The sequence below is a fragment of the Amblyomma maculatum genome, chromosome 3 (assembly GCF_055883805.1).
Source record: "Amblyomma maculatum isolate TAMU_Amacu chromosome 3, ASM5588380v1, whole genome shotgun sequence".
Taxonomy (NCBI): Eukaryota; Metazoa; Arthropoda; class Arachnida; order Ixodida; family Ixodidae; genus Amblyomma; species Amblyomma maculatum.
The window spans coordinates 130,451,193-130,523,281 of record NC_139346.1 but is presented as its reverse complement, the minus strand read 5'-3'; the positions used below and the strand labels follow the sequence as shown (position 1 = coordinate 130,523,281).

The window sequence follows — 72,089 nt, the reverse complement described above, 5'->3', positions numbered from 1 at the left end:
ACGTCCTCGACGGAGAATTGACCGTGCCGCCCCGATCAAGCATCGCCGTCAGCGTAGGTAGCACAGACATCGAAACCGCTGAAGGCATCGTCGAAGGAAATATCCAATTGCTCTTGGAACGAGGTATCGGCATCGCAAGAGGCATCGCGAAATTCCGGAGAGGACAATCTCAGGTGCTGGTAAAAACTTTACTGAAGAATACCGCCATCTCAACAAGGGCACGACCATCGCTTTTCTCGACGAATTAGCGGACCTCAAAGACGTATTCGCCCTCCACGACCAACCACTGGAAGACGCACTGGACCAATTCCGTCAGCCCACATTTGACATCAACCCAGTATTGACCCACAGCAGGAAAAACCAGATTCGCAGTCTTCTTCGAAACTACAGGGAGTGCTTCTCGTCATCCTCGAAGGTACGACAAACACCACTGGCCAAGCACCGCGTTATAGCGGACGAACACGACCGACCTCTACGCCAAAGCCCTTATCGTGTATCGCCGCGAGAACGGCAGGCCATTCGCGATCAAGTTGAGGAAATTCTGCGTGATGACGTATTCCAGCCATCGAACAGCCCCTGGGCGGCACCAGTCGTTTTGGTCAAGAAGAAAGACAGCACACTTCGCTTCTGCGTTGATTACCGCCGCTTGAATAGCATAACGAAGAAGGATGTCTACCCGCTTCCCCGCATCGACGACACTCTCGACCGGCTCTGCAATGCAAGGTACTCTTCATCGATGGACTTGAAGAGCGGGTATTGGCAAATTGAGGTCGACGAAAGAGATCGCGAGAAGACCGCATTCATCACACCGGACGGCCTTTATGAGTTCAAGGTGATGCCATTTGGCCTCTACTCCGCACCATCCACGTTTCAACGAGTAATGAACACAGTCCTGGCAGGCTTGAAGCGGCAAATTTGTTTGGTATATTTGGACGACGTTGTTGTCTTCTCGTCAAACTTTGAAGACCACCTAAAACGACTACAGGCAATGCTGGAAGCCATCAAGTCATCGGGACTAACGCTAAAAGCACAGAAGTGTCACTTCGCCTACGAAGAACTCCGGTTCCTCGGTCACATCGTTAGCAAGGACGGTATTCGCCCAGACCCGGAGAAAACAGCTGCAATCGCACAAATCCCACCGCCTGCCGACAAGAAAGCTATGCGCCGATTCCTTGGGCTGTGCGCTTATTATCGACGATTTGTCAGACACTTTTCGCGGATCGCCGAACCGTTGACGCAGCTTACAAAGGCTGACGTACCTTTTAAATGGGAAGCGCCGCAAGGAGAAGCCTTCGACGAACTTAAGCGCCGCCTGCAATGCCCTCCTGTACTTGGCCGCTTTGATGAAAACGCCGAGACCGAAATTCACACCGACGCGAGCAGTGTGGGCCTAGGAGCCGTTCTCGCCCAGAAGAGTGCCGGACAGGAGAAAGTAATCGCCTACGCTAGCAGGTCCCTCACAAAAGCCGAAGTCAATTACTCGACGACCGAGAAGGAGTGCCTCGCGATCATCTGGGCCACTTCTAAGTTTCGTCCATACCTATACGGCCGACCATTCAAGGTGGTAAGCGGCCATCACGCGCTCTGCTGGCTGGCTCGTTTGAAAGATCCTTCCGGCCGCCTTGCCAGATGGAGCCTACGACTTCAAGAATTTGACATGACTGTAGTCTATAAGTCGGGCCAAAGAAACATTCCGACGCAGACTGCTTATCCAGCGCTCCCGTCGATGCTCCCCCGAAGGACGATGACGACGACGCCTTTTTGGGACCGGCAAGCGCCAGCAGTTTCGCAGAACAACAGCGATCAGACCCTGAGCTGAAAGCGCTAGCCGATTACTTGGAAGGAAAGACCGCTTCCCCTCCTGGTTTGTTCAGGCGACATTTATCATCCTTCACGTTAAGCAATGGCCTCCTCGTGAAGAAGAACTTCGCACCCAACAAGACCGCGCAGCTTCTCGTAGTGCCTAAAACCCTTCGGTAAGAAATTCTGCAGGCGTTGCACGATGAGCCCACAGCAGGCCACCTCGGATTTGCGCGCACGTTGCGTCGAATCCAGGAGAAGTATTACTGGCCGCGACTGCCTGCCGAAGTTGCCCACTACGTGAAGACGTGTCGTGAGTGCCAACGACGCAAGACGTCGCCGATCAGACCAGCAGGACTACTAAACCCGATTCCGGCCCCAATCCTGCCCTTTCAACAAATTGGGATGAATCTTCTCGGCCCCTTTCCATCTTCGTCTATGGGTAACAAGTGGATCATCGTGGCCATTGACTACCTTACCCGTTACGCCGAAGAGCACTAATAAATGGTACCGCGGCAGAAGTCGCCAAATTTTTGGTCGAACAAATTCTCTTGCGACACGGCGCCCCAGAAGTGCTCATCACGGACAGGGGAACGGCGTTTACGGCAGAGTTGACGCAAGCCATCCTCGAATACAGTCACGCAAGCCATCGACGAACAACTGGGTACCATCCTCAGACCAATGTAATGGCCTTACGGAGCGCCTGAACAAAACGATCGCGGACATGATCGTTATGTACGTCGACGCTGTACACAAGACCTGGGACACCATCTTGCCGTACGTGATCTTCGCGTATAACACGGCAGTCCAGGAGACGACCAGAGCGACCCCGTTTAAGCTTGTGTACGGCAGGGAGCCCACGACGACGCTCGACGCAATGCTGCCGCACGTAACCAGCGAAGACAACCTCGACGTCGCTGCCTACCTGCAGCGTGCAGAGGAAGCCCAACGACTCGCACGGCTGCGTACTAAAGACCAACAGCGCACCGACAGCCGACGATACAATTTACGACGACGCCACGCAGAGTACAATCCAGGAGACCAAGTGTGGGTTTGGACACCAATTCGTCGTCGCGGATTAAGTGAAAAGGTGTTGCGTCGATACTTTGGCCATACAAAATCCTTCGCCGCGTCGGACCACTGGACTATGAAGTCATTCCCGACGGAACGTCAGCATCACAACGGCGACGCGCACGCCCAGAAATTGTACATGTTGTACGACTGAAGCCATATTACGCGCGTTAAAGAATCTGTGGTGTTTAAACTTTGCAGTGTTTATGCTTAAGTTTCTTTGTTTTGGAACATCGAGGCGATGTTTCTTTAAAGGGGGAGTAATGCCGCGAAACCTTCAAAACAGTATTTGTTGTTTTTTAACAGCCGCCGGCATACAGGCTTATCACTCTGATTCTGGACCGCGTATCAGTTCCGTAATCTTTGTTAATGGTCGATGTCGCGAGTCACACCTTTATCAGTTTTGTTGTAGCGCAAGATGCACCGAGATCTGTCTCGAAGGTTCCGGCCACTCGGGTGTCTTTCCACAATGTTCCAGCCCGCGCTGGTAGCTGTTTGCGACATTATCTAGATTGTTCTGAGCAGCCTTTAAATTGAGCGTTGACGAGTGTGACGGGCATTCTTTGTTCGACGACCGATGAGCACGTTTGTTGCTATCGCCGCCGCCGAGTTGCTTAGTTCTTTTGTGGGCGCAAGTCAGCCCCAATAAAGAGTTTCTTCAGTGCAATCATCGACCCCTTGATTTGTGTCGTCGACCTTGTCACCACTACGTGACAATATGTACTCCGCGAGAACACCCTATACCGACGCATATGCGACCAGACGGCGCAGACCTTTTGCTCGTCGTTCCTCAATATCTGCGTTCCACCATCCTTGACCAGTTCCATGATGCACCTACGGCTGGCCACCTGGGTGTCTCTCGCACATACGACAGCCTGCGCCGACGCTTCTACTGGCCGGGGCTCTACCGCTCCGTCCAGCAATACACTGCCGCATGTGAATTGTGTGAGCGTCGAAAGAAGCCCACAATTTTGCCTTCAGGCCATTTTCAGCCGATCCCCATACCCACTGATCCGTTTTCCCTTGTAGGTGTTGACCTTCTTGGGCCCTTTCCCGTTTCCGCTTCAGGGAACAAATGGATCGCCGTCGCCACCGATTATGCTACGCGGTATGCTATTACCAGAGCCATCCCGACCAGCTGCGCCACAGACGTCGCTGACTTCCTCCTAGAAAACGTGATTCTACATCATGGTGCCGCTCGTGAACTACTAACTGACCGTGGCCGCTACTTTCTTTCGCGAGTGTTGACGAAATTCTCCATTCGTGCTCCGTCCGCCACAAATTCACCACAGCCTATTACCCCCAGACCAACGGCCTCACAGAACGCCTAAACCGTACCCTCACAGACATGCTGTCCATGTACGTGTCTGATGACCACCGCGATTGGTACGTTCATCTACCCTTTGTGACATTCGCCTACAACTCATCTGTCCATTCTACCGCTGGATACTCCCCATTTTATCTGTTATTTGGCCGAAACCCGTTACTGCCCTTCGACACTTCACTGCCCGCGGCAGACGCCACCAGTACTTACGCCAGTGATGCCGTAGCTCGCGCTCATGATGCCCGCCGGATAGCTCATGCCAGGCTCTCTGCATCCCAAGACTCTCAAAAGTTCTGGTACGACAATCGCCACCGTGATGTCCACTACACTATTGGGTCACTCGTCTTGCTGTGGCTCCCGTGCCGTCGCGTGGTCTTGTGTGAAAAACTTTTGCCCCGTTACACAGGCCCTTACCGCGTTTTGCGCCCCGTGACAGACGCCACATATGAAGTTGAATCTGTGCCTCCGAAATCCTCGTCCAGAGCGCCATCCTCTGAATGTATCCCGCCTGAAGCCCTATTATGCACGTTCTGTTTCACAAATGTAAACGCACCGGGACTGTGCTTTTCCCGAGGGGAGGTAGTGTTACTGAGCGGTATTCGCTGGTCGTGCTGACGAAAAAGAAGTGCGACCGAATCCCAGAAGAAGAAGGCGCAGACGAGTGCTGTGCTGTGCGAGTGCTGTGCTGTGATCATCCTCAGTGGTGTAGACAACTGCCGTACTGTGAATATTTCCTGTAACAATATGATTGAACCTACATTTACATGATCCAATATTGAAAATAAAATTTCCTAACCAACCCGGTCAAAAACTTTCTCCAGGTCTAGTTGCAGCATTCCAACGTGATCTTCAAACACGTCACAGCATTACAAAATGCTTCTAGCTACGTGAATATTTGTATATATGATTCGCCCTTTAATTCGACATGTTTTATGTCGCCCTACAATATCTTTAATTACATTCTGCAACCGTTTCGCTAGTACCTTCATGAAGACTTTCTAGTCCACACTGGCAAGTGTTATTTTTTTTTGCGAAGTTTATTGCCTCAGGGCATAAAAGGAATGTTATGATGGGTGAAGGGTGTGGTCAAATAAATGAAAAAAGGTTGTTTGATGCAATGAAATCGAGGAGTGAACGATGATGCGGTCCCAGTGTCCAAACAGCATATGTTATATGTCGGTATGACTTCATTAAGAGCAATTTAACGGGGTCGTCGCTCCGCTCTTTGGTATCAACACCACGTGCGTCCTTCTAAATGACGGTGGCGTCTTTTTTATCATATGCCTCGCTCAAACCTCAATGCAATACCTGTGCAGCTACATACTTAAAAGCTTTATAAAAAGCTGCGCCCAATCCATCAGGACTAGGCGATTTTCCAGCGGTCAGGTCATCCATGGCAATTTCTACCTCTCGCATGCTAATGGGCTTCTCGAAACTTGCTTTCACTGTATTATTGAGTCTTGGCATCAGTGGCAAAAAGTCTTTTTCAAATCGTTCCTCTACTTGCCTTGCGTGGCCTAGCAAGGAGCGTAAATGTTCTACGAACGCTCATTGTATCTCTTTTATTTCATTCTTCATCACGTACCTTTTTTCTTCTCCTCATGCACTCTTGTTGGGCGCTTCATGGGAAAATAATCTCTCTGCATGTGCTCGGACGACAGCCCCTTTGTACTTACGTATATCGATAGTCTCTAGGTGGTTTTTAATCTGTCTCATTTCCTTCATATATTGCCCTGGTTGTGCACTTTCTAAGCATAAACAACCCGATCGATCCATCGCGTGTATCCTAACCTCCTCTTTAAAATGCTCTCATGGCTCAAGTACTGCCTCAGGTTTCATTTCTAAAAAGATTTTTATGCGTCGCTTCGCAGTAACTACAAAACTTTCATCTGTGCGTAGATTGTCGTTAAAGCTTCCATAAATCCCAGTTAAACCGCGACTTCGCTTCCTTGGATCTAATGGTACACACGACCAGGATATGGTCACTAAACGAAACAATATTTACCATATAGTTGTTGCAGAGAGGCACAAGCTGAGCAGACACATACGCTCTATCTAGCCTTGCGTGGCTGTCTTTCTGGTAATGTGTGAATTGCGGCACATCAGAATTCGACAGTAAATTTGCAACACCCTCCAGGTAACACTCTTGGACAAGCTCGTTTACAAAAGAGCATTGCTGTCGCGAAAAGGGTATTTTATAACTGTAAGTAATGCCGAAAGTTGGGCGAGTTGGTTAACGTTCACGATGAAAAATGGCGCAAAAAAGGTACAAAAAAGGTTTTATAACCCCCTCCTCTGACGTACACACACACACAATTGAAGTCTCCAAGAAAGATTTAAGGAGTAATCCGCTCAAAGAACTGTTTGCGTTCCTGCTCTCTGTTCGGCGCATACTCGTACACACAACGCATATTCGTACACACAAACAACCCTCCACTGTGAATCAGAATAGGTAAAATCACCAACTATAATGCGGCTACTTCGACATAATGTATCGCTCTCCACCACACCGGCACGGCAGCCGGCACACTGCACTGGAAGACGCCATCGTTGTTGGCACGTCGAGCTGTCAGGTGTGCCTCTCAGACGCCTTCTCTTCACGGAGGATGGTAACGTTGGCGGGGTCAGCGCCGCCTGCCTCGGTCTGGAGGCACTTTTGGCTGCGAACGCAGTGTATGTCGACTTTTTGGAACAGCCTTTGCCGGCGGCTCCCCAACACCGGTCTCCACTTGAAGCGCCGAGGCATCAGCGGCATCCTCCCGCGAACGCTTAGACTTAGCGGCCACGCTTCCTTTAGACACGTCCATAGGCTGCTGCTCATCTTCGTCCTCAGCCTGAGACGCTACAGCTTCCCTGATGTTATTCACATCAAGGTTGGCCACTTCAGGTTCGACCATCTCATCTGGATTGTCACCGATATTTTGCGGCTCTTCACCAGCGGACTCAGCTTGGCGTGTCTCGGTAACAATGACGTTGATCTCAGCTGCCGAGCCGAGTTCATCGAAAGCGTCTCCAGGCCTGAAGTTGCTGCTTCTTCCGCGTCGGCCTCATCCATGAGGCTCCGACTAATCGTCACTCATCAAGGGCCCTGCGGCGCTTGCATAGTTACGCACACACTGCGCTTTTTCATGCCCGAAGCGACGATAGGCTGCACAGCGTGGAACGCGACAATACCTCCGAATATGGCTGGTGTTGTGGCCGCACTGGCAAAGCGGGACTCTACCGGGAACAACCACGAGTGCCAGCTCCCCTGCAACTCTCGTCTCGTGAGGAATGTCGTCTCACTTCATACCCCTCTTTAGCTGCAGACGCCACCGCTGCCCCCAACAAAAGCATAAGCCACTGCAAGTGGAGCAATCTCTAGGAACCTCAGGATAGTGACCAAAAACTTATCAGCTTAACCCTAATGACAGCCCGCATGAAGAGGAATAGTTGGTCAACCAAAATAACGTACTGGGATAAACGCAAGAATACTATATCCCCAAAGGAGGCATTCATCACAACAATTGAAGGTCTAGTTCAGGACATAAGATATCCATACAAAAATGACCCATACATTCTAAACAACAAAAGCACCAGGAGTAGATAGACATATCTTATATTTACCTAGCTCAAAAAGGTGTAATAAAACCTTGCCAAAAACAAAAATTTCATTAAAAAAACTGAAACAGAAAATAGCGGAGGTTACGGCAGCAGGCCAGAAGGATACATATTGCTCTCCAAGAAAAACTGGGTAAAATTCCGCAACACAATGAAAGGTACCCTGTGTACGGCCAAACCGCGGTCTACTTCAAAAGGCACATAGACCTCTCCAAAGCAAAATCGTCCACACAAAGAACCCTCCATTCCATTGTCTTTGAGTACCGAGACACGGACAGCTTGCCAAACTCTGTACGATGACCAACCAAACCCATTCCTTGACTCTCCCATAACGCTATGCTGAGCAGAAATAGGAACCAACCACCGACCATTTGAATGACAGACTGAGCACATCAATGAATAATTGTGGAAGGGCCAGGTCGTCTCAGCTTGTAAAAATGCGGACATCATTCCTATACAAAAGGCTGCAATATCATCGACTATACAGAGTCTCCGTCCAATCTCCCTGACTTTTTGCCTACGATAATTACATGAAGGAGTAATACAACTTAGTCTGCAAAATTATATTTACGGAGCAACATGTCTCCTTCCTGTATGCGGGGCTTTAGCAAGGGAATCTGTACGCAAGAGGCCTTCCTGCGGATAAAAGAAGCCATGGACACCATCCCCAAACAGAACCAAAATTTAATCCTCGAACTAAATCTACAATACCCATCTAATAACATGAAACACCAAACCATATTTCAAGGACAAACAAACTCAACTACAGCGAGACGATCTCGAATTACGTCAAGGCCTTCCTCTCGGATCGGACAGCCATAATAGGAGTTGGAGAAATCCGGTCACCTGAACAAAGGCACGCCGCACAGCTCCGTATCCTTACCAGTGTTATTAAAAATTGGATGCTGCTTAACGCTGCTGCAGACAAAAAAAATGAAAAGCGCACAAGAAATGTCATAAAAATTAAAGAACACTGTAAGTAATATTAATAGAATATATATTTTATTTCTTCATTCATTTATTGAACTCTCAGGGCCGGATGCATTAAAGAAGGGAATGGTTACAAACGACATATATAGAAATAATACAAAAAACGAATGCAGTGAGTGTTTCAAAAAAATAATTATACTATTCATACAATGTTGGCTAATGCGTAGCGAAAATGCTGGTTATCACTGATGTTGACAATTTCAGCATGAAGCACGAGGTATGAAAGACTTAAATTATGATACAGCAGTAAGTGTTTTAATTCCAACCTTGTGAGGATGATCAGCGCGGTAAAACAATTAGTGGGGAGGTGGAATGGGCGCGTTCCGTAGAGTGATATGATGGTACAGTTTATGAAAAAGACTGAGATGAATACATTTTTCGGCGGCACGCTGAGCGTTGTAAAGAGAAGACAGTTTTCATGCTGGCTACACTTGCACCACATTAAAGTTAGACTCCAGGCTGTCCGAGACGTCTTCGTTCCGGAAGGCTATAACGAGTTGCGGGGGGGGGGGGGGGGGGGCGAGGAGAATCTTGAGTTCTAGATTTAAACTGCAAGTCCAAGGTTCGAGGCAATGTTTCAAGTCTAGCGTAGAAACAAAAGCAACAACAACCATTATGCCTTGGCAGCTCTACGATGCAGTTTCTGCATTCTTCATAATTTTTCTTTCGCTCTTCTTTGTGTTACTCTGCTAGATATTTATCTGAATGTACAGCAAAATTAGAGCGGACACTTAAGCTTTCGTTTCAAGGGCAGGATGCGATTGAGTTAACAGGTCCCTCATGAACCCCACGCCGCCGTTCAGCGAGCTGTTCCAGACGTCCACGTCCCGTACCGCTATGGAAGGTCGCCTGAGGCCCTGCAGCATCTTGACCCGTAAGTTCTCCTTTGTTCCTTGCAATAGGTTGCCATCCAGGCACTTTGTCTCGGGTACTTTAAATCTTGGCCTTTTAATGTATTATGCTATGCCGTTAAATGTTCCCTCCCTATCCCAAAGCTCCCATTCATCAGACTGTCCGAGCTCTCTGTTCCGGTAGACTATGACGAGCTGTGGGAGGCTGAGGGTAATCATGAGCTCCACGTTTACCAGTAAAATCCAAGGTTCGACCGAATCCCGTGTGACGAGAGAAATTCTTAGCGACGTAGCAAAAGCATACACTCGTCAAAAGGTGAAAAAAAAAAAGAAGAAAGGAGATTAACGCTTCGGTGCCCATACGATGCATTGATAACAATAAAGCGAAGTGTGGGAAGGCTAGCTCTGTAGGGGGAATTTTTGCAAGGAATGGATGTATATATTTCGGAGACTGTCTCGTGTCCGATTTGTCGCATGTGGCGTTGGGTGGATATACAGTGATTCCATAAGCAAGCGTCTCGGCAATGATTTTTCTTGACAATCACATGTGCCCTGTCTCAGTAAAAGGCATGGTATTTGTTTTGATCATGCTCCGATAAAGCGTTTAAGTAAATTCTGATTTGGTCAATGTCATTTTGGTGTTACTTGAGCCTCGTCTTGAATTCTCCAGTTTCACCGATGTAGGCAGTGTCGCAATCACGAGAGGGTATCTTTTGGACAACCTCTGGGTAGATAGGTGTGTCGATAGGGTTCATTACGCGCAAGAGACATTGTCATTGTTTGCTTGAAGAAACATGGACAACGCGAACTTCGTACTCATTAGGAATGCAAGCAATGCTTTCACTTACCACGGGCATACCATATAGGCGCCAGCTTCTTTGTGCATGTCACAGTTCGGTTTGTAGGGGCAGAGGCACGCTTCTCCTGTAACCGTAGCAACTGAGCAGGATAACTTTCCGATTGAAATCTTTCCTGGCCAGTTTTACGTTTGCTCTGCTCGTTCGCCTCGAGCATATTTTGAACGCGCGATTAAACAGTGCCGAAGCGACTGAGCGCTTGCGTCCGACTAGGATGACTGAAAGTTCAGGTACTTTCCAGTATGAGTGGTCCTGAGATAAACCGTAGTGTGCAGAGGATGTGCTGTGCGTTCCACGAGGGCGTCGAGAAAAGCGATGCGGCCATGCGCTTGTTCTTCCAGGGCGAAATGGATGCTTTTTGGGACGTGTTGAGCTGTGAAAGATTATGTTCGAGTCCAAAACACACAGCAACAATAAAACAGGTCAGAAATGACCTGATACAAAACGTCTATCCTGCTCAGTTACTACGGTCATAGGAGCAGCGTGCGTCTGTGCCACCAAACCCAACTTTTCCATGCATAAAAAAAAGCTGGCGCCTATATCTTGTTCCCGTGGCGTGAGTGAAAATGTTGTTCACATGTTATTGACCACAAAGTTCGCATGGTGCATGTCTATTCAAGCAAGCAGAGACAACGTGTCTTGCGAGTCAAATACTCAATTGACAGAGCTATCTACCCAGGTGTTGTCTACAAAATACCCTGTTGTGATTGTGACGCTGCCTACATCGGTTAAACAGGAAAATTGAGGACGAAACTCAAGCAATACCAAAAGACATTGTCCAATGCAGAACTTTCTCAAAAGCTTTAGCAGAGCAGCATCAAGACTTTGGCCATGCATTTGAGTGGTACACGGCATATGTAATTACAAAAAAAAATAATTGCCGGAACGCTTACTCATGAATCCCTATACACCCAATTAACGCCACATATGATAAATTGGAAACGAGATAATCTTCGAAAAATCGCCCATAAATAGATAACCTTCCCGCATTTCGCTTCATTGGGGTAGAGGTACCCTTATGGACACCAAAACGTCAATCTCCTTTTTCTTCCTTTTTTGTTTTGTCAATTTCGGCTAGTGTATGCTTTTGCTACGTCGCCAGGTTTACCGATTCCAGCTGTGATAAGGTAGTTCCCTGGGCTAGCATAGTTCCCCGGCTGCTATACCACGTCGAGGACGCTCAAGCCACGAATGGGCGGCTAAAAGATACGCTCACAATTACATGTACGTGGGGATGGTTTTTTCTTCTTCAGACTTTTACAATTACCGGTATTGCATACGCACAATCAGAAGAGAACCATCTCCGTAATGAATTCGCCCCTGAATTAATGATCGAGCGAAGCAACTATTTTTTCAGGTGCTTTGCTGCATGTTAGCTTGCTGATAATATGTAATACGTATCTACATCCCCCACGATAATAGGATGCGTGCACACTATCATTTTATTTCACTTTCAGTATTCGATTCCAGCGCAACAACCTCCCAATATTTGCTTTTATATGTGTAATAGTGAGTACTCGAGATTCGTGGATCCTTTCTGCAGATATTTAACGGGATGCCCGGCCAAGGTTGTGCAGTGGTTAAGGCACTCCACTAGTGTCCTTAAGGATGCGGTACCGAATCTCGGCCACGGCCACCGCTTTTCGATGGAGGCGGAAATAAAGCGCACATATGCTGCGCAATTTCAGTACACGTTAAAGAACGCAAATGCTTGAAATTTTTGAAGTACTCTATTACAGCATCTGCTGGGTCATTTTGGAATGCTAAATCCCACAATGATTAATAATTTTATTTACATCCATCAAGGAATCTTCCTCCTCTTTCAACAGGCTGGAATCCCTTGGTATTTATCAGTGTCCAGGGCCAGATGGATGATTTGCCTTTGGACGTCCTTATTCTGGCTGATCATTAAAGCCTCCCAGGACTCCATATTCCTGTCTGGTCCGTTGTAACCAGGGCATGTCCACACCATGTGTATCATCTCTGCAATTCCATTGTAATGTTTACACCGCGCATCCTGTATCGCCGGATGCCATTTACTTATAGTGCGAGTGGGTTGAAAAAAAATCCCCGCCTGCGGCCTTCGCCATAGAACCTCTTACTTTCTGTTTAGAGCTTTGTCTGCTCGAGGCAGTGTCTATCTAATTTGTAATGATTAAGAATATCATGATATGTTTTCAGCTCTTCGCTCTAAGGGGGCTCTCTGCTCAACGAGACTGCACTGGTATCGCTGTGTGTAAGTCCTCAGGCCATGCGCGCGCTGTCTCGTTTCCTTGCAGGCCCTCGTGGGGCGGAGTCCAGACGAGGTTAACTAGCTCCGCCGGGGGCGGTCCGGAAGTCAGAATTTTAACTTCTTCGGCAGATTCCCTGACTGCGTTGTAGTTTCGGACAGCCGACTTGGAATCGGTTGCAACTACCCTTACATTTTGTTTAATTAGGGTCAGCGCAATGACCACCTCCTCAGCCGCTGTGGCGTCCCTCTATTGAATGCTGCAGCACAAGACTCGGTGCCCGTCCTCCCTGGTTGCTATGGCTACAAAACCCGTTCAGCGTTCGTATTCTGCCTCGTCCGTATAAACCACGTCCTGGCTATATGGTAATGTTTGCCAGAAAACAAAAACGCCTTTTGTTTTCTGTAGAGCTTTCGCTCTGCCTTTTCTTTTACCTTCATGGTGCACCGGGTGCATGCTCCTTGAGAGTGAGGGGAATCTTTTTTTTCCCCTTATGTCTATTGGGATATCCTCCGTCAGGTTTAGCCTTGCTCGAGGTTCGAATTCTAGCTTTTCTAGTAGATTTAGCCCCGATCCGCTGCGTAGGAGTCGTTGCTGTTGTGCTACTTTGGTAGCCTCAATGAGCTCGTCTAGTGTGTTAGAAATCCCAATGTTGAGAATTTTCTGGATGGATGTGCACGGAGGGAAGCCCAGGGCTGTTTCGACCCCTTTCCTAAGTACGATTTCAATCATGTTCTTTTCCGATTTTGCTAGCCGTAACAGTGCTACGTATGTGATCTTACTGATTACGAATGAATGAATTAGTAACACTCTTGAGGTGAACCCATTCCCCACAACATTTAATTTGATCCGAATGATTGCCACTCTCTCCAGTGATGAAAACCGTGCTGATATGGCCACCTACCCCAGACACTGATTGCAGGATGCGCTCCATATAGTGGTAACTCTAAACTTTATCACCTTGGCTAACTCTAGGCCCTAGATAGATTCGATCAACCCAGTCCAATGTGAAGCAATTTTTAACAAATGGTTATCTCCTAGGGATACCTGTTCATAAGCCCATTATTTGTCGTATGACCTTGAGCGGTAATTCATTGCCAAGTATCAGCTCCACTGAGACGTGGGATAATAAAGTGGCAAATGAACAATTCATAACTGCTTCCCAAGACTAATAATTCATCCCTATGTACACCCCCTGCGACATGCTGGAGCACTTGTTTTTGTTCGTTTCGTACTTGTAGAGATGTAGAGAGTAATGAAGTGCAAAACGCTAATGTAGAAGACAGGGAGAGACCCATTTTATAATATACACTTTTAATAAACAGCGACAAAAATGCACCCAGCACGCCTGAGGAAGTATATCGATATTGTCTTTGACAGCAGCATTTCAGGTTGCGAAAGGTGTATGGTGCATCGCCCACCAAGCAAAAGAAATCTGCTGAGGTTCCTTCCTTACGCTTCACAGTCTTCACACAGTAAGCCCAATGCTCTTCGCCTACGTCTTTTAATGAATCGACAAACGAAGTCGACTGTCCACATGATACCCACGAGGAAGCAACAAACGCTGACAAAGTAGAACAGCCCGTTGTATGAGCCGACTTTATCCTTGAAATAGCCTGAAAAATATGCAAAATAAATATTGCTTATTATTTCACTTGTAGAAGTGCAGAGAATGACAATAAATGGAAGAAACAGGTCAGCACACTCACGTGCTATTCATTATTCTAATTTCTACAGCCATAGGTAAGAATTTTCATTTGATAACGGGGTGTATAAAAAAATCGGTGAGGAACCGACATTCGCTCCTAGCAACGCCACTCGCTTGGGCCTCTACATCGCGTCCTCCCAAGAATCTTACGGCGAATTCAAAGAAAACCTTAGAGCTGTTTCAATTGGCGATCAGCATTAAGATCCTGAGTTCGGACTGGACTTAATGGTACCGTGTCGAAGGTCCTTAGACGTCTTGGTCCTTCGTAGCTTAGGAGAGCTCTCCGAGCCACCGATAGGAAATCTCCATTGTTCCCTTGAATGGAGGTAGAGGGGGATCAAATGTTTGTTTCGGCAGCAATAATACTTAAAACCAAAGCGAGTCACAAGACAAGGGTTAGGAAAAATGGCTCTAATTGTGTGTGATCATATATATAAGTCCTAGGCAATTTCTTCTACTAAGCTTCCAGGAATGCATTAATATATATTCACACATTTTCGGTACATTTCATTCCTCCTTACCCAGTGCGGAGCAGCAGGCCAGAAGTATTTCCTTCGTAGCCTGCCTGTCTACCGTTCTTAACTGCATTATCATTCTGGTTGGCGCTTTTTAGTACGCGATCCTGATACTCGTTTCAGACTGATACGGGCGTGTGCAAAACGCTCATGCTGTCGCTGGCTTCATGCATTCTTCCACGTGCGCTAAAGAGTTTAGCTTTCATAAAAGCAACGTTAAGCACTCAAGTCTTGCAAAGGCGGCTCCAAAGACACACTTACCAGTAATTTTAGGGCAGGCCAGATAGGCGACACCCATGACAAACCTGCACGTGCCAGACGAGAGACCAAGGCTCTCGACGCCCACCTGGTCGGCCAAAATTGGCCCGAAAAGCACCACCATGGTGCCGTTAGACCAGCCAAACAAAGCGCACAAGACCACCGTCAGCACGTAGTGACCGATGTGCAGTTGCGGCATCGCCACACACACGATGCCCGCCAGCAGTGCACTGGTGCCCATCAGGAAGCGACGGTCGCAAAATGGCCGATCCGACAACACGCCGGCCCCCACGCGGGCACACGCATCGCCGATGGCTGACACCGAGAGGAGCACGGCGCCGTCGTGACGCGTGAAGCCCATCTCCATGGCGAAGTCCACGAGGATCATGAGCACCAGATTGTTGTAGACGTTGAAGGCGCACGTCACACATACCATGTAGAAGACAGGCAACCTAAGGTAACCCCAAGGCGTCGAACTCTGGGGCTCTGCGTTCTGAGGCAATTGTCCTCGCCGGCTACGGTCCTTGGCAATATCGATGGCGCCGGCAGCGGCAACTTCGCTGAGCGCGATCTCTGTGTGATTTCCGGAGGAGAGCTCGCTGCTCATCACAAGTGATGGGACGGAGCTATCAACGCTGCCGCTAATGTTGCTTACGGCTTTTTGTTGTTTGTGGCTGCCATTCTCAAACGAGCAGGGTGGTTGATCATGAGCTCCGCTCCCTTTTTTTTCCTTTATAAAGCTGAAGGAAAGCCCAAGACTCCTTATCGGTGGTGCGTATTGCGGATATTCGCACGTCGCTGCCACAATGTCACTGGCGGCCCTATCGACGCTGCTTCCTTCATCTGCAGATGTGACAACAGCGTTTTCTACCGGGTCATGGTCCGTAAAAGAACCCTTTTTGTACGAGGTGACGTTTCTGCCGTTTTTTAATATCGGCGCACCATTCACAAGTTGATTCGGTCGCATGGACTCGTGATCTCTGCCGTTCCTCTTATCGGCACCAGCAGACACAGTGTCGGATTCAACGATGGCCTTGCACGTACCCTTGACCATAGCAACTGCAGTCAAAATAATAATTAGTACTACGATTGTACAAGGAATGCAGAGTACCAGGCAATGCAAAGAAGTCAAGAATGAAAAGAACACTTGACCAGAGTGGTCGTGACTTCTACAAAATCGGAGGTCACTGCATCTCATAATGAAAGATTGTACAAATTTTATTACACGCTCTAAAAGCGTATACCCATCTTGACGGTAATCTTTTAAATATGCAAAAGGCACATGCGCTGTAGTGAGGAAAGTACACGTTTCCACCGAATAGCTTTTCTGGTTGAGCTCGTGATCATACAGCCAACCTTTTGAAAGATTCCTAAGCAAACTTTTCAACTTTAAAAAGTCCGAACGCTCCACAGTCAGCTCAGCTCTCCTTTTTCAGGTTAACAAGATGCTATTTGATTTGCAACTTTTACGCGGTAGCAATAAATAGGAAGGCGTGCAGCATTTCGTATGGGTGAATCATAAAGTGGAGGGTGTCGACTTGAGGTACGCGGCCTCGAATGATGATACCTGGCTGGGCGGAGATGGTTGCTGGTGTATTTACTTCTGTGAACTCCGAAGCGAGATGCCTTCGCGTAGATAGGCGAAATACTGTCCGGTTCGCGGTTGACATCAGCTTCATTTGCTTCAAGCTGACAGTGGCCAGTGCTTACGTTAGCCCGTTTCTGCCGAGCACAGTTTTCCCACTTCACCGACCATAAAGGAAGAAATACATAATTTTGGCTGGAAATAGGCGTGTTGGCTCGGCATCTGATAGTTACTAACTGTCTTTGGCCTAGTCAAGCTAGGAGGCAAATTTTAGCTTGGGAACCTTGCCACCATATACATTGTGGTGATAATGTAAACTTATTATTGTTGTCGCTATTTCCTACCGGCCTTGGAGCAAGTCTCCACGCATGTGACGAAGCGGAGGGCGCTAAGAATGTTTGGCATCGGACAGGCCGCCATTGGAATGTGTCATTGGCACGCTAGAACTCTAGCTAGTGAAGCTAGTGTTGCAACGGAGGGGGGGGGGGGGGGGGGGTCGTTCGAGGTACTATAGGGCTTGCTGACATGAAATGGGATATCATAGGGTTAAGTGAGATTAGGAGACCAAACAGGGAATACACTGTATTATAGAGCGGGTATGCACTGTATTACAGAGCTTTAACCGAGATGAGAACTTTGAGTAGAGTTCCTTGTCCGTGGGCATATAAGTTGTAATATGAACGAGTTCTATCCCATTAATGAGATTGTATCAGAAATCCTAATTTAGCTTAATTAGCAGTACAAGCTTAAAGTTGCACAGGCCTATGCACCTAAATGCAGTCATGGCCGTGGAGTCGAAATTTTCTAAGAACATGTACAATTAGCAATTGGGCAAATAAAAGCACAGTGCACTGTACTGATGGGCGACTTCCATGCCATGGTAGGCAAAAAGCAGGCCGGAGACCACGCAGAGAGAAAACATGGCATTGGCTCTAAGAATAACTGGGGTGGGGGAGGAGGATTTATTAGCTGAATTCGCAGAACGCAATAACTTAGTAATCATGAATACCTTCTCCAAACGGAAAAACTGGTGGTATAGATGGGAAAGCTCAGCGAGAGAGAGAGACTAAAAATGAAATTGACTTCATGCTGGGTTCTAATCCTGGCATTCTGCAGAATGTAGACATAATCGGAAAGGTGCGATGCCATTACTACAAGATAGCAAGGTCTCGACTTAGTGTAGATTTGAAGACGAAATGAGAAAGATTATTAAGGAAGAAGTCCACCAAGTAATTAGCGTAAAAGGGAAGGTAGAAAAAACCACATTCTCGGTACAGAATTCAGCTTTAATGGAGGAAGACGACCTTGATGTATAAGCAATGAACAATAATTTCAGAGATACTATTACTGACTACGTGGCAGAAATATGAGGTAGGATAGTTAGAAAGAATACCAGTCAACTCTCTGGGCAGATAAAAGGTTTCATTAACAAACGGCAAAGCAACGAAAGACTCTAACCCAATAGACAGGACAGAATTAGCAGAGCTATCAAAGCTAAAAACTAGGAATAAAGTGGTAGACATGAGGAAGTATATTATGGAGAAAATAGAGCACGCTCTAAAGAATGGTGGAAGCCTAGGAGTGGTAAAGAGGAAATTAGACATAGGTGAAAATCAGATGTATGCGCTATGGGGCAAGGCGGGCAGTGTCATTACTAATAAAGACATGATAGTCAAAGTAGCCGAGGATATCTACACTCGACTATACAGTAGCTGAAGTGTCCTGGGCAATAATAATATTGGCAGTATTTAAGAGCAATCAGACGTTCCTCCAGTAACAAAGGACGATGTTAAGGAAGCTTTAGGAACTATGAGAAGAAGGAAAGCAAGGGAGGAGGACCGCGTAGCTATAGACTTGTTGAAGGACGGTGTGCATATTGTTGTAGAAAAACTGACCACAGTGCTAACACAATGCCTGATAACATCGACTGCACCAGTTAACCTACTGTTCACTGCGTACAAGGCATTTACTAAGGTAATCGCTAACGGAATCAGGGCTACCTTAAACTTCAATCAACCAAAGCATCTATCAGGTTTTCGGAAAGGGTATTCATCTTGTCGATATTATCAACCAGCTTGAAAAATTTTCGGAATGTAACCAGCCCCCATACATACCGTTCACTGGTTACGAGAAAGCATTTGACGCAGTTTGGACCTCTGCAGTCATGCTGGCATTGCCAAATCAGAGTGTAGTATGAGTCATGTGTGAAATTACTAGAAGATATCTCGTGGCTATACACTAATCATAGTTCTCCATAAAAAAAAATAAAGATCTCCAAGAACGACGTAGGCATTCATACTTAACCAGCCAAAAGACGAGACACAGCAAAGAGGAGGACAGGACAAGGCTGGACTATAAACTGAATGTTTATGATCGGAAGAAAACAACAAAAACTCCTTCCGAAAAGCTCGCGCACAACCCAACCGGTGGAATGCAAGACATTGGGAAGAAGATGAAGACGAAAATTCAAAGCCAATTCAAAGTCAAGGCCTAACTAACGACTTTTCTAAAAGATCAAATTTCTTACAATGAAGGCTAACCGACGCCTTAGCCACACACTTGTCCTCGGCTTTAGCAATGTGAAATGCTTCAACCAACTCCCTGCAGAGTTGATTACCATTGCTGTAAACTACACCCGTATTATTGAAGTCAGGCGCACAAAGGGACGGGTCATGCTTCGACTTACACTCTCGGGATTGCACATGTAGCGCAAGATTGGAACTCGCCTTCCCTCCCAGAGAATTAGAGTGTTCCGTCAGGCGCACATTTAGACATCTGCCTGTCTGCCCGTAGTAGCACCGGCCACAATTCAACGGAATGCGGTAGACCACATTCTTTCTGCAGGTGGTGAACTTTTTCTTATGTGACACTGCACAACGAAAACTATCACGAGGTGCACTGTCGAGCCCCTTTCTAACTCTAGCGCACAAGCCTCCTATCTTGTTTCTCGCTGTAAATACAACGTCAACGTCGTACCTTGCCGCCAGTTTCTTAAGTCGGTGAGAAACGCCGTGGAGGTAAGGTATGGCAGCCACCTTCTTTCGTCGCGTCGCCACACCAACGTCACCCTGCACCGTTTTACTCTTCCTCGATCGCGTTAAAACACGTTCTGACAGACGAGCGAGATGGATAGTTGGAAAGCCTGCCGCCAACAACTTCGAAATTTGTTTTGAAAAAGCATCTTCGACACGGTGATGGCAAGATTTACGTAATGCAGACTTGATGCATGCGACCGCCAACCCATCCTTTACCAACCTCGAGTGGTCCGATTCAAAGCTAAGCAGAGGCTTCCCTGACCTGGGGCTGTAGCTCCAACACACGTTTCTGGATTTGGACTTGTGCTTTGAATGCACTAAAAAACTATTTACTTCTGCAGAAAGATTGTACTGGCAAGGGTATAGAGGCTGTTCATTTTCACCTCCTAAGTGGCATTACAAAAGTGTCTTACGCATTCTAATTTTAAACACTACCTAAAATGTGTGTGTGTTTTCATCGCGTAAACCTGTGTATATTAGTCTTAATTTATGTTTCTCGTTTTATTCTATATACGCTGCGCATTCCTTCAATCATGCGAAGTGCTTTCGTACAAGCTTTCCCTTTCTGTCGTCGACAATTGGACCTCTTTATACTTGTCGATCGGTAACCGTTGGCGAAATGACTAAGGAATTATTTATTGTGATTCTGACTGCGTGCTTGAGCCCGTTTGTAGCTTTCTTATCTAATCTGCAACCCGCATGCTCTGACTATGTTCGCAGTGCATAAAGTCGCAACGCGCTCAGTATATGACGAGGCCAAATAATTCCCTGGCGTACCTCGTTCTGACTGATTTATGCTGGAGGGTGATCTGCGGCTAAGGTCGCCGCAAGCGCCAGATGTCGCTTGTCCGGAGCTGCTATTGCACTCGCCCTTCGGCACCTTCTCCCAAGGGGGCGCCCGGTGGAACGGGCACGCCGCTACAGCATTTAGCATGAGGCCACCAGTGATGAGGAATGTCCCAAGGAAGCCGTACTCCTGCGACCGAGGTAATTAAGAAGGAAGGGATACAAAAGCATTCCATTATCTAAATAGTGAAGACAAACGCATCCCATCGAGATTCTGTCTAGCAGAAAGTGGCAGGCACACAAAGATACCACAGACGAATACGGGCAGTCGTGGCCTGATACGCGAACCCATACACGAGGATTATAACAGCAACGCTCTCGCACGAGACGCTCGGCAAAAAGAAAGGAGCCAGATATGCGAAACACTCGAGGGATGTTTTGTATTGTTGCGTTATAGTAGGCCCGAACAGTTTAGGCGAGCAACCGTACCCCTGGCGTAGGCTCATTAGTTTTGGAAATAACCGTTGACCATGAGTTGCAGGATTCAATTACGACTCAAATGAAATGCGAAAATGCCTTCGTGGTGTGCGGAGGTAGTTAAGGTCAGATATTATGGGGAAGCTCTGAATTATTCGTCAGCTACTGCGGCATTCTTCATAGCCCGTATGGGTAGCGCTGCTGTGCTTAAACACCTCAATCTATCCTTCCGAACCCGGGTGGCGAGAAGGTTGGTGGGTGCATAAAATTGGCAGGCAATGCTCACGGTGAAAAGAACTTGCCTGTAGGAGCAGGTTCATGATGGGCGGAAAGGCGAACGCGGCCACCGTGCCTCCCGCATAGTAGATGCCACTGGCCGAGCCACGGTAGCGCCGGAAGTACTTGCCGATGGTCACGTCGTTGGTTGGCATTCCGATCCCATTACCAATGCCTGCATATAGGGGACAGAAAGCCCGAGTGCCACAATCTTCATAGTGCTTCTATCTATACTGTCTGCCTTTCAATATCTCTTCCCAATTCTGACAGAAAGGTACCAAATCCACCGTATGCGTATAGCGTGTCTCATATGACTCGGTGTGTACCCATCACGAAAGCCGATATAAAATTTCGTTCCTTCATAATCGTCATCTGTTTCCCGTACCTGACGGGGCAATTATAAGGTGCGGTGCAGAGAATGCAATCTATGATTGCATAAAACAAACATGTAAATCATTATAGACGACAAAGTCGAGCATCACTGTGATAACGTCTTCTAAAGAACAAACAACTAAAGCGACAACTATTGAATAGACGATATCTAAAATGGATGAGTAAAATGTATAGATTAAATTAAAATACCGACCGTAATGTCTTGTCCTGGAGTAGGCCGCAATAAGGTGCTAGGGCTCCAGACCTCATTACACTGCATAGTGTGCCTCAATGGTTAATGTACGTGAATCGAGGCACTCTGACACTATAGCATTCTCCGAGAGTTGCACTTAGTAATGTGGGGCGATCACAGATATCTTAGGGTTCAAATGCTTTAATGAGGATGGCATAATACCTTACTACACCAGCGTCAAATAGTATATGAAGATGATTTAGATAAATATACAGCAAGACGTATCACACTCCGACAAAGCGGGAAAATGTGCAAACCAGTGAAAACTCCTCGACAAGCGCATACATACTGTGCAGTCAATCTGGAATACACTGCATGGCAGGAAGAAAAGAAAAGAGGGCGAAATTGTATTTCGGATTTTTTTACGCACAATGTATTTTCTACAAGTTGTCAGACAGGAAGTATAAGAAACACCTGGGCGGATGACAATTCATTACCGTACGGGTTACAGGGAGAGTGGTGTAGACAGTTCTTTCACAGAGTAACTTATAGAAAGCGAGCGCAACTTAACGCGCACACTCAGTTCTCTTCCAAAGAGTCGGCGTGTTCACGTGTCCCAGAACTAAAGAAAGCTTTGACCGTATTATCTGCTGCCTCCCAAGTAGGTCTTATAGCGGCTCTTGCGTTGGCGTGCAATAAAATAGGACCACTTTCTTAACTGTCCTCCAAGCACTTTAAAGGGCGTTAATTATGATTGAAATGCAGAATTTATAACGCACATGACACTGCAACTGACTATTCGGAATAATTATTTGCTTAGTGGCTCCACAGTTAGGTTTCTTGACAGTATTACCACGTTCTAGTGTTGACAGTCCGGTTGTCAGAAGACAGTGGAAAACATCCAAAATAAAATTATTATTCGGTTGGTTTCTGCTTCCAAGCGATGAAAAACTCGGTTGCAGCGATAGCAACAAACGTATTTGGTGGTCGTCGAAGAACATAAAATACTACCAATCTATGCCTCGCTCAGTTTTAAACAGTCAATGAACATTTGGAGACAGGATGCCAAAATTAACCAGTCTCGAAAAATGTAGTAGTTAGGCGTAGCTAGGAACTTTCAAATACGTGGCGTCTATCATCCGTCGTAAACTGCTATAGTCGCCTGTCGGTACTTTAGCACCAACAAAAACAAGTGCAAAGCGTTGCGTCCTTAGCCAGAAAAATCAGTATGAAAATGCAAAATAAGCACGGTAAGGCAAAGTAAAGAGTGAACATGTGTACAAGAAACTAATATTGATACTACTGCGTACCCAGTGCCGCATGCGAATCCGAGACTAGGCAGAGAGAAATTTGCGGTGGCGTCTGAGCCATCATACAAACCAAGCCAGCGAAGCTAGCTTGATGCCCATGTTCTGAAAATATTGTTTCGCATTCTATGGATGAACGCCTAACATTCCGAGCCGAACCTAAGCGCTGGTCATAAGTGTTTTGCGCGCGTGTGTGTGTGTGTGAGTGTGCGCGCGTGCGCGTGTGTGTGTGTGTGTGTGTGTGTGTGTGTGTGTGTGTGTGTGTGTGTGTGTGTGTGTGTGTGTGTGTGTGTGTGTGTGTGTGTGTGTGTGTGTGTGTGTGTGTGCGTGTGCGTGTGCGTGTGCGTGTGCGTGTGCGTGTGCGTGTGCGTGTGAGAGAGAGAGAGAGAGACAGAAAGGGAGAGAGTAAGGATTACAACTGGTTGCTTGGCCGCGCTAGGATGTTTATCGCGAATGTAGGCTCTTGGAGCTACTACTCCGCATTATAAACAGCGCGAACAAACAAGTGGTCGCACCTTCTTAAGGCAGCGATGAATAATAGCCGATTAGGGGTGGCATCCCGCAATCAGAACACCCTAGCAAACGACGCTCCTTACAGCAGATAAAATTGTGCGATGCCCTTACCCTCGAGTGCTTCCTCCCCTTTGTCTTTCGGCGCAAGAACTCCGGTCAGCCGAAGCGGCGCGATGTTTATAAGAATGTGGCCATTGTACAACTTTAGGACATTCATGGTGCATACTGTGACTCCAGTAATAGCGACTTCTTAGTGCAGTTCACCATGGTTAAGTACCTTTTATGTACATATATGTGGGCTCAATAGTTCTTGCGTGCTAAATACTTTTGGTTAGATGCAGACATTTAGCATTTGTGTGATTTCTGAAGGCGGCATGTATTGTGCAGGCAGCCAGAACCGACATTCGCCGATTTCGCCGATGTTTCCCCGGCTCTTGGCTTGGCTAAGATACACTAAAGTAAAGCACTTGCTGTTGGTTGGTTGGTTGGTTGGTTCATAGGAAGGGAAAGGCGCAGTATCTGTCACACTTGCTCTGTGTACACCTGAACTGCGCCGTAAGGGAAGGGATGAAGGTGGGAGTGAAAGTGGATAGAGAGAAAGGGGGGCCGTATTGGAGGGCTACGGAGTAATTTCGACCACCTGGGGATCTTTAACGTGCGCTGACATCGCACAGCACACGGACGCCACTTCGCTTCGCCTCCATCGAAACGCAGCTGCCGAGGCCGGGATTCGATCCCGGGACCTCCGGCACAGTAGTCGGGCGTCTTACCACTGCACCACCCCGGCGGGGCACCACTTGCTGTCCGCGAATTGGTTTCAAACGCAGGACCGCGCAAACACTGAAACATTGCGATCCTGAAGCATTTAAAACGGAATCAATTTCAATTCTCCACGCATTATCGAATACTTTATCCCCTCAAGAAGTTACCCATGAATTTCGAGGGGTAAATTTCTATGCGGTGTATAAAGCTAGTTTCTTTTTCTCGGACAGAACCACTTGTGTTGATCATTTCAGCACAGAGCCAATAAGCCCAGTCTGCCCAACGATTCAGCCCGCTAAAAGATGTTGAAAAGGAACATCGTGAAGTCAACGTTTAAAAACACACTCACAATATCGTGTGAACGCAAGTTCCAGGACAGCTTTTCGAATCCGGTGTTGAGGCTGACGTAATCGGTTACCCGCGATATCTTATTTAGTCTGTAGCGGCAAAAGTCCTGAAAGGTGTGAAGCACGAAAGAGAAGCCCCACATGATAAGTGACAAGTTGACAGCGGAACAAAAGGGGCGCCGTTCTGCCGTCCTCGCACCCAGTATCGCATAATCTGGAGAACATAGGTAGCAAAGCAGGCATAGAAGTAGCTTTTTCAGCCCCACTGCGCGTGTCGATCCTGTGCGACAAAGTTAACGAAGAGAAAAAAAAAGTGGCTGTACAGTTAGGCACCGAGATATAGTGCTCTAGAATATTGTAGAGCACTATAACCGAGACCCCTGTGTGGCTTCTGAGGAGGGCGTTGTTTATTCCATTCTTTTAACTCGTTGTAAGGCATACATATGCGAGACAGGAAGATATTTGAATGAAATGTTAATGGAGCCCAAGAATGACTTATCTAGGACTTCATCAAGAAATTTTGTCGCCTACTGCTAAGGATGTGACTTAAAGAATAAATACAATCCTGGATTTAAGAAAAAAAAAGCGTCTGGGAGAAATATAAATACCATATAAATTGTGTAGCCATCTACATCTCAGAACTAGGGAAAGGTTGCATCAGCACCCCGTTCATCTCACTATCTGTAAAAGAAATCACTTTCCTCTGTGGTTTTACCTGCGTTCATCTGTATTTTAGACGCATCCTTCATATGTTGCTCCTTTTCGTTTCAGCCGTATTTATAGTTGGCACTCATACTTCGTAACGCTAATCTTTTCTTCGCTCAGTCAGCGGTGGCAAATGGACACCCACACGCATACTTTGTCACTTCGCTTACATATGCGTAGCGTATTGGAAGGTTGTACTGCCAGACCTCGGTCCGCTGTAGGCCTTTATCCTTATCGGGGCAAGCACTGCGCTGGAAGCAGTTGACGATAGAGGTATAGAGGTGACGTCGCAGTTGTTTTCGCCAAGAATGGCTTTGACGTTCCTCCGGTAGACACACCTAACAGGGTCATCTGGCTGATCGCCTGCTCGGTAGTGTTGCAGACGAAGATTACGTAGCATACGTAGTGCCGAACTGAGTCCCGGATATTGCGCTCTGTGTCAGCGTAGTACATACCAAGTGTATCGGCAGTGGTCTTCTCAAAGAATTGTTGACATTATTTTTTTGTCGACGGGTGGTACTCAGTTGTCATCGGGTAGTTTGTCTAAATAAAGCGCACGATGGCCTCATACCATTCCAAAGTTGATGCTGTTCCCCTGTCCGCTTCGCATAGGGAAAGAATGGAATTCTTTTCATTAAATATTTTGCGACTTCCGCCATGCCGTCCAGAAAGGCCCAGTAAGTACACGCCAGTATGATTGAACCGTCTTATTTGTGACATAATTGCCTTCCTTAGTCCTTCCGGCCTAACCAGCCAGGTATGCTATCGCTGGCAGTCGCTACAGAATTTACGTACCTTGCGATTTCCGGGAAGAGCCGCGTCTAGTAATATCTGCCTTGAACGCAGTGAAGGGTGCGGGTGAATCTGAGTGAGTTTCTGCTCAAAGCATCCCACGTGTGATGAGAACATGAGCAATTTTTATGGGTGCAAAGATGTTATTTACTGCATTTTATTTTTGCTCAAAATAAGGAAAATCAATGCCAGAATGCGACAGGAGCCGAAGCATTTTCTTCCAGGATCGATCTCGATGAGGCGGTGGAGTCGGTGTCCGAACGTTGTTGCTGTGCGAAAGTACTGCTTTGCTAGTTCCTACAGAACGCGTCGTCATCGTCGTTTTTAGAGGTGCTCCGACAGCGGCTACTGACAGGCACTCAGTGGCGGTGGGCTCATACAGGTAGACCTCGCAAACGTCGAATTTCTAAATCCGCAACCTTCATCAAGCGAGACACTCTGAAAAGGCCTTTACAAACGGCACGCCAACAAAACACATGATAGTGGCATAGGAAGTCCTGCCACGCAAGGGCAGGTTGTTTCTTGAAATGGCCCGACTTGCATACACTCCATGTTGGCATCTGTCATTTCCAAAGAGAGGCAGACATAATCTGTAGTAGTCTTGCGCCCTTTCTTCTACAGCACGAGAGCAGCACCCAGAGAAAGACTACTTGCATCCGTATGAATCTCAGTTTCAACGTTTTTGTAGACATTTTCAAGCACAGTTGCCGCCAGCAAGCAGCGATGAAGTTCACTTCAAGTTTGTTTTTCTCAGCAGCGTCAAGAAGTTGGCAATGCGAGATAAGTATTTAAGGGACCATCGGTAATACAACTACAGCCCCACGTCTCTGCGCACAACACTAATTCCTGCGGTCTGCGCAAACAGCCCGACTGCAGTTGTTTCCTGTGGGCTTAGGCCGACGTCATTCTTGCTTACGATGTGGTCGAGAAATAACAGCCCCTCAAAGAAAGTGTGCGTTTTTTGTTGTTTTTTTTAGAGCTGGCCTAACCATTTGATTACCTTCAGTACTGTCTCAAACGTCTTCGAATCATCGTCAAAGTTTGAAAAGCATACTACGAAGCTATCTATAAATACGAGACAAATTCGCTACATCAGGACTACCAGAACTACCAGGCCTACTAGGACTACCAGTGCAGTGCCCAATGCCATTGTAACGTTGGCGGGACAGAACTGAACCGATAATGGTACATGTGTCGAAGCGAGCTCACCGCTGCAGATCCCGAGCAGAAAAAACACGGCCGTCATATCCCGAGCAAAGGCGCAGCCAATGGCGCTCACGGCAGTGATGATGCAGCCCAGGAACGACAACACCACCAGCGGCACGTACCTTGTCCCGGCGCCGACGAGGGGACCTGCGATCAACACAAGCTGAAGTTCACCAATTTAACGACATTTTCCATTCCACAATCCAGAGCAAGTTTTCTTGTCCCACAAATTCGAACAGTCTTTCATTGGCCGGTATCGTATTGAAATACTTAATTCTGATTGGATCACAACTTTTAGTTCCCAGATTTCCTAATCCTCTTCTTCCTTCACGAAGAACTACTTCAAACTGAGGCTTATGTGGGCCTAATGGCCCACATAAGCCTCAGTTTAAATGTGGATCATTCAGCCATTGTAACCACTGTCAACTTTTCCAGCGAAGTTAATATTTCGGCAGGTGGACGATTCGTATGAAGCATAAAAATTTTGCAATCCAATCCTCTCCTGTAAAATGCATTTCATGATGATCATGTAAGAGAGATGGCAGGTATGGCTTGGAACGCGTATTTTCGCTATTAAGAACCAATGATTATTATTCTGTCAAAGCAATAACAATGCAGCTAACTGCTCCCAAACTACATCTTTACAGAAGGATAATGCAACTTCAGGACAATAACAATCATGACACAAAAGGTGCACCCCGTATGTAACATACAAGAGCTTAAAGCACGCAGAAACCAAGTCGTTTCTTCCCGGATATTACATATTACCGCCTCATAAACACAAAGCCACACACGCGCACACACACACACACACACGCATATATATATATATATATATATATATATATATATATATATATATATATATATATATATATATATATATATATATATATATATATATATATATATATATATATATATATATATATATATATATCGACTCGACCAGCTTAGTGCATTTTTGATGATCATATGCGAAAATTGGTTGGTTGGTTTGTGGGGTTTAACGTCCCAAAGCAACTCAGGCTATGAGAGACGCCGTAGTGGAGGACTTCGGAAATTTCGACCACCTGGGGTTCTTTAACGTGCGCTGACATCGCACAGCACACGGACGCCTTGCTTTTCGCCTCCATCGAAAAGCTGCCGCCGAGGCCGGGATTCGATCCCGCGTCCTTGGGAACAGTAGTCGAGCGTCGTAACCACTGCGCCACCCCGGCGGGGTTATGCGAAAATTAGGACACGTATTTAAACGGTCGTTTGAAAGCCCTGACTGAGAAACCTCGGGCCGCAACACTTGAATACATTCTGCATTGACAGTTGATTAACCTGTGTTAGATTGCATAAGGATTGGTGTGCTGAACATTTCATGCCATAGCCAATGTGCCACGTCCTACTTGTGACGATGTAGGCAAATCCTCGATAACACTCCAGCTGAATATTTTATGTTAGTAATCCTACAGTGCACCCCGGCACACTTTGTACCCCACAGGCAAGGCGTGACAATAAATGCGCGAGTTTCGTCATTTCATAGTTTGCCGAGAACTATAGGGGATCTCAAATTGTGACACTACAGCGAGAGACAGAGCGACTGAGAGGCTACTAGAAAGGCCCTCTTAGACTTACAAGCTGTGAATTTTGCATCAGAAATATAGCTTTTTCTGCTATGGGTCTACTGTGCCAAAGAGCATTGGATAGCCAAGTATAGACGGATAACACATTTGAGACTCCCTTTATTTCTTCGAGGCTTTGTCATGTAGCGTAAAATAGTTCAGCCAATCAATATTCGTTTGGTTCTTGTCATTTGCAGAACCATGCAATTATTCTCTCCTTTATTTCCCTATTACCTTACCTTTTTTTTTTCTCAGCCTTGAATATTTTTATTTGAACTTTTGTGATTCATTGTAATTTTTACTGTGCATATTTTCGTTTCATTTACCTTCTTTTTGATATCGCTTCCCTCCTATCCTGTTTCATGTTCTGATTTCTTTAACTGCCCAGCGCTTTCTTGGCAATGAAAAAAATTACGCAATTTCTTAATTCATTTGCAGTTCTTCAAAAACTTTTCGTTCATCGGCCTGCCAATAACTCCGCTGATAAAGTCAGATATGACAGTGAAATGGAAAGCTCCGCAACTTGAAGCGCTCAAAACCTTAAGCATTGTTTACATCATTATCGCCGTCTAAGCTAAGAAACATCGCGAAAACATCTAATCTGCCATATTCATGCTGACGTAAAACAGCGTCGGCATTGACGCCGTTCTCCTGCAAAAGAGATTAAGATGCATGCTAAAGAGTCATGCGTATGCCAGCTGCAATTTGTCGAGGGCAGAAGACATCTGGGTCATGAAGTTGCATCTGTAATTGTATAGCAGGCCCTTCAAGGTTGTAAGCGATCATCACGTGTTGTACTGTCTTGCCAGTTTGAAAACTCCTTCCGGCTGCCTCGCGACGGCAGCGTGGTTCGGGCGTCTGAGCGCAAACCGTCTTATAGCGACTGCCTGTAACAAGCCCCTCTCGACACACCTCCGGAAAACGATGGTGATGACGCCTTACCTATATACATGAGGAGAGGCGGTCAGACCCTGACCTGCAATAGGTACTTCAACGAGTACCTCGAAGGCGGGACTTATTCTGCTCCTGTAGCTTAAGCGTGAGGTCCTCCTCCTACCTGCAAAACGCAATCTTAGCGAAGACATTCTCACCCAACAAGTCCTCTGACCTTCTTGTCGTTCCTAACAGCTAGCCTTGGAGACGATATTATTCAGGTTTCCAACAGCTAAGCTCCCCTGCTTTTCTGCACCTTTTGTCGAATTCCGAACAATCATTACTCGCCTATCTTTCGCTTAACGTCTCATACGACATCAAGGGTTCTCGTGACGGGAAATGCCACAAATTGTCGCCAAATGTACCTGAAAGTTTTATTCACAATTAAAACAGCAACAAGAACTTTCCAGCAGTTCGGCGCTGACGCTGGTAGCTCTTTCCTCATGTCAGCATCAAATAACAAATAACAAATCAATGAACAAATAACCACCTCGGACTCCAGCGACCAACATTCGCTGATCGAATGGGCGCACCGGGTAGCGTGAGCTATCGTGGTTCTTGAAGACTCAGCTCATCGTGAAGGTCCATAAACAGCGCTTCCATACATAAATTCTTCAGAACGAAACCACTACTTCACCAGGTTTTACCGGCTCACCATACCCGGCGTGCGCCTGGACGAGACCGGAATGGATGGATTCCGATCTCTTCCTGTCGTCTCAAATCCGAGAGCGAAGGAGAAGTTCGCAGCGCCTGTCACTCACACCATGGTCCAACTGTCAGACGATGCCAACTGGTGCCTCGCCATTGCGATGAGAGGTTAAGATCAGAATATGTCCGTATGTTCCTTGCGTTCTTATTGAGCTCAACCAAATAACAGAGCGTTGGGGGCACCACTGCTGCTATAACATGCGCAAACAAGAGCTCAGTGCTCGTCTAATTGGATTACGATAAACAAAACAATATCCAAGAGCAACGATAAATGCGTGTGAAAAAGATGAACAAAAGAAGGCATGAGAGTTGTGCAGATCTGTTATGCGCTTCAATGTTTTAAGGTTACAAACCCATCTGGCCGTGAATACCAGCTTAGCTGTAGCTAAACAAGTTGTCGAATACTTGAGCAGCTTCTGTGTAGAAGCCACGAGGTTTTCGAGCTTTAATCTGGGGCCTACGAAGCGTGGCGAGGACGGAGAAGACACCAACTCACCGATCAGCCAAGCGAGGCTGGTGCCTACGCTGAGCACCCAGCTGCTCCGCTCCCGACTGGCCCCGAAAGTCCTCACAAGGGCCACGTAGATGACGCCCGTGGAACGGCGGACCAGGCTGCTCCACAGCAAATTCCACGAGCAGGCCACGGCCACCATCCAGGACCGACAGCTATCGGGGCCCACTGGACGTCTGGGCCGCTCTTGCTGTTGTTCTTGGTTGGACATGCCACCGGTTATGAGAACCTCCTTTTGTGGTGCCTAGCTTGTCCGTCTGCACTGGACAATGTGATGATATGATCGGATGTGCTGGCTTGGTTGAAACTAAAAAGAGAGGAAACACGCTATTCTCTTAAGCCCAGTTTGTATACGCCATGGCGCACAGGAGTAAATATCGAGTCGCAGACTACTGTAGTACAGCTCTGACCTCGGGACTAAGCCTGGGCAGAATATCGTGAACTTATGTTCCTTACTCCGAACCTTCTGCGTTTGTTTGCGTGCAAGGAAAGATTGTTTGACATGTCTGATTTATATTTCAAGAAAGATAAGGAAGCAAAGAGATAGGAAACTACATACAATGTTGCAGCGTTGCTAGCGTCAGGCGCCTGCATGGTTATTGTAACTGTCTGGGTACCTCCGAACCACTTTAACGTTCATTTAACTTTTAGGTAAGCGGCTGAGTGCTCTCAGGCAGCAACCCTCCCTCCTCGTACATGCAACCGAGGAGGTGGAGGCTGGGGAATACTTCGGGCGGCAAGCTGGCTTTCTCACTCTGCTTGGAATTCAGTTTCACCATCGCTTTTAATACGTTACCATTAGAACCCCAAAGTGAGGAAACTACAGGCCATGGGTGATGGGCGAGAAAAAGTGAAGAGGGGTTCGGCAGGGGGGGTCGCAGTGTACTGGCTGGATTAAATCAGAGGAGTAGAGTGAGGGTGACACAGTGACTGACGAAATGTATCAGGCAACTTGCTCTCCCAGTCTGACCCCCCATCAGGCTATTCTATTAAGCGAACACTAATACTAACGTCAGCCAACACATCCCACCATATCTAGCGCTCATTCGACGTCGGAGTCCAACCCTTCGGTCTCTGCTGCAGTGACCTAGCTTAATGGTTGCACCATTACGTGCAGCCTTAAGTGTTTCGTTGTTTTTGCACGGCCAGTGTAAGCTAGGCCACCACTAGGAGCCCACAAGGGTCTTCTGGCACACACAGGCTGAAGCTGATAAAATACTATTCCCAACAAGTGGGAGGAATAGCGGAAGTCAGCTAGCGTCCCGCAGGCCGTGGAGACCTTTGGCGACGCCGGCCCATTCGACGGCCTTGAACTGAATGCCGGGGTCATCGCTGGATCTTAGCTTGTCCCAAGCTTTTTCATAGTGATCAGGCAAGGGTTCTGAGGGAGGCTTATGGCCTTTCCACGCCCAGGTCATATGCTCAAAGTTGTCTTTCTCACCGCAAAAGCAGAAGAAGGGATTCATGTATTTACTTATCAATTTTGAAAGGTAAAGTATTTTGGTTTGAAAGTTTCGTATAATCGGGGGGAATGTGAAAGAGTTCACCTTTTTTTTATGCTGCGCGTGTATCAATTAAGACTGCAATAAAGACACTGGCCGACTTTTATGGGGACTGTCATTCGTGGTCTTTTATTCTTGTCTGTATTCCACTATAGCTTGTAGTATTTCGCAAATCAAATCTACATAGCGAAGTATCTTTACATTGTCGCGAACAATTTAAAACTTTAAACAGCCGCTAGCATGCGGCCTTATCACTTGCGGCGTCGTCACCGCCACGGGACAATATCAGAGTCTCCGTTATATCTTAGTATGTCTTTCCTTTACCTGTGTCTTCGTTGCACCTGAGGTTTTATTATGTCGAACTCTTGGTTGCAAACAAAATCCTACCGGATCGGAGTGTATTGATAGCCCTGCAATGGGTCCACCACCAGGCAGCTTCAAGTGAATAAATGCAGCCGATTTAACTAAAACGCAGCCGACGCGGCCAACTTTTAACGCCGCGATCCTGTGTTCAGCAGCCTATAGCGCCGCAGTTGACCCGCCACTCAGACAGAACAAAGCATGATTAATAACTGGCCATCACCTTTCTTTTTTTCTTTTTAATTTGCAAAAAAATATTATAAAGCTAAGCTGCTCCAGGTCATTCGGATTAGCGTGAAGAAATGAAGAGCTGCGAGTAATATGGAGCGTTATACAATAAATGTTTAATTCCAACTATTAGCGGCTTCCACGCTATCTAACCATGCACTTACGCAATTTCAGATGAGATCATTCAATAAATTGCCGGTGTAGTTTCTATATGTACTGATATCTTACTCATAATTGTCTGATGACTGCTGAAAAAGCATTTCAAAGCGCGAAAATTCTTGCGCACGCGGCCGCTTCATACGCGCGCTGCTTGTTGGGCAAAATTTGGTTACAGATAACTGAAATATATGTTAAGAAGATATGTTTTAAAACATTTATTCAGTATATTTGTGACTATTATCGACCGGGTGCATCCAGTTATTTTGCTCATTTATTCATGTCGCCTTGCGTTATATATTTGCACGGAACGTCAAATATATATTTCCTACCTTTTCCACTATCTATATGAATAGGGACTATAGCAGGAAATGTGTGTTACTAAGTTCCACATACTGTCCAAATAAAAAGTACTGCATTCGCTATTATACATTTTATGAACACGCACATAATGCTCCAACTTAAGAAATCACAAAACCACAAAACCTCGGTATGGAGAATATCAAAACATTCCTGACGTATTTATATTTGTTTCAGAAATTTTACACGAAATGAACACTCATGTGCGTTAAAAACATTGTTGTAAAAAAATAGTGCTGACATAGTAGGGAGAGCACCTGAAAAGGGACCAATTTTAGATATAGATTGCAATTTTTGCAAAAATTATGAACATAAAATATAGTGCGAAAAAATTCCTGAAAAGTTTAAGGGAACATTTCTGATTAGAATGGAATGCACGCAATCACTCTGACTATAGGTTTAGTTCTATGTTTTCTAAAAGGTCGCATACGTTTTCCCCCTGAAGGTTCGTATGCAAATTTTGGGCCCTTTTACTAAAGGGGCCGTTTATATAGAAGCACATGCACTATAAAATTGCGTTAATTGCGTTATAAGACAGTTTTCTACAATATCGTGCAAAAATGAATTGGCACATTTTATATGAGGAAGCCAATATTATCTGGAAATCTTCAAAAACTACCGAACAACACCAATTTCAGAGGATGGTTGAAAGAAAAGAAAACATTTTGAAGCCATTTTTTGTCCTGCTGAAGTATTCTACGTTGTAGGAGGAGGAAACAACTTTATTCAACGCACTATTAAGCATCGAGAATGTCCTGGGCCAGAGTCACCATTGCCAACTGGTCCTTCAGCTGGTCAGAGGCTAATCAAGCCCGCCAAGTTGGGGGAGGAGGGTGTGGAAAGTGGGGTGACTGTATTTCAACAGGGCAGAAAAAACATGCAGTCTTCTAAGTGTGCATAATGTTCAGAACAATTTGGGCCTGTGGGGGAATGTCTGATTCGGTATAGAAATGATGGCGCAGGAGTAAGGATTGTATTTAGTTGTATGCGTCTAAGTACGCGTATTTGCGTAGTAGTGAGGGATTTATCAGGAAGAGGAAGTCTACGAAGAGTTTCCCTAATGTTTTCATAGTGAATGTTGATTTCTTTTTTGTAGTGAAGAGTATGAGCATTTCTAAGCATTATAATAGTGTTGCGTAATATTACTGGCACACAAATGCTTTTGTGACCTCTCTGCTCTGCTCGATATGCCTCGTAGCTCCGAAACCTGTGCTCTGCAAAGTGTATGAAAATCTGGCAGGGCTTATTATATGTGCAATAATTCCAGCGTTAGACCCTTGCTTTGTGCGTAGACGTACGTGGGCGTTTTCATTTCGCCAGCTCGAACGGGGGGCAAACAAGCATTCAAAGACGAGGTAGAAAGTTTAAGCGCCGTGAATTTATAATGCAATACTTCCATCTTGTTTAAAACGCGTATAATGTGGACCTCCTGTTCCGCTCGACACAGCTTGTAGTACGCCGCTAGGGTGGGGCAGTGCTAGGACGCTCGACAATGTGCCCAAGAATCCGGAATTGAATACCGGCCACGGAGGCCGCTTTTTGGCGGAGGCGCAAAACGTAGCGCCCGTTTGCTATACGAAGTCAGTGCACGTTAAAAACCCGAGGTGGTTAAAATTTCCGGAGCCTTCCACTACGGCGTAAACTAAGGTAAATGTTTCCGATGCATGTGGCAGGCGTATGCCTCGCAGGCTACCTTCGTGATTACGTGTACTTGTTCATTAGTGAAAAAAGCGTGGTTTGTGGCTGAATATTCATAATAGACAGCAGTGCAGTGGAGAACATGGCTAAAACAGCTTGTAGTGTCTCTTCATTCTAGTTCGTGTTGTTCACCTCACTGTTTTGGACCATTTGTGACCATAGCACACGAGGCATACCATGTTGTTAGCAACAATGCTCCCATCATGCTGCAATTACTTCATCAAAATTAAGCCAGCTAACGGCACTTTAATCCTTGGGAAATCGATATTATGCACAATGCCTAGTCAAAAATGAAATAAATGCTTAAAAAGATTTTAACCTTCTAAAATCTTTGTCGCGCCAGTAATTAGAAAACAAATGTGGTCAAAGAAAACTGATTAAAATAAGCGCCCGCACCTACAGAAGTAATAAATATCCGTCAACATCATTAGTATTCCTCGTACCATATTTTCAGATATTCGCAATTATTGTGGACAGATTAAGATAGGAGACCGCGTAAGAACAAGATATGCCACCTCCCTGTGGCTGCGACTTTTTTATGCGTCGAGATATTTTTCAGTGTAGCACTACTTCTTATCCCATGAATTTTTTTGTAAATCACAGATGTCAGCGATCCACTCATTGCATGCTTCCCTTTGAAACCGTGCGCTTATGGTTATTTATAGCTATTAATGGAATGGCAATTTGTTAGAAATCAATAAAACCTTCGCAGACTATTCGCTCTTGCAAAAGCAAAGAAGTGATTGGGATAATTTTACCGCACACTGGCCTAACTGCCCCCTCCCCTTTCCCAATCACATTTTTACCACGCCACCACAAAAGTCCTCGACGTCATGAGGTGCGAATGTAGCTCAATCAGGTGTCGCTATAAAGAAAATCAATTATGGGGTGCTTATGTCTCATTAAGAGCTGAATGCGAGAAGCAGCGGCGTTTCTGCTGCACGTTTTTGTAACAGCGATGTTGTTGCCCTATGTGCTAATCTGCGTTTTTTATGTTTTCAGTTATTTATTTAGGTGGTTATGGCAGGTTGTGAATTCAGCCAAGCAAAAACGTGTTGATTTCGCATCACAGTGAACAGAAAGCGCCTCGATTCCAACCTGTTACGGTCAGCAGTCCAGACATATCTGCATATAACCAAGAGCAGCTGCCGAAACCCATGACCATATCGAGTCCAATCGGGTAGTTTTATAACATCAGCAATTTTTTGTGCTCGTGTGCACTCTATAACGCCCTTGCTTTACTAAAATGGGCGTGTAAATGTGACATCGCAGTAGCTGCGCTTGGAAAGCTCTCTACGGCCGAAGATATCACCGTTATCTGTCCCTATTCACACGACGAATATGGGTCCCGTAAGGCATTGTTGCACGCTTGAGCGGTGACGCGGAGTGCAGCGCCAGTCAGGCTCCTTTCCAGATCAGTCTATCTATTTTGCTGAGGCCCTTAACAGCGATAGCTATCTACAATAATGGGAAACTCTCCTTGGGGTCAATGGCATCGCCGTCCTGTCGTAGAACGTTGTAACCTGAAACATTTCATTGTATGCACAGGCCCAGTAGAACGCATGATGCTTAAGCAGTAGGAAGATACTCTGGTCATGTTGGACACTGTAAAGATGTTTCTTCCTGGGCTCGTATGCCTAATGCCGGTTACAAAATTTTCCACAGAGCTCTCCATTAACAGTTGACAACTGCACCACGTGTAATGCCTATACGGGGAGTCGGAGGCTGATCAAGCGGAAATGACAGGCCTTTCTTCGCAAAACCATCGTGGGTACGTTAAAATGTCCACGCCTCTCCCTCCCCCCCCCCCTTCCTTCCTTATTCACGAATTTAGGCGTATTCACCTTGAATGGATTCACTCTCACTGGAAAACTATAAAGAATCAGTTTGCTCACAACGGCCAGTGTCTGTGAAATCCTCACAGGTTTAACAAAACAGTAGCTTAGACCTCCTTTCTTTTGTTCTGCCAGCTGCCAAACGCATTTACCACCTCATAAGTAGCTGTTTCGCGCATACAGCACTGTCTGGCTCGCTGCTCAAGCGCACGCCTTCCTAACAACTTTGCATGCATACATTGAGCGTTGACCCGGCTTGTTCTCATTGCGGTGGGTTCCTTCCCCCGTCTCTCAACTGCTCTAATTTGAGTACATATATCCTCTACCATCTCACCTCTACTCATTGCTTCCTAGACGTCCAATATACCCGCCCTAGTCCGCGCGGGTTTAGAGCTGGACATCACGGCCAAAGTGGCCCGCCATAGATTCCTACGTCCCCGCCATGTACAGTGTCAATCACACTTAACATAAACACGGCTTCGCGTGACCGCACACCGGCTTTCCCCTGCTGTACATAACCCGGTTTCGAATAATTGTTGAGTGAAGCACGATTACGGGGACCACAATGCGGTGCTTCTTGTCATTTGTTTTGCGTGAATTTTCTGCTGCCTAGGCCGCAGCGATGCTAAGCACGTGCGCGGCCACGTGGAGCGGTGTTCCCGCCAAGTGCGGCTGGTACTGTACTTGGAGCGCGGAGTTAATATGATCTTCGGCAAGAACAAACCCAAAGGGCTAATCTCCTACCGCTGAAATACTTGCTGTTGACCTCTGCTTGGATATTGTTATCTTGGAATTTCTATCTATAATCCATGCTACTCTCTAACTCTCAGTTATGGTCATTATACTGATTTTCTTCGAACACGTAGTTATTCTCAGTTTAACCTTTTAGACACGCTGTGTTTTGCTGTCGAAACAATAGTTGAAATCTAGGTGTACTTAGCTGCAAACCCCTAGTTAATGAACAAAAATATTAATACCTGAAAGCTTTTTGTCAGTTCACGAGCACATTTATGTCTAAGAAGAATAAAGTTACAACCCCAGTAACAGCACTTCCTTGGCGCCCTTTAAAATTCGCAGAGTTCATTTTCTTTCGAATTTGTGTGCTTATTTTTCCTTCTCTTATAGGCACGAAGTATTCCCTACCGTACGGTCCAGCAGAGATTATGCATCCGGAATTGTCGATTTCATGACAACTTCTCTAGGCTCTTCGAAAACTTTCGATATGTCACATTCACGACGTGAACTGTGTGCCGTAAAGAGCAAATTTCAGGCAGTTTTCGCGGGCCTTCAGATATGTGACACATAGGTGTGTCTTGGAGTGCATAACATTTATATACTTTCCTCTTACTGGATACTGGAATGCAAGAGTAGAAAAGACTCACCGGAACGCGGCCCGCTTTACAGTCAGCCCTCTTTCTCAACCATGCTCATGCTGACGCACTGAGCCGACTTCGCCAGCGAGTGCGGAAGACAAAGCGTCAAGTTCATGGCCATGCGCAAGCTCCACCCCAATCGAGTTGCGGATAGCGGCCTACACTTTGTATGATCGAGGCAATATATCGCACTGATGACCCTTATATCGCATCCCCCCTATCACATAGATGGACGAGTTGCATCCTCTAGCCAGATAGCGCTTCCTTCGCTATGTCCAATCGGAGATATTCTTAATTCTCTCTTTGTCTCCTCCTGTACAGCAAACGGAGTAAGACCCTTCCAGAAAACTGTCGCATTTCCAAGGCTTATCGCAATACAATCTTAGTTGCAGACTTTTATTTCTACTCTAGCTAGCAGGGGCATGAAAATTACGTAGTTTTCTTCTTCTGTAAAATGTAGACAAATATTCGCATTTCTTTAATCTATAACCTGAGCCGCTGGAGCAACCGCGTAGCCTTATACGCGCTAACTGTTTTGAAAAGTAGGCTATATTGATGCTGCGCAGAGGGAGCAGGGATAGAGAGAAAAGCCTCGTTCTGGGTTCCGGACCCACACGTTAAGCCTTCTACCGCTCCACACCTTTAGGTGGCAAATGCGTCTCCCGCTGATTAGACAGCTAAGCTGCTAAGGTAAGCTTTTCATGTCAGTCATCGTCAATTTGTATCTAGAGGGAGCTTTTTTAAAATTTCGTGATCGAGAGTCGATGTAATTGTATATGCCAGCGATACATTGTTTTTACCTCAAAAGGGTTAGACACTATGGCTACTGATTTTTTAAGGCTAAAAGATTGGTTGCCATCACCAGCTATATCTTTATTGTCTCCCGTCATATTATCTCTTCTTTAGTAACTTTTATAAAAATTTCGGCCAGCTGGTAACAGTGTTGCAGAAGCTGCCACCCAACTGAAAAAAATGACTTGTTCACCTTCAACATGTTAATTTCGAGAGGTCAGCGATTGCCGCAGGGGGCACAAAATTGTCTTGTTGGTTGTTGTCAGTGTGAAACGTTTCGCAACCAACTTGCTGTTAGAAAGACCTTCAAAGCACCAGTCAGTTTTTAGTCCTGAGAACAGACCTAGTGGTTACACTTACGGTAGGCACAAGGGAATTCATTGGTTAAATGGCCACAATTCGCTGATACTTGCATATATGAAAAGAAATGAAGACGTTTCTTAAGAGAGGCAATAGTCGTCGTCGTCGTGTTCTTTTTTTTTACATCTGTATCTCTACTGTGCTGTTCAGTTCAGTTCAGTTGTTCAGTCGTGTCCGACTCTCCGTGACTCCATGTCAGGCCACGCTTTCCGGTCTCTCACTATTTTTCTAACATCACATAACGTCATCTGTAGCGCCTCCAGGATGCCGTCTAACCAACACGTTCGCTGCCTACCCCTTCTCCGGTGACCTTCAACCTTTCACAATATCAAATCTTTCTCCAGCGGCTCCTCTCTTCTCATCAGATGACCAAAGTTGCTGAGCTTTAACTTTAGAATTTGACCCTCCAATGAGCAGTCAGAGTTTATGGTCGACAATATCGACTGATTTGATCTTCTGGCAGTCCAAGGAACTCTCAAGAGTCTTCGCCAGCACCACAATTCAAACGCGTCAATTCTTCGGCGGTCAGCCTTTTTCACAGTCCAACGCTCGCATCCATACATCACGACTGGAAAGACCATAGCACGAGTTATACGGATCTTGGTTGGCAGACTAATGTCTCTGCTCTTTACTAGGCGGTCAAGGCTAACCATTGCTCTCTTTCCCAGAAGCAGGCGTCTCCTAATTTCATGGCTGCAGTCTCCTTCCGAGGTAGTCTTGGAGCCCAAGAAGAGAAAATCTGTCACAGCTTCCACTTCTTGTCCATTGATGCTCCAGGACTTGATAGGGCAAGACGCCATGATCTTTGTCTTTTTAATGTTCAGTTTAAGCCCAAATTTCTCACTCTCTTCTTGTACGCACATCAGAAGTCTCTTGAGTTCTACTTCACTTTCTGCCATTAAAGTGGTATCATCCTCATATCTAAGGTTGTTGATACGTTTTCCAGCAATCTTCACTCCAGCTGAAGACTCGTCCAGACCGGCCTTCCTCATGATGCACTCTGCATATAGGTTAAATAGGCATGGCGACAGTATGCAGCCTTGCCTCACTCCTTTCTCAATCGGAAACCAATCAGTAAGACCATGCCCAGTTCTGACTGTGGCCTCTTGTCCTTCATACAGGTTCCTGAGGAGACAGATGAGGTGAATTGGAACTCCCATCTCTTGGAGAGCTTGCCACAATCTGCTGTGATCTACGCAGTCAAACGCTTTCGCATAATCAATAAAGCAGAAGTAGATGGGTTTCTGGAACTCTCTTGCTTTTTCCATGATCCAGCGAAGGTTGGCAATTTGGTCTCTAGTTCCTCTGCCCTTGCGAAACCCAGCTTGCAAGTCCGGAAGCTCCCGTCCACATACTGCTGCAGCCTTCCTTGGAAGATTTTCAACATCACCTTGCTAGCATGCGAAACAAGAGCGATCGTGCGGTAGTTGGAACAATCTTTGGCACTGCCTTTCTTTGCCATGGGGATCTAAACAGACCTTCTTCAATTCTGTGGCCACTGCAGGGTTGTCCAAATTTGCTGACATAATGTATACAGAACGTTAACAGCGTCATAGTTGAGGTTTTGCATCAACTCAGCTGGAATGCCATCAGTTCCGCTAGCTTTGTCCTTAGCAAGGCTGGCTAAGGCCCATTCAACTTCACTCTTCAGGATGCCCGGCTCGACATCAGTAATCACAACCGTCTTATGTTGGGTTTGCATATCCGGGTCCTTCTTGTACAGTTATTCTGTGTATTCCTGCCCCCTCTTCTTTATCTCTGAGGTTTCAGTGAGGTCCCTGCCTCGTTTGTCCTTTATCACGCCCAGCTTAGCACAGAAGCTTTCTTTGATATCTTTGATTGTCTTATACAGAGCTCTTGTGTTCCTCAATTGGCTGTTGTCCTTAACTGTTTGGCACTGTATGTTCAGGAAGGCATTCTTATCTCTTCTTGCTATTTTCTGAAAATCCGCATTGAGAACCTTGTATCTTTCTCTTTCCCCCATAACTTTTGCCATCCTCCTTTCCTCAGCTATTTGCAAAGCCTCTTCAGATAACCAGTTTGCTTTCTTGCATTTCTTTTGCTTTGGAACTACCTTAGTAGCAACTTCTTGTATTATATCACGAACACCAGTCCACATCTCTTCAGGCTCTCTGTCTTCTAGATCTAATTCTTGAAATCGATTCCTCACTCCCACAGCATATCCTAATGGAATTTGATCCAGATCATACCTGAAAGACCTTCTAGTTCTCTGCGTGTTCTTCAATCGAAGCGTAAATCTGGCAACAAGAAGCTGATGATCGGTGCCACAATCGGCCCCAGGCCTTGTTTTTACTGCTTGTATAGCGCTTCTCCATCTATGCCGGCAAAGAATATAATCAATCTGATTCCTGTACAGACCGTCCGGTGAAGTCCATGCGTACAGGCGCCTCTTGTGCTGTTAAAAATGAGTATTCGCTATGGTCAGATTGTTTTCTTGACAAAATTCTACTAGTCTCTGCCCAGCTTCATTTGACTCACCAAGACCGAACTTGCCTGTAATTCCGGATATTTCTTCACTCCACACCTTAGCATTCCAGTCTCCTTTGCCAAAAAGGACGTCTGATGATGGAGTGTGGTCTAAAAGTCATTGTAGGTCAGCATAAATTCTCTCAAAGTCAGCTTCCTCAGCAGTAGTGGTTGGTGCATAGACTTGGATAACTGTTATGTTTAAAGGGTGACCTTGGATCCGAAGTGAAATCAATCGGTCGTTTTTGGGGTTGTACCCTAGCACTGCTTTGCCCATTCTTGCACAAAATTCTACTAGTCTCTGCCCAGCTTCATTTGGTTCACCAAGACCGAACTTGCCTGTAATTCCGCATATTTCTTCACTCCACACCTTAGCATTCCAGTCTCCTATGCCAAAAAGGACGTCTGATGATGGAGTGTGGTCTAAAAGGCATTGTAGGTCAGCATAAATTCTCTCAAAGTCAGCTTCCTCGGCAGTAGTGGTTGGTGCATAGACTTGGATAACTGTTATGTTTAAAGGGCGACCTTGGATCCGAAGTGAAATCAATCGGTCGTTTTTGGGGTTGTACCCTAACACTGCTTTGCCCATTCTGTTTACTATGAGAGCGACCCCATTCCTTCTCCTGGATTCGTGCCCACAATAAAAGACATAATGCTCGCCGGAATTAAATTCTCCCATTCCGGTCTACTTGAGTTCGCTGACACCCAAAATATCAATGTTCAATCTGTCCATTTCTCGCTTGACGACATCCAGTTTACCTTGCGTCATAGATCTTACATTCCATGTTGCTACGTGATATATCCCCTTGCAACATCGGACGTTCCGGTCGCTTCCCGACACATCCACAACTGAGCGTCCTTTTGGCTTTAGCCCAGCCGCTTCATTCGTCCTGGAGCTACTAGGAATCGCCCTTTGTTCATCCCCAGTAACATGTGGGGCGCCTTCCAACCTGGGGGGCTCATCTTCCGGCGCCATATCATTATTGCTATTGTGACTGGTCATAGGGTTTTCTTGGCAGGAAATACCGGAGTGGGTTGCCATTACCTTCTCCAGTGGATCACATTTTGTCACAACTCTCTGCCGTGACCTGTCTATCTTGGGTGGCCCTACACAGCAGAGCTCACGACTTTATCGAGTTTCGCAAGCCCTTCCGCCGCGACAAGCAGTGACCCATGAAGGGGACTGTGCTGTTACGTCATAATAAACAAAAGTCGTAAAGAAAAGAGAAAAAGAAAGTTAAGTTGCTCCCTCAATTTCACCGCAACCAATGCTTCGCCACGCAAATTGTGGCATTGAGGAATAAAAAGGTTTATGGCCTAATATATGGCCCTATTTTGGCCATTTAGGTTCTCGTATTGCTAGTATAGGCAGAAGGCTCATGAAACCATGTTTGTCACAACTTGAAATTGGTGAAAATGTATTTCTTGGATTACACTGAAAACTCGCAGCGATGCTAACAGCTCCTCAAAACGTCTACATTTTGGAGCACTGAACAGAGAATGTCCATGTTTGCTATGCACTTTAAGTCTGAAGTTGCTCTCGTAGTGTGCAAAAGCAGTAAAATAGGGCTCATGCCTCCACATAATTATCCTTGCTTTTCATGCAGATGAGGTTCAAAATTAAGTAGCACATGTTTGTTACATTTTTATAAAAGTTTAAAAAACCTGGCTACGAAACGCTGGTACATGCATAAAAGAAGGTGAACAGTTTCTTGTATTCTTTTAATAAACAGCAGGGAGATCTTTACCAGCCGCCGGAAATGTCTTCTCTTGGGCACAGGAGATTTCAAGGCGCAGAAGCGCGAACCAGTTCCCCACAAAGCAGATGTCATCTGCTCAGATTTGTTCACGTGCTATCACAACATACGTAGACTAAGGCTAGCGTGCACTTCTTGCTGTACGGCTTTTAAGCAGTCGGTAGACATAGTCGATTGTCCACATAATGCCCACAAAGAAGGCACCGATGCTGACCATGTAGAGGAGACCGTCGTAGGAGCCTACTTCGTCTTTGAAATAACCTGAAAAAGAAAGTGAGAAACGAATAATGCGCGCTATTTAACTGCAGCTGATGCAAATGATTGAATAGAAAACCTTTCCGGGGACCCCTGAAGTACCTGACGATTTACAAATGCAAAATCATTAAAGCCCCGTCGTAATGATAAAGTTTCCCGAGATTCCCTACTTGCTTTTTCCGATTTCTAATGTCTAGATGCACAACACACCGGCTACTTTCGCAGAGCTGTCAGATTACCATTTTATGCTCTGCGTGAAATTCCGCGCCATCATACATGCTTGTTACATAAACTGCCTGTAAAAATGTAATTCACGAGCAGGTACTTGCATTTAATTGGACAGGTGAACTCCCCGGAATGTTCAACTTGTGGCGTCCTTGAGACTATGGACCATATATTATTGTTGTGCTCAGTGTATATGCATGAAAGAACTGTTCTAGCCGTTTCCTTGAAGCGTTTAGACAAGAGACCTCTGTCGGAGAAACTGCTGCTGCGCGTTTAACAGGACAACGGGAAGGGTGTCCAGGCAGTGCGGGCTCTTTGCCGTTTTTTGTGCGCCACCGGACTCGATTCGCGCTTGTAAAGCGAACTGTCGTGCCTATATATTTTTTCATATGCCTTCTCCCACGTCGTCACTCATCATGATCCTCTTTCGTCTCCCCTTCCCCTTCCCAAGTGCAGATTAGCAGGCCAGATTTTAATTCTTCCGCCCAACTTCTCTGCCTTTCCTTTCAATAAATCCATCATCTATCTGTCAGATCTATTTATGGATTTTTTTTTAAATTTTTCAGTAGAGGTTTTTCACTTGATTCAATTGCTTGCAGTTGATTTAATCGATGCATTTTGAGAAATATCGCTTGGCAGATAATCGATGGCAGGTAACTTAAGACGTAACTTTTCGAGGAAGGCTTAACATTTATACGGGCATCGCAATCTTTCCCAATGGGATCTCTAGAGGTCTAAGTGTGATTGGTTCAATTGATTATCCCTGGTAGCTGTTGAGAGGTGGTTATGCAGTGTATTGTCATCCTACAATCCTCCTACCAATCACAACTCGGTCATGTCACCTGCTAATTGCCACCTGCCTGGTTTATATTAAATCGAAATTCAATTCACTTCACTGATTGATTGTGGCACGTGGATCTTGGCAATGGTTTTATGCTCTACGAGGGGCGCCAGTTGTTAAAGGGAAAGCACTAATTAACGGGATAAATTTGGAAAAAAAGGGGTTATGTCTGAAGCCTCGACCTTTGACCTTCGAGGACGCCTCTGGCAGGTGATAGCCGACAGCTGGCATCATTGGGCGCTCACATCACCTGTCTTAAGGTTACTTTTGTATGCGGCTTTCATGAACCCTGTGCGTGCGTGCGACGTCAATAGAGACGTATCTGTGCCGTGGTTTACCCGCATAAACTCGCATGAGGAGCGGAGTGAACTCAGTGTGCTTTGAAATGGATAACAAGCCTAGTATTTCCCGGCAGTTGTCGGGGACTGAAATATACGTCGAGAGTGGTGAACGACACTGGCCGAGAAGTGAAAGGCAAAGTCACCTATACATCTACCATTTTACTAGAAAAACTAAGCCAAGCTACTGCTTTCGGGTGTTGTTGCACTATAGGTGTAGCCTCTGTACTTTTCTGTCTCCCAGTGAGCCCCTTGATGTTTTCGCATTACTCGTCTCAACTGATGGTGGCAGGTGGCTGTAGATAAGTGATTTCCCGATGCGATTCTTTAAAATGACGCCGAGTATCCCCTGTCCTCTGTTCTCCTCTAAAGTGATTGTCTTTCTAGCATCCTATTTCTTCGTGCAGTATGAACCAACTCGCATAACAGCAAGTTATAACTGCTATAATGATTTTGCATTAATAAACGAAAGCAGCAAGACCTCTACGCGCTGTTTCTTGCAAGATAATGTAAACTGCACCGCTGGCAGTCGGGATCGGCTGCGTTTCGATGGAGGCGAAACGGAGAGGCGTCCGTTCCAGTTTCTTGTTTTTTATTGTTTAAATTACTGATTAATAAATTAATGGGCCGCCGCGGTGGTACAGTGGTTAAGGTCCCAGACTACTGTGCCGTGTACCCGGGTTCGATCCCGACCGTAGGCGGCCACGTTTCGATGAAGGCGAGAGAGAGAAAACTTTATTTTCGGGAGCAGTCTTAGAGGAAGAGCCAAGTGGCCGTTAGCTGATGGCATGCGGCGACTTCTTCAGCGCGGTTTACGGCGCCCAATTGTATATCGGGGCTCGCGTTACGCAACACTTCCTCCCAGGATTCAAGTGAGGGAGCTTCTAAGAGAGCCATGGGAGGCGCGTCCTCTGAGCAATCCCACAGGATTTGATTAAGCACTTTGTGCATGATGAGCTTATGCCGTCCGGAAATATGTGTGAGTAAACCGCCAGGTTGGGGAAGAAGTTCGTTTGTAGTTTCCTCCAAACAATTTCTTGTTGTCTTGATAGTGATTTGTGTGGTGGTGGGTATACTCTCTCCTAGAAGGTTTCAAGTGTTGTGTACGGTCGCTCTATGTGGGCAATCCTTCCATTTCAAGTTCCTCGGCATTAGGTCTCACCGCCCAGCCGACAAAACCTCGAGCGTGTTGATGAGCAGCCGCATTGCCTCGATTCCCTGAGTGGGCAGGTGTCCATACGAGCTCTACCTCCCTGTCGAGTCTAATATCCGCGAGGATGTTTCTGGCAGTATTTGATATTCTGCCACGCCAGAAGTTACGTATGGCTGTTTTTGAATCAGTGACAATTACGTCCGCATCTGTTGTAGCGATGGCTAAAGGTGACACCCTTCCCTTACGGGAAAGGGTATAATGTGTTCCATGGACACCTTCAGGTGTCCATGGAGCGTCTGACAGATACTGCGCGTTTCCTTTCCTCTGACCCAATCATTAAATTACACTCCAAATTTTTAATTACCATTATTAGGCATTCGCTTTTATTCGGACAATTTGGCACCCTTGAACCCCTATTTTCAATTTTATTTTTCTCAATTATTTCTGTCAATTGATTAATTCACGTTCTGAATTTTCTTAACTACCATAATCAAGCATTAGAGCTTTATTGTGAGCATTTTGAAACCTTTAAACTCCTTCTTTTATTTCTTAATTTCCTCAATTATTTCAAATGACTCACTAATTATGCACAATACACTTTCTTAATTTGCCTCAGCAAGCATTGGCTTTTCGTCCTGAGCATTTTCCCAATCCCTTTGTTCATTTTTTTCATTTCTTTAGCTTGTGAATTACAATGAATGCATTAAATGCTCAAAGCTTATCACACACTAATCAAGCAATCGATCACTACAACCGCATATCAACATGATGCGATTTTTTATACCGCCTCCGGTTATTTTCCACACGCGGTGCCGACTACAACTACTACTACTACGACTCCGACAGCTTCTCGGCCGAAAAGGTACAGGCTATCGCTTGAAATGTGGTCATGTGGTAATGTAATCACTTATAACTCTGCTAGAGTTAGTATTTTAAAGAGCCCTTTTTTTTCGAGCGGAGCAAGGGAGCGCATGAGTGATTTGAAGGCGCTCGAGTTGGAATTGTGGAATCTAGCCCTTTGCAAATAAGTTTACAACAACATTTCGAGTGAAAAAGGCAAGAAACAGCTTTCTTACTCTCGCACTCCCATCGTTCAAAAATACTTTTCTACCACATCGACGTGCTTGCATTATCACATCACCTTCAATCTTCAAGTATTTTTCTGTAGTTTTCCCTGTAGCACTGTAAAGTAGCATGCAAGATGCACATTCCATTGGCCGGCCCCTCTAACGTTTGTCCACTTTTCTTTCGCTTTCACACAATAACGTGTATGATCGAGCTGCACTGCTCTTTGGACACTTGTGATGTTATGCATAGTCCACCCGATGCCTCTGTCCTGATTCTTGCCATTACAAAGGCGCAAAAGTCCTGCTTTCAACACAATGACACTTTGGGATTTCCCTTCTTGCACAGGACAACGCAAATAGAACTGTAATCCGGCATACTTACCGGTGATCTTGGGACAGGCCAGATAGGCAACGCCCATGACAAATCTGCATGTCCCGGACGAGAGGCCCAGACTCTCGACACCTAGCTGGTCGGCCAACACGGGCGCGAAAAGTACCACCACGGTGCCATTTGACCAGCCGAAGACCAAGCACATCACAGCCGCCAGCGCGTAGTACTCGACGTGCATGTGCGGCAACGCCACGCACAACGCACCAGCCAGCAGCGCGCTGGTGCCCATCAAGACTCGACGGTCGCAGAAAGCTCGGTCCGACAGCACGCCGGCCACTAAGCGTGCGCTCGCATCGCCGATGGCTGACACTGAGAGGAAAACAGCTCCGTCGCGACGAGTGAACCCTTTCTCCATGGCGAGGTCCACGAGAATCATGAGCACCAGAAGATTGTAGACGGAAACCGCGCACGTCAAACACACCATGTAGAAGACAGGCGACCTCAGGTACGCCCAATGTGAAGAACTGCGGCCCGCAATGGATAGCGACAACGATGTCTGACGGCGAAGGCCTGCGTCATCGTCCGCAACGACGGCGATGGTATCGAGGCTTCCGTACAGCGCAATCTCAGCTTGATGCCTTAAGGAATGTTCGGAGCCCTTCGGGGCAGATGGGACGGCACTGTTAATGCTACCGCTGATATTGGCTGCGGCATTTTGACGATTGGGATTGTCATCCAGGCGCGAGTAGGTAGGCTCGTCGCCGGCGCCGCTGCTGTGTTTCCTCTTGAGGAAGCTGAAGGAAAGCCCGCGTTTCGGTGATGATGGTGGTGGAAACTCGTACGTTGCTGTTGCGCTATCCTTTGTGGCCCGCTCAATGGCACTTCCGTCGCTTTCTGTCACGACAGTGACGTCCTCCGTTTGATTAGGATCCGGCGAAGAACCATCGGCGTACAAGGCGAAATCTTCGCAATTTTGCAAAATCGAAGCACTGTTCAACGATGGCTTGGAGCACTTGTCCAGATGTTTTTTGTCATCCTCCTGATGGGGGCCCACAGAGATGGTGTCCGCTTGCATTACAGCCTGATATGCGCCGTTGATCGTAGCAACTGTAAACGAAACAATAATTTTTGTATATATACAGAGCCTTTAAGTCATGGGCACTAGAGGGGCGGAATAGGGAGATCGGAAACAATCATAATCTTGTTCGCTTCAGCCCTATTGAACATAGGAGTGCAGCGAACCAGATTCGGTCAGGTGATTAAAGGGAAAGTGTTTTTTTTTTTCTCTTACATCTGGACGACATACAAAGTTTATAGATGAAGCATGTGAACTGCTTTCACGCTACATTTAGAACAATGGCGTAATACCAGAATGAAAGGTAATTCTTTCCCTCAATGCGCCGCAGCATAGCAGCGAAAGGCATAATGACGCCATTGTTGCCGAATTTTCACAATTCTGCTCGCTTCGCTCATATATGCTCTCATTAGTCGTCCAGTGCAGCACACCTACTCATGATATTCGGTGGCGTTGATTTTCTCCCTTAAAGCCACCGATTCTTCGCTTGAAACATAGCGACGTTGTACATGACGTCATCGCTGCGGCCCCAGCCGCTGTTTGAGATCTTTTTCAAGGACAGGCCTGCGAGTGCGGAGCGGCTGCAGCTAGCAAGATATGGACACGAAGCCAACATACCACTGCAAGAGCTTCTTGAGCTTGCTTGTGAAACGTTTTGTAGCGAGCTACACTACGCTACCCAGCCGAGCATTTCGCCGTGTTCTAGTGCGCATGCGCGAGAACAGGAGAGGAGCGACAGGTCGTCACCACCGAGATACTAACTGGGCCATTGCGTCACCTTCTCTCCCATCAGCAAACGTCACGATGAGCATATGAGCGATAAAGGATGAGCTAATGAATCTGGGCGTACGGACAAGGGTAAATTGGCGGGAGGACACCACGTAGCTCGACTCAGATCCGCACTCAAACCTTCATTTGCTGGTACTTTATCGCCCATCCGCCTGTCGTGACGTAGGCTACTGGGGTGCACAGGCCTTATCAAGATCTAGGTGGTGACGCCCCAGCCCAGTGCGGTGCACTGCGGAGAAATCAGAACGCCTTCGTCACTTTATTCGGTGATTACTTCAGTAATTGAAATGCTAGCCCAAAACCACTTCTCATTCTTTACCGACAGGTTTTATACGTTTGTTTACTTTATGCTTATCGAATTCTAAAACCTCTTCAGCGGCCCTTCAAAGAAACCAAAGGTGATAAACTGACTGCGGCTTACGCAGTAAAATGCTGATTGGATATAAATGGCGGCTATAGGCCTCTTGTAGATAAACTACAATGATGATAATATTTATGTAACATAGGGGCGGAAGTTCAGATTGGATACGAAGGGAAGGAATGTGAAGGGAAGCTTAGCAGGGGGGACGATGAGTTAGGTGGGACGATGAGGTTAAGAAGTTCGCAGGAGTCAAGTGGATGCATGCTAGCACACGACCGAGTTAAGTGGAAGACTATGAGAGAGGCCTTGGCCCTGTAGTATGTATAATCCGGCTGATGATGATGCGGCAGAAGTGCAGAAGCTATGATAAACTTTACTCAGGCTTACGCATTTCCCCAGTGCAGATTCTGCAGTGATCTCGGAATTTTTAATACCCCTACCCTACACTTCACACTCTTTCCTCAGCGAGCGACACAACTTTGTCAAAATTTATTGAATGATTGGTTGAATTATTCATCAATACATCCCTCCAACAGCAATAAGCTGCACTGAATTATGTAAACAGTGTGTGCAAGCACTCAGTTATATCCGCTTACAATAAAACGAAATTGTAGGACGCACTGGTGAAATGCGATATTGAAAGCGGGTGAAATCAAATCCAATTAGCTGGTGAAGTTCAATCTGCGTGAAACGATTTCACCCAGAGCCACATAGCTTTGCTTCGCTGCACGTCACTTTCCACGTCACTCATGCATGCCTTTCGCAGTCGCTCAGCTGGCGGGATGCTAGACGCGAAGAAAGCTTCACACACCTACTATTTTTATGCCACCCGGTGCTTTTGTAACTCGATTGTCTTCCTTAATCGCTGCTGAATGCATGATGTCCGATGGAGGTTAAGCTGGAGTGTCCTAACTCTTTGTGATGCGCTGCCTGTAGCTTGGTCGCTTAGGGATGTAACATTGCGCATCTTGTTAATTTTACACTTTTGTCCTGGTAGCTTGTATATGGTTAGTGTAAGCGGTCGTCTATTCTTAGTGCTAACACGCGAGCAGGAGGTCGTTCTCATCTAAACACCACTGCGTCCGTCGTGGCCGCACATCGTAAATGTGGCGCATCCACAGACAGAGGGAGGGTGTTTCGCATTGCCACCAACTTAGCTTCACTGCGTGACAGAATTAGACGCAATGGCACTTCGAAGAGAGCGAGGGCCTGCTTTTCTGTTCGCGCTAGGACTGGACGGCCACGTAGAAGAATATTGCATTACGCTAATCAATACCACAGTAACAAAGAAAATGCTTCCATAGCTTAGAGACAGCCTGCTCGCCCCACAACACACGGTACCGAAGTTCTGTCCTCATTTTCTAATGAAAAATTGCTTTTCTTTATTATGCAGTTGTTTAATCCTTCAGATGTCCCTGAGCTCTTGGGTCTACCGCAACGCTTCTTATTTTATCACGTGACCTATGATGTGAAGGCAAGACCTTACACACTGTGAGGGCGTATCGTCACAAAACCATCGGCCAGCGTGACGTCGGAGTTTTGCATGTAAAATGTCAAAAACAACGCTGTAACATTGAATTGTTAACGCTTTTTCCTCTCCTGGCATAGTCCTATGTGGAATAATTGTAAGTACATCTGCGCCTAACATGTGAAGAGTTTTTTTGTCTCTCTCTCTCTCTCTCTACTTCTCCTCATGCTGTTCTATTTTACTTGCACAAGTTCCATGCTGCAAAAGTTGATATATCATGAGCATGCCGCAAAGGTATACAGGATATATGTGCTACTTATTTATATTTCACCATGCTTTCTATACTTCTTTATATATTTCGTTCCATGAGGTATTGACCTGTTTTGAATAACCGAAGACCTGTTTTTCTATGAAATGCGCACTTTGTTGTTGTTTTTTTTTGTTACCATTTTTGTGTCCGTTTCATTTCTTCATTTGTTTGCATGTCGCAATGTTGCTTGTCCAATAAATTTGAATGTTTCCTATTACCCTGCAATGAAGGGGCCGAGTGGCATGTCAAGCCACAGTTACTGGGTATTTCCTTCGACCCTCACCATGTGTACATGGGAAAATAAAATTGAAATTGAAATAACCGTCAACGTGTGCTCGTAAAGACTGCGCCAAAGATTAAGGTGAGGTACCTTGTTCTGGCTGCTTTACGCTGGCAGCTGACTCACGCCGATTGGCGGCGCTGACGGCAGACGTGTCCGCAGCCTCGGGCGAGACCTTTTTCCGTGCGACATTCGGCCTCTTCTTTTCCCATGGGGGCGCACGGTAGAACGGGCACGCCGCTATGGCGTTGAGCATCAGTCCGCCCGTGATGAGGAAAGTGCCCAGGAAGCCGTACTCCTGCGTCCGGAGAAGGCGTACGGATAGAGAAGGTGAGAAGCACGTCTTTACTACCACAGGGAAATGCTCCATTCTGAGTATCACAGTTCTATCAGCGCGATCCGATCTAGATCAATTTGAACAAAACGAAAGGGTCTAACGGGAGTCTTGATAGACTGCAGTCGCTCCTGCAGCCATCTACCCGTTTCTCCGAAAAAGGCAATGTTTAAAATGGCATTTTGCATACTAAAGAGCGTGCCGGCGCTGCGTTAACGGACGGCGTATTCCCCTAAATGGTATAGAATCTTCAACTCAACGCGTTACCAGGACTTCGTTTTAGGGTTTTGAGTTTTGATGCATTTGGGTTGCAAACACCATGCTGGAAAAAATTGTCCTATCATTCGTCCATCTGTATGACGCCTCAGCTGACAGGCGACAAAGTGGGGAAAGAGAGAGAGAAAGAAATCCTTTTTTATTATTGCGCAAGTTTTCCCTTTGGCATAAGGGTCTAAATATATTGATACAAGCTTGTGGTCCCAATCCATTCCCCCCTTTCGGAAGAGAGGAAAAACAAAAAAAAAGTGGACACGGAGGATGAATATGAGGCTGCAGGTAGCGGGCAGGGATGGAGAGAATAAGATTTGAGCCTGAACTCGAAATTGCAGACACAATTTATAGCACCGATATATGCCTACGCATGCGAGAATGGGGCATAAACCATACAGGACGCAATGTTCAGTGATATTTTCGGGCTATAAATGCAAATTCCTCGCCACGCAAGTTAACATACGAGGTGCTGACGCAATTACCTCTGTCTCTCTCTTTCTCTTTTAGACATGGACGGCTTCCTAAGTTAAGTTGCCGCGTTAGCTGATCCTAACGAATGTGTGAAATCTCACACAATAGAATAAAGCGTTGCACTCTCTTTTTTTTCTTCCTCTCCTTCTGCTGATGGCAAAAGGTACAGTTAGGTGACAAAGGCGAGCTCTCTGAATTATCCTGGGACAGAAAAACAAAACATCAGGGGGGGGACACTTCACCTCCACTTCCAAGGGTATGACGCGACAGCACTAATGACTTCCGTTAACCAGGTCCCTTGCAGATCTTTTTCACGTGCCTTTTTCTACTAGATTAATCAGTAATCCCTACAGCAGTGCCTCTATTATCTCACACAGCCTCGTTAGTATAAAATGCTACCATATTATGGGAAAAATAACCCAGCACAGATATATGGCACCGCTCTGACCAAACCGCAGAAACGTGCTAACGTGGCCTAGGAGTATAGCCTGGCTAACTAGAGATCCAATTGAGGGTCCATGTAGGTGTGGTCGCCATCACAACCGCAAAACACAATTTACTATTCGTTTTCAAGCCGGACAAATAACCTTGACGTTTTGCTCATTTTTATGAAAGTATAGAAACGTCAGGTGACACTAAAAAGCTGCTGATCACCTTAGGCACTTCGTTTATTTATTAATTACTGCGCTTATTTCGTCTCCTACGTTACCATGTCCTGCTCAGCTTTCCCCGTTCGTGCAAATTCTTTCTACAGTGCGAAAAAAAAAATTAATCCCCGCGCACTCAGAGATTTTTTGTCCTTCTATTGTAACAACTGCTACACATGCGCTAGGTTTTCAAGCCGTCGGCGTGGCACCATGGCACCGTGCCACGTGACCGTTGCCTAGCAACTGTAACGTGGTATATACCGAGAGCTGGGCCAGGAGTTGGAGGAGGAAAGAAGAAGAAAAACAGTTAACTCGGTAGTTGGTAGAGGCGAACGCAAACTGCGAATAAGGTTCGCTCGAACGTTGCGACGGCGGTACATTAAATCCAAGTGTCCGCAAAAAAATTCGCTGCAACACTCACAGCTTTCACTATATTGCTAGGTTCAAGCAACGCTTAAACCAATGCAGTTTTTTTACCATGCATCACAGTTATAATTTTAAGGGTAGATAAGCTGTGAAGCTGGACTTTTGTTATTGCGGGTAATGATTGGTACTGTAAGCCAATGAAAGGTCTCCTCAGTACCTGCGTTTTGGCCTCTTGCTCCAGAAAAGAACTTTTTGAACTTACAGTCACATTAAGCCGCGCCGTGAACAATAAGCGTTGAAACACGTACACAAGTACACCGCAAACACCTATCTGGAACCAGTTCAGGATATCTGACAACTGTTGTGATGTTGGGTGTAGAACTACGTTCTCTACAGAGGATGGCTTCGTCACATTGGCTCAGAGCTTAAGACACTTGGCTACTGAACTAGAGGGAACGTTGACTAGAGGACCCGAGCTCGAGCCCGACCACAACAGCCGCATTTCCATGTAGGAGAGTAATCGGAATAATTTCCACCAAACGAGCATCATTAAAATGCACCAATATCGCACAGCACATGAACGCCTTTGCATAATAAACTGCGAAATTTATTACGCAGAGACTTGTGCTATGTGATGTCAGGGCACGTTAAAGATCCCCAGGTGATGAAAATTACTCCGTTTCCCTCCACTACGCGCGGCACCTCTTTCTCTCTTTCTTATTTCACTCTTACCTTTTCTTGCGGCGCAGTCAGGTTTCCGCCGAGAATTGTGACACATACTGCGCCATTCATCATTTACAAAACAATTTACCAGTTATCTTTAACACGACTTTTTTCTGCGTTAATATAGGTCAACCTTGCGATACTTACAGAAGCTGCATTTCCATTTCAAAATCAGTTTACTTTGCGAGGTGTGGGAATAGAGTAAAACCGTGTTCTGCCATAAAACGGAGGGTCATATAGAAATTTGACCACGCGGAGAAGCCTTAATCTTTGTTCTCTCATTTGTTTTTATGGTTTTGTCTTTTACTGAGAGAAATACAGGGGGTGAATTGACAGTCAAACCCACTCAGTGAAGCGCTTGCCTGTAGCAGCAGGTTCATGATGGGCGGAAATGCGAAAGCGGCCAGTGTGCCTCCCGCATAGTAGACGCCATTGCCCGAGCCCCGGTAACGCCGGAAATACTTAGCAACGGTCACGTCGTTGGTCGGCATTCCGATGCCGTTGCCGATTCCTGCGCATGAAGGAAGAGAAAAGTCTGAAACTGCGTGCAGTACAGCACTAGAAGCAGCTCTTGCTCCTCACACATCTCGCGCGAATGAAATTGAACGCATAGAAATACTAAAAGCACGCGCATCTGCACAGTGCGCCGTATATCAGCTAGACACGGCAACGCACGAATCACGCGGCTGTCGACCACATCTCACTGATGCAAAAAACGTATTGTCGTAATAATTATCATTACCATTACCATTTAATTAGCCTTACCCTTTGACCGCAACATTTTATACATTCTAACTTCCTTATAGCGTAGAGGTGATAATTATAATTTTTGGTTCAAATCTCCCGACGTTCCATCTTGTTTACTGCCGGCTTGCAAGATGGTACTCCAAAGCTTTCTTTTTTTTCTCTCACTGAAGCATCCAAGCGTTCAAGTTTTGGCTTGCACGGGCAAAGACCGCATGCTTGTGCGTTCGGACTGCGCACGAATGGAAGTTGAAGACCACTTGTTAGACTGGCAGTTTAACAAGCAGGATGTTAGGCTACGTCACGACCGCTTTATTAATGTCATGTTGATAAAGCCAGTCGTGCGCTGCGTTGAAGGTGTCAGGTAGGGAACAATCTTTAATTGTCCAATACAAAAGGTACGCGCTCCAGCACTTTCGGCCGCAGGCTGAAGATGTCAGGGGGGACCACCGCCTTAGGTGCTGCCGAGATGTCTTGTTCCTCTGCGGTCTCCTCGACCAGTCGGACGAGTTTCTGCTGGGACGCAAGGTCCGAGCTCTGGAGCAAGGCTTCCAAGCCTTGTTTGCTATCGATGCTGAATGCCCTTCCCGGGGGAAAAGAGCATTTTCAGACAGCTTGCTCGACTCCCCTCACACCGCAGTCGTAACATTGATCCGGCCTTATTGCCGGGAAGGTTGCGTTTACGAAAATTGGATATGAATATGAATAGGTTCGGAGTCGCCTGCAGACTATCGCCTGTTTATCATCCGGTGAGGGCATAATATCTTTTTTCACTGACTCACCACAGCATCTGAAAGACAAGAATGGCAGTCATGCACGTCAGTGCGAATGTTCGCTGTTCGCGCGAAAATTTCAATGCAAACATGACATGCATGACATGCAGCCTGACCTCCCTCTACCCCCCCCCCCCCCCCCCCCACACACACACAAGAAATGCTGAGTCAGTTTTATGAATTGGATGCACTAAAGAATATTGGCGTGATGCATAAACACGAGAAGGTTGGCAGGTTGCTTCCCCTTTCTGTTTATAGACCAGAGCACAAAGGGTAAATTGTACGCCGCGATTATGAGAACGCTGTCGCGTCAACTCTTGGAGCCTGAGCCCTGGGCTTCCAAACGAGGCGGCCATGGATATATGTAGCACTTGCGCTTTTACGTTTCTTTGAAGATTTCGCGATCGGCTGAACGTAGCACGCCGTCCACAAGTAGAGCGAATGGTTGGTGCATATGATACCCTTGTATGCAAAAGTGAGTTTTGCCATCTCATTTGCACGCCCGATGGCATACCATGTACTAGCAAAAGCTCTACAGTGCGTACTATATTCTGCCTTCGCGTGGTTTCTACAAAACTGATAAGCAACACCAACCAGTCACGAAATTACGTGTGACTAGTCGGTGTTGTTCATCATAACACAACCAGAATGTCATGCTGGCGAAAGCTGTTAAAAAAAAAAAAGCTGCATACTCTCGCAGTTGTGGGCTCGGGTGATCTGAGGCTAATTCCGTCTTGCGCTCTACTAAAAAAAAAAAAAAGGAGGCATCAGGGAATCAGCAATTGTGGCATTCCGCCTGTTTTTGAACTGCAGACTGCGACAGATTTTTTAGCCACCACTCGAAGGTAAAATGTATAGTGTACTGCAATGATTTCCCAAGTACATTACATATTATTAAACGTGCAAATCAAATCGGAAAAGTCACAATCGCAGTATTTTTCCGTACAAAGGTACCATGCACTTCATCGAATTTCACTTGTGGACGCTGTGCTTGCCCCTTCCACCACGCGATGTGCAGAAGAGTCTTGCTATGAGGCTTAAAATCACTTTCGACAATTTTATGAGCAGCCTGTCGCAAAAACTTCTAGGAAATCGAAACGCAAAAGTACAAGTGCTATGTATATCCGTGACCACCTCCTTTGACAGTCCAAGCAGTCGTTTCTCTGCGGCGCCTGTAGATGGCGCTACAGGGCTCTCAAAATGGCGGCGTTCAATTTATCTTTCATATACTGGTCTACGATACATTTATATCATGTCAGGCAATAAATAAAATTGCAGCAATGACGTAAGAATCTAATGCAGTAGCCAATGAAGACGATCTTCTCGCGCACCCGCTCCTGACTTTGACGTATTTATTCAGTGTGCGCACGCCACATGGTGCGTGACAGCAGACGGCAATTAAGCGGCAAGGCCTTTTTTATGCTATCGCATAAAAATTGCATGCTTCCTCGTGGCATTCGGCGAATTAATTGCGGCGACAGCCGAGGTTTTGCATGCTCTGCTGCTCACCGACTAAACAGTCCCCCTGCCAAAACGTCCTTCAGCATCGTTCCAAAGAGACTTACGATTCAGGCGTTTCGATTAACTTAATAACCTCGGGGCTACGAAGGGTCTTTCATAAAGCTAGCACAAAGTTTTGGCGGTTATCACTGTGTCAGCACTACAGCCATGCAGTCATCCCCCACTACTACTGTGGCAGCTCCTATTGCCTTTTTCCAGTATGCAGAACGAAACCCTGCCTGTGCTGCCCAGTGGAAAGAGTGCCCGTGTGCTGTGTGATATAAGCACTTCAAAGACCCTCTCCGAGCCAAACGTTAACCCGAAGCTGTATACGGAGCTGTTCATTACGGACGTGGCCATAAGGCATTTTTTCACACCCGTCGTCATAGCTAAGGAGAAAATGGCTGCATGCCTTTTCCAGCTATTAATTTTTCACTTCTATTCGAGCCAGATATGCTGAAAGTTATCAGCCACTCTCGTGCGACCATACCATTTTTCGTACTGTTGCTAAATGCTCTTTCGAATTCTGAGTTCCCACCTTCGGTCGTGAGACGTGTATAAACTGTGTCGTGCTTTATCTAATATATTAGCCGCTGGTCAGCACTTGTAACCTCTGAATGAATGTCCTGTCGTCTGTATGATTCTTCGCCGTCGTCAATTTTGGCGCTGAACATGAACAGCGAAGGTCACGTGAAACTTTCCCCGCCCAGAAACGTCCGATGGGTGTTCTACAGCTGCGAGGCTTTTGGAAGTTTTGAGAATTGTTGTAGCTATTCCTAACGGCCAGCTACAATTATGTGATCAAAAACAAGGGGCTTAACTTGGATAACCAAAAAAAAAGCTTCCTTTAATGGGCTGTTTTCTGACGTTCAGCGTCTGTGACTATTGTTGTCATGCCTAAAAATTCCTCTTTGCACCGCCAAAGCTCTGCTTTTAGATATTATTGGTGGGCTTGCCAGAACTCCCTGTACATCCATCACTGTATATCAGTTGCAGACTTCGCGCAGAGGCAAGAATAAAAAAAAAATACCGGGGTTCAACTTTGCCTGAGCAAAGTAAGATGTGCGATAGCGCTGTCTGGTATAGTGCTGATTTTTTTCTTGTCGGTTTAACATTAAGAGACTGGTACATAGTGGGGCAAAAGTGCACCTTCACTGAAATGAAAATGGATTGGTTTGAGCAAGGGTAAGGTGCAGCCTGTCTCACTTCTCGATAGACGCCTCTTTTTACAATTAACGGCATATTGAGGGTACATACATGTCGTCGGTTCAAATACTTGCTGCAACTAACCTCCAATCTGACAAGCAAACAGATGCCAAAATGTAAAGAGAAATGGTATGACGCCACTCGGAACGCAGCACAAAGAATGTTCGCGTCCCAGTTTGAATGCGACATGACGTTCCATTTTTTTTTTTTTGCCACTTTCGGCGCACACACTCTGCGGACGCCACTCGTGGGGTTTTCACCCTAATATAGCGGCCATGCTAAGCGGTCATATGAAGTGCATTCGCTTCAGTCGAGACGTGAAAACAAGACGGGTTGAGGCATGCTTACCGCTGCAGACTCCGAGCAGAAAGAAGATGACCGTCATGTCTCGAGCGAAGGCGCAGCCTATGGCGCTCACGGCGGTGATGGTGGCACCCAGGAACGACAGCACCATCAGCGGTATGTGCCTCGTGCCGGCGCCGATGATGGGACCTGCGAAGAACGGAATTAGCGCTCCAACCCTTTATGGCACTCACGCGCCAAAGTTTAGGGATGGGCCATTTAGCCATATTCAGCCACCAACTTCCACGTGAACAAGGTCATAAGTTCTTTCCAGCACAACCCTGCTGTGGCTACATTAAAAAGTGGCAGTCATATCAAGACGTTTTTGAATTGGTGGAGAAGGTGAGGCCTGAATTTTGTCAAGGGCGACTGAAGCATAGCCAGTAAAAAAGAGGGGGGAGGGCTTAGGAGACAAATACTCATTACTAAACTACTAAACTAAATTACTTAACTAAACTAAACTACTAATTCGAATTCTGTGCGCCAACAAAACAAGATTAAATATATTATGACTTCTTTTGGGAATTAGATATTTGATCGCCAACCCTTCTGAATTGTGTTCTATGAGCGTCGTTAAATTTCGCTATGTTTTATACCCCCACCATTGCAGCGTCTATCTAGCCAACCACGTGAGCTTAGTAAATTTATCTACAATAACATGGCTGTCATTTCAACCATGACTTAATAATTCTGATCAATTCTGCTGCTAATGACAACCTAATTGCGCAAGCTTGTTGCCTTCACATATTTCACTGCTTGAATGTTATATTTTTTTATTTATTTCATACTGTAGATCATAGTACAGATCCAAGCAGAACAAATACGCAAGTAGATATTACAGATACAAAAGCATCCTCACCTCAAGCTGAAAGACTGCACTACTGTGATAGAAGGCGATCTCCAGGCATACGGTATTATTTCGGGATACCTGACACGTTGGAAACATGCCACGGTAGATGCGATGCCGGATGGGTAAGTTTCTCGGCAACCAGCTAGGCTAGCTGTTCGATGATCTCGGCAGCCTGTCTGGCACGGCGGCGGTCTCTGTCTTAGCGAGATGGTGCATGCGTGTGGAGTATTTACCTACGTTAAATGAAGGAGCAGGGCAGGAGGAACTTCATGAAGACGACTAGTCTCACTGCACTACGTGAGAGTGTTTTGTAGTAAGAATTTGACGAAAACGGCGATGTTTACTGCACAGCGCGATAGATTGTTGCAGTTTTACATGAGGCGTGACCGGATGCAGCGGTATTATAGTATAAGAAAAAAAATAGGGTAGTAGTACAGCGTTGTTGTGCGTGGGTCAGGGAAGGTGATTTGTTCACTGCGTTGTGGTTTCGAAAAACAGTCGCAGCAGTTTTTTTTTTTCTTAATGTGACTTCGTGCGGACACGCTCTGCCAACTGATGACAGGCTCTCTCCACACTAACTAACCTTTCGCCTCAATAGACTAAATATGACCGTGACTGGGTTTCGATCACAAAGCACAGAGAACGGATCAGCTTGGTGAGACAATTCATGAGATATTATTCTTTCGCCGCATCTTGTTCTTTTCTTCCCATTTTCCCGCCAGCTACCCTTAGCTAGTGGTACCCGGAATAGTTCTCAGATAGATGCAAACTATATCGGTAGAGAGCGGATCTGGTACATATAATATGGACGTGTCCATAAATCCGAAATATAAATCAAGATACAAAAACAAATTTTTTCAGAGAATCTACTATTGAGCTCACACTCTGAAATTCAGCTAGTTCTAACCCGACTGTCCGAACACGCCACCCGGGTCCAAGGACTCCAAACCGCCATCTAGGCAGACAGGCTGACGACTATCTTTTATTTGTTGAATATTAAAGTTTTACCATCCACTGATCTCCCCGTACATTTAGCTGCCACTTCTCGCGCTGCACATTGCATATCGTCTTCGCAAATGGAATCGACAAATATATTATTGATCATGATTAACGTCCGAATCACTCGAAAGTAAGATTGCTGTGCTCCGCCTCAATGGATCAGTGGTCAGGACGCTTGAAATCCATGCGCAATAGATCCAGAACATACAGCTGTCGCATTTTTAAGAAATCTGAGAGCAAAATTTTGTAGTCAGGTGTCGCTGAGATTCACAATCTCCGGTTTCGTCTATCCAGCTATGACTGAAACTTGACTTTAACACACTAGCCTTGTGTGTCAAGTGCGTTAGACACGAAGTGCAAGCGTAGGTACTTCGCATTCGGCGTACTAAGCTAACTTGGTAGCAGCGTTTTGAAGCCAGAAGTTATTTAAGAGCGTAAATTTTCCGCATATGGTGGAACTGCAACAATATATCCACATATTTTATCTCGTGAAGCTTCCAGTTGCCTGCTATTTATCGATGAAAAAAAGCCCTCATTCGTTTTCAATGGCAGTCTTAAATAATGTTGCCAGCTCAGGATAACCCTGCAATGCAAAATCTTACATGGAAATATTCACCACTCCCATAATATGTTTCTAACAGTATCTTACAACATTTGACAGTCACCTGTATACTCAGTCGCAAGCAGCGCTCGAGAACAGAGGCAAAGAACACTGGCGATGACAATAAACTGGTATTGCATGCGTCTAGAATTGCTACGCATGAAAAAAAAATGGAAGCCATCACTACCTAAGCACTTCGCCTGAGAGCCTTTCAAGCTAAGTGTGCACATGTAATTGGCATCCGCCGCAGTATTTTCCTTCATGAAATCTCTCTCGGATCAGACATCCCATTCCGATTGTTTCCTCGACAAGGCTGATATGGTACTGGCAACGCTATATTTAACAGCTGTTTCGTCGGATCAATCATTCTCTCCGGTTTTATTCTCTTCTGTTATTAACGAACTTTAGAAGACTTAGGCGCGCAGACATACAAACATAAACCTATAATTATTTACAGTATGACTCCTGCATATGAGCAGTGGCTGCCGTAGAGCCAGGTGTCGCCACTGGGTTTGCACACCCTGCCGGGATGGCGCAGTGGTTACGGCGGTCGACAACTGTTCCGAAGGATGCGGGATCCAATCCCGGCATCGGCGGCCGCTTTTCGGTGGTGGCGAAAGGCAAAGCGCTCGTGTGCTTTGCGATGTGGTGCACGTTAAAGGTCAACTCCGGTGGTTTTTCCATCATTCTGTGTTTTTGGTTGAATTACATTCCTCGGCACGTCCTGACTCGAACACAAAAAATCGTTTTTCGAAATTCCAATTAGAAGTATGTTTAAAAAGAAAAAACAGCAAACCGAAACCGAAACTGCTTTCATGGCCAGAAACGACGTCCCAGGTGACGAAATGGTGACGTCACACTCAGTATTAGAGAAACACTCGTACGTGCGTTGGATGGTGAAAATAAAGTATGGAAATCATGAAGCATTGCATAAAATGTCTGAGGTAGTTCAATATAAACCTCACAATTTTATAATCATGCGGGAAGTGGACAGTAACGCCGGTATACTGTTTGTGACGTCAGAAACTCAGTGTTGCCAGCAGAAATAGTCTCAACTTAAGCCATGCAAATAGCATATTTTAAAGTCGTGTTGCGCGCGAACGGATTATCGTACGGCGCCCAAATTTTTTAGAATGCGTCAGGACGGAGAGGAGAATCTACAGTAAAATTTTTATTAGAATATGCGAATGTCAAAAAAAACCCGGAGTTGCCCTTTAAATAGCCCCAAGTAGTCGACATTTCCGGGGTTCTTCACTACGGCGTCTCTCATAGCCTGAGTCGCTTTAGGACGTTAAACCCCACCAACCAAACCGAACTGAGTTTGCACAGATGACGCCCTATTCACTGACGTACGTATAAATTAGTAGAACTCCGCTAAACTAAAACTCTCTAATGTAATCAAAGGAATACGTGCTGTACGGGAGGAAACGATAATAAGAGGACTAGAGGAGGAGGGCAGGGGGGCTTCTGCTGCTGTTATATAGAACTGAGGCAGAATGTAGTGCTCGTCTAAATCGGTGCCTGATTAATAGAGGTAAAGGATTGGCAACGACACGCGCAGTAAACGCAGGAACATGGTCACAAGGGAAAGGTTTTTCCGATTCATTCAATGCATCGAAAAGTCACAAGCAAGAAAGAGATGCCTGACCGCTCACCGATCAGCCAAGCGAGACTGGTGCCTACACTGAGCACCCAGCTGGTCTGCTCGCGAGTGGCCCCGAAAGTCCTCACCAGGGCCACGTAGATGACGCCCGTGGAGCGGCGGACCAGGCTGCTCCAGAGCAGGTTCCACGAGCAGGCCAGGGCCACCACCCAGGACAGTGGGCCATCGGGGCCCACTGGCCGTATGGGCCGCTGTTCCCCGCAGGGGGCACCTGTTAAAGCAGGTGTTTGTGTGTTTTGTGCGACACCACGGACCCCGAGCACCCACGCTTAGCCGTGCGTGGCATCGTCGTGTCTGGGGAAAAGGGGATCCTGGTGGTTGAGCCGATGCCGAGTGTTTGGACCCTTAAGGCCCCTCGGTGGAGGCAACACACCACTTTGGCCCACGCTTCCCACAGACGGCACCTTCGGGCTGACCCACCCGGGGGAAATCGGCAGTCGCCTTTTCCTATCCTCCCCTTCATCTTTCACGTTCCTATCTTCTATCCTACAACTCTCCTGTCCTCTACTCTCTTCCGGTTTTTCCTTACTTCCAGGTGGCGAGGGTTAACCTTGTGTGGCTGACTACCCTGAGTTACGCCATATTAGGTTATAGTTACGGTGTACAGCTGACGTGGACAGGACTTGCCTGCCAATTCCTGCCCCGTCCCCTCGTTGGGCTCCATGGTGGGTGGCTGGCGCCGCGGCCGAACATCATACATTATTTATGGCTTCTTCCTCCAAACAAACTGATCGCCTTTCCAAGAAAAGGCGGACCGATGTATCAGCCCAGTTCTTTTCAGCAAAGCATGACACTTTTCCTAAATATCATGTGATCCACAGTGAAAGCCCTGCCAAACAAGCTCGGCTAATATCCCCCTTTGCAGTATCTAGGTCTCTCACAACCATACTAGGCCCAGGATACAAAGTTAGTAAACTGGCTAGCGGGGATCTCCTGCTTGAGCTGCAAAGCAAACTCCAGTACAGCAACCTTCAGCAACTTACAACATTTGGGGATATCCCAATAACGGTCAGTGCTCACAGATCCTTGAACACAGTCCAAGGCGTGATATCAGAGAATGACTTCCTGTCACTCACCGAAGAAGAACTTCTTGAAGGTCTTTCTGAGCAAAATGTGATCGGTGTACACAGGATCAAAATCCGGAAGAACAACCAAGAAATACCAACAAAGCACATAGTTCTGACTTTCAACTCCAGCAAACTCCCTGAATCCATTGAAGTCGGTTACATCAAAGTAGACATCCGGCCCTACATTCCAAACCCTAGACGTTGTTTCAACTGCCAAAGATTCGGTCATGGCTCCCAGAGCTGCCGTGGCCGACAAACATGTGCAAAATGTGCCTCAAATGAACACAAATCTGACGAGTGTGAAGCTGCGCCACACTGCGCAAACTGTGCAGGTGAACACGCCGCATACTCACGGTCATGTCCTTCTTGGAAGAAGGAGAAGGACATCATTACCATAAAAGTCAAGGAAAACATAACGTTTAAAGAGGCACGACAGCGATATCTTGTTAAACAGGGCACTTTTTTGTTCACAGCCAAACCGAACTATTCCAATGTGGTGGAGCATGGGGGCAGCACACCACAACAGGATTTGGTCTCCGCCGAGGGTAAGCCTCAGGCAGGGCCATCCTTGCCCCAGGCAGAAGCAGCGAAAGCTGCCCTGCCATCGCAGAAACAGGGCACACTGGCCCCAGAGCCAACAGCCCAAAAGGCTTCTCCCCCAGAAGGGAAGCCTGCAACCAACACTCCTAACTCTCCCCAAACGTCCAAAGCCCCTGAGGCAATGGACACAACCCCTTCCTCGTCCACGCTGCAGCGGCGGCATAACTCTCTAGAAAGAAAACGGAGAGAAAAACCTCGTATAACAGGACCAGAAAAACCTGAAACCTAAATTCAGGTACATTCCAAAAAAAAAAAAAAAAAAAAAAAATGGCGTTCCTCATACACTGGAACTGCCGAGGTCTCATAAACAACTACAACGATATAAAAGACATTTTACATTCATTTTCTCCTGTAGCCCTTTGCCTACAGGAAACTAACTTAGGACCACACCAAAACATTTTAAAAGGACACAACGTTTTTCGCTGCGACCGAAAAGAAGCAAATAGGTTATCTGGAGGTGTCGCTATTGTAGTGCAGAATGGAGTAGCAACACGTGAAATTAGCCTCAAAACCAAGTTCGAAGCTGTTGCTGTCTCTATCATCCATTATAAAACAATAACTATATGCTCACTGTATCTCCAACCGCACCTAACTGTAACCCTTCATGATCTGGAAGAGCTTTTAGAACAACTGCCAGAACCATATCTGGTTGTTGGAGATTTTAATGCGCACTCCACTTTTTGGAGAAGCGATCAGACAGACACTAGAGGTCGTATATTAGAGGATTTTATATTATACAATGATGTCTGCCTGCTAAATACAGGAAAGCATACATACTGCTCCCCAAGCACGGGGAAAATGAGCATTTTAGATTTATCATTTAGCTCCCCATCAATTTTTACTGATTTTAAATGGGACGTCTTTGACAATCCTCTAGGAAGTGATCATTTGCCTGTCATTATCAGCCTAACACCCTCACCCTCCATCACTCTAAACAAACCCAAGCGGTGGAAGCTGCACCTTGCGAACTGGGCTCTATTCCAGTCTGAAGCCAGCCTGGAAAAGGTCTTTTCCGAAAAACTCAGTGTTGACGAGATAAATGAAAAATTTACGGCCTGCATCATTGACGCAGCACTTGTAGCTATACCACAGTCTTCAGGAGCGGTACTGAAAAATCGCAAAGTCTGGTATTCTCAGGAGTGCAGAGATGCAAAGAAGAAACAAAACAAAGCTTGGGGAACCTTTCGCAGGTACCCTACAAACGAAAACCTCGTAAAATTCAAACAGGCGAAAGCTAGGGCACGGTACATCCGCCGAAACGCTGAGAAGGCTTCTTGGCAAAAATACATATCATCAATAAATAGCTCAATCACATCAAAAAAAATGTGGGAGCTTGTTCACAAACTGGATGGCAACTTCTCCCCGTACACAGTCCCCTTTCTAACATCTCCTGGCACCCAAACAAACTTACAGGAACAGGCAGATATTCTAGGCGATCATTTTTCTGCAATTTCAAGCTCACTACACTACCCAAAATCTTTTATAACATACAAAAACAAGGCCGAAAAACAAAAACTGCCAACAAGTGGAAGTACTAATGAAACATATAACAAGTTAATAACACTACAAGAAATAAACACTGTTCTATCTGCCGGCAAGAAGACTGCACCTGGCCCAGATCAAATTCACTATCAGATGCTAGCGCATCTTTCTACACCTGCATTAGAAGCACTTCTGAAATTTTTCAACAAAGTATGGGTATCCGGGAGTATTCCTGAGGCCTGGAAAAAAGCTATTATTGTGCCTTTCCTGAAACCAGGAAAGCCACCAACGGCCCCCAGCAGTTATAGACCCATAGCTCTCACAAGTTGCCTAGCAAAGTCTTTTGAAAGTGTTCTTAATACCAGATTAGCCTTTGTCCTTCATTCCCAAGAACTTCTAGACATACACCAATGTGGGTTCAAAACAGCATGTTCTACCACGGACCATCTAGTCCGCCTTGAAAACACTGTTCGTGAAGCATTTATTCACAAACAGCACTGCCTTGCCGTCTTCTTTGATATGGAAAAGGCGTATGATACTACATGGAGGTTTGGCATCCTCCGTGACCTAGCATATTTAGGCATACGTGGTAGGATGTTAAACTGTCTAAAGGACTTCTTGTCAAATCGCTCATTCCGTGTGCGTTTGGGCTCAACTTTTTCAAAGAACTTTGTACAGGAGAATGGCGTACCACAGGGATGCGTCTTAAGCACAACTCTCTTTATAGTAAAAATGAATTCCATAAGCACAGTTATCCCGAAATCCGTAATGTATTCAGCTTATGTTGACGATCTACAGATTGCATACACATCCTCTAACGTATCTACATGTGAGAGACAGGTGCAGTTGACCATAAATAAACTAGCAGCATGGGCAGACACAAACGGATTTCAGTTTTCTCCTCAAAAAACAGTGGCTCTCCTATTCTCTCTCAAACGAGGCTTACAAACAGATCCTACACTACACCTGAACAAAACGAAATTACCGGTGAAAAACGAACACAAATTTCTAGGCGTAACTTTTGACAAAAAACTCACCTTTCTTCCTCATATAAATGTCCTGAAGAAAAAGGCTTCCAAATCTCTAAACATACTAAAAGTTCTTTCCCGTAAACACTGGGGCGCTGACAGGACATGCCTTAAACACATTTACAGATCTGTCGTACGCTCCACCTTAGACTATGGCTGCATAGTGTATGGGTCAGCTAGACCATCATATTTAAAAAAACTAGACCCGGTACATAACACAGGACTTCGACTCTCATGTGGAGCATACCGAACTTCTCCTATATCCAGTCTGCTTGTGGAAACAAATGAACCTCCTCTTGAAATCAGAAGAACTTCACTTACATGTGCCTATATATTTAAAATCAGATCTCTGCCAAAGCATATCTGCTATTCTCTAGTAACTAAATGCCCTTCTAGAACACTATTCACCAACAAACCCAATGCAGTGAGACCACTGCTCCTAAGATTTGAGCAAATGTGTCAAGAGGTTGAGCTACCGGATTGTTTACCTAGCATTGCCAAAAGACCTAACCCTCTGCCTCCTTGGTACCTGGTCCCTGAAGTTTGCGACCTCTCTCTTACACAGTTCCAAAAAACAATAACCCCACAAGAGCACTTCATACAAGAATTCCTTCAGCTGAAAGAAAAATACAGTAACTTCACAGACTTTTACACGGATGGCTCGAAAACAGATCATTATGTCGGAAGCGCAGTTGTTCAAGGCGAATGGGAGGAAATAATGAGACTTCCACAGTGCGCGTCCATCTTTACTGCTGAATGCTATGCTGTCTCTGTTGCCATAGAGAAAATAATGAAAGAAAACCTCAGGAGAAGTATTATTTACACAGATTCCCTAAGTGTAGTCACAGCCCTTCACACAAGAAATGCAGTTATACCAATACTTGGAAACATCATACACAGCATAGCAACACTTACAGATGAAGGACGAAGCATAAAAATTTGCTGGGTACCCAGTCATGTAGGAATCCGAGGTAATGAAAAAGCAGATATGTGCGCTGCCAAAGCTCGAGACAAGAAAATAAAACAAGTGCAGATACCATCTCAAGACTGCATGAAATTGGTACAGAGTAGACTGATACAAAAATGGCAGTCCACTTGGAACACTGAAACAAATAACAAGCTACACCTCATAAAGCCTGTAATAGAAGAGTGGAAATCGAGCACCCATCTTGAACGTTCCAAAGAAGTGGCTCTATGCCGTCTTCGCATAGGACACACACATTTAACACATAGTTTCATTTTAACTAAACAGGATAAGCCCCTGTGTGATTCATGCGGACACGAGCTAACAGTCATCCACATTTTAATCTCATGCAGACAACTTGAACAACTGAGGAAAAAACATTTTACACAGTTTTACAAACAACACATTCCTCTTCATCCAGCTTTGCTTTTAGGTGAAAATGCGCTTGTTGATTTGCCCTGTGTTTTCAGGTTTTTAATAGAAGCAAACGTCCTAAACAGAATGTAAGATTAAATTACATAAATACAACACTCTTAACCATGAAATTGGCGCATGATAGCCTAAGTTGCTTATGCGCCACTAAACCCAACACAACAACACAACAACATATGGGCCGCTGTTGCTGCTCTTCGAAATTGGGCATGCCACCGGTCGTTCGGGTTTTCTTTCAGGCGTCCTTTTGCGGTCCCCACTGTCAGCTTCTCCGTCTGTCGTCAATCATCGGCTGCATCTCAGCAACGGCCTGTGAAACCATACAAAAAGACAATATAACCTGCTTAAACCTACCCAGACTTTGCCACCGGAAGCCATTGGGAGATATATTATTATTGGACTCATGCCATGCTCAGCCTCCGGCGTTGTGTGGCCTAAGTGAAAAAAACTGCACTTCGCACAATTCTTTGTAATGGTTTCCGCTGTCTAGTTTATGGGGTTTAACGTCGCAAAATAACTCACGCTATGAGGGACGCCATAATGGTGGCCTCCGGAATATTTTTACCGCCTATTTTTTTTTTTTAACCTGCGCTGAAACTTCATATATACAGACGCCTTGCGCTTAGCCTCATTTGAAACGCAGCCGCTGCTATTTGGTCGAACCCAAGTATCCTGGCTCTTGAACGCCCTAACCCCTGAGGCACTGCGGAGGAGACTTCCCCTGTTAATTGTCCGATACGCTAATTCTTTTCCTTGAACCACTACATCCACATTTGCATGCACAAGCAAATGGATATTATTTTACGTGATTCATCTCAAACAGCAATAACCACTTGGTAATTCTGAGAGGATGGGATGAGAACAGGTATGCAGCAGCCTGCATTGCTCTTAGTGTGCGACTGTTGAGCCAATGTACCAATCCTGTGTCTCGGAGCGCCCGTCAGTCAGCTTCTGCAGCCAGAGAGCATGCCGGAAAATAACCTTCGTTTACGCCTTCCGCTTTTACGTGCACACGCTGTAAAAATCTGTCATTTAAGAAGTATCAACCTGCACTTTCCCACCAGTTCACTGTTTTCAGTATCTTCTTTATTTTTGTTTTGTTTCCACCTCTTTTAAAGAACAGTCATGCTTGCAAACAAACCCGCATGTTCACCATTTTTATCACAGGGCTACGATTGTAGAGAGACATCCACAAGTGGAATGTTAGCATACGCCAGAAACTCGTAGTGTCATTTTTTGCGATATGGTAACAATATTAAGGATGAGTTTCGGCCAGGTAAAATATATACGGAGTCGATGCAGTAGGCACGGTCGATTAGCGGGCGTTACACCGCGTCACACAATAAGACCGCTCTTAACGCTCCTCCTCCAAAGTATTCCCCTTTGGCAGTTTCCTGATAAAATGCCGAACAGGGGTCTCCCATTGTAGATAAGCGCGCGGATTACTCAGGAAATGGGCTGCAGTCACTGCCAACGCTGTGAAAAGGTAATAAGGCAGCGTATTTTTTTTTTTAATATTTCAGAAAGCCTGGCGCGTTCGCGGGGCACGTTTTATTGCTCCCAAAGTATGCGAGTGAGCTGTCTAGATATAGCGATGTCAACGCAGCCTGTAAGGTCGCGTCATAGCATAAACTTTGCACAGGAAGCATATTTTCTACGAGGCGCAATAAATGTGTTTATGTGAAGACAACGAGTGTTACCGATGTGCCTGCAAATACATAACCACAACGCCCGGAGTTCTACACGTTTGAAGCTGCAGTATATGTGGGATGGTGCAGGCTCTAAGTCTATTGAAGACAAGCGACTATTTCCAGCGATGCTGTGCAGGACAGTCTAGCCTGAGTATTGTCGTGACGCTGGGGCTACGTCGACCCGGCCTTCACTTGGTAGCGTGCAGAGACTCGGGGTTGAAGTAGGATTGAATCTTCGAAGTTGGTGAAATATGTACAAGCAGGTTTAATGGCACTTTGAGAAACTTATTTACAAGATTATTTACACGAAAAAGAAGGGTACATCAGCAAAATGGCAAGCGTTAAGAGTTCATAGCGAGAAGCGACTGGATGAGCCGTTTACCCAGGGCTCAGAGCGCTATTTCGTGCTCTGCAGCGTCCTTAAAACCCCCTATGTCCAGCCCCTCTCTGAAGATGCTGACCAACCAAATCCAGGGCACGCCCCTCAGGTATCGGCATCCAATCGAACACATCACTGCACTGATGGTCTGAAGCACTGACTGGTCCGGCATTCATTCGTTGGGCGTGATCACTTGTTGGCGGGAAAAGCTTGGGAACGGCGAGGAGAGG

General features: G+C 46.0%; 2 protein-coding genes across 2 annotated transcripts; both read right to left on the bottom strand.

Moving 5' to 3' along the window:
- Positions 1-14,023: 14,023 nt before the first annotated feature.
- On the bottom strand, positions 14,024-31,549 carry LOC146196032 (uncharacterized). The gene is made up of 6 exons (XM_084596909.1): positions 31,312-31,549; positions 27,565-27,708; positions 21,391-21,539; positions 20,603-20,801; positions 15,209-16,264; positions 14,024-14,340 (listed from the first exon to the last, which is right to left on the bottom strand). The coding sequence occupies exons 1-6, from the start codon at positions 31,535-31,537 to the stop codon at positions 14,177-14,179; spliced, it is 1,938 nt and encodes a 645-aa protein (XP_084453035.1). The 5' UTR covers positions 31,538-31,549; the 3' UTR covers positions 14,024-14,176.
- A 12,335-nt stretch (positions 31,550-43,884) lies between these two features.
- Positions 43,885-64,406, bottom strand: LOC146196031 (uncharacterized). The gene is made up of 6 exons (XM_084598047.1): positions 64,209-64,406; positions 60,110-60,253; positions 55,901-56,049; positions 52,818-53,025; positions 48,496-49,551; positions 43,885-44,495 (listed from the first exon to the last, which is right to left on the bottom strand). The coding sequence occupies exons 2-6, from the start codon at positions 60,213-60,215 to the stop codon at positions 44,356-44,358; spliced, it is 1,659 nt and encodes a 552-aa protein (XP_084454173.1). The 5' UTR covers positions 60,216-60,253; positions 64,209-64,406; the 3' UTR covers positions 43,885-44,355.
- Between the last annotated feature and the right edge of the window lie 7,683 nt (positions 64,407-72,089).

Coding starts and splice junctions, on each gene's coding strand:
- LOC146196032 (XM_084596909.1), bottom strand. CDS start 31,537: ATGTCCAACCAAGAACAACAGCAAGAGCGGCCCAGACGTCCAGTGGGC. Junction 27,709..31,311: donor CAGCCTCGCTTGGCTGATCG/GTGAGTTGGTGT, acceptor TGTTGATCGCAG/GTCCCCTCGTCGGCGCCGGG. Junction 21,540..27,564: donor TCTGCTCGGGATCTGCAGCG/GTGAGCTCGCTT, acceptor CCCTATATGCAG/GCATTGGTAATGGGATCGGA.
- LOC146196031 (XM_084598047.1), bottom strand. CDS start 60,215: ATGGTGCTGTCGTTCCTGGGTGCCACCATCACCGCCGTGAGCGCCATA. Junction 53,026..55,900: donor TCATGAACCTGCTGCTACAG/GCAAGCGCTTCA, acceptor CTCCGGACGCAG/GAGTACGGCTTCCTGGGCAC. Junction 44,496..48,495: donor GGCCTGTCCCAAGATCACCG/GTAAGTATGCCG, acceptor TTTCTTTTTCAG/GTTATTTCAAAGACGAAGTA.